The 68,014-nt window shown below is 43.7% G+C and overlaps 1 protein-coding gene across 4 annotated transcripts; it reads left to right on the top strand.

Moving 5' to 3' along the window:
* Positions 1-25,815: 25,815 nt before the first annotated feature.
* LOC115529041 (interferon-induced very large GTPase 1) lies at positions 25,816-63,719 on the top strand. 4 transcript variants are annotated; one of them, XM_030337472.1, is made up of 9 exons: positions 25,820-26,311; positions 39,562-39,619; positions 40,897-41,157; positions 47,013-47,273; positions 50,211-50,471; positions 51,468-51,728; positions 54,186-54,446; positions 57,628-57,888; positions 58,245-63,719. In XM_030337472.1, the coding sequence occupies exons 1-9, from the start codon at positions 26,213-26,215 to the stop codon at positions 62,915-62,917; spliced, it is 6,396 nt and encodes a 2,131-aa protein (XP_030193332.1). In that variant the 5' UTR covers positions 25,820-26,212; the 3' UTR covers positions 62,918-63,719. The 4 variants fall into 4 exon arrangements, with proteins under 4 accessions (XP_030193335.1, XP_030193332.1, XP_030193333.1 ...); XM_030337475.1 differs by lacking the exons at positions 54,186-54,446; positions 57,628-57,888; positions 58,245-63,719 and having other exon boundaries at positions 25,816-26,311; positions 51,468-51,810; XM_030337473.1 differs by lacking the exons at positions 51,468-51,728; positions 54,186-54,446; positions 57,628-57,888 and having other exon boundaries at positions 25,821-26,311.
* Positions 63,720-68,014: the final 4,295 nt, after the last annotated feature.

Genomic DNA, 68,014 nt, shown 5'->3' with positions numbered 1-68,014 from the left:
TGTTGTTACTGTACTGTAAACTTGCCTCGTACGGGACCGCAACCACCCCAACCCGTGCCGAAAATGTCTTCCCGGCCGTGCCTCTGCCAAATTCAGGTGTTTTGATCAAGGTTTTTTTTTTTGACCAGCAACCTCTTGAATTTATACAGCAACTGTTAAGCAACTGCAACAAATTATTTCTGGCGCCGCCACTGGTCGATACGATCTGTAAGCGCAGGACCCCGAGCCGATCTGGCAGCCGAACACATCTGGTACTCACACCGGAGCATGAAGTCAAGCCATTTCTTCAAAAGGGGGCCGTGAACCTTTTGCCACATTAAGTCATTGTGCTGTGCTGTATTGACGTTTGAGAATGTGCTGCCGGATCTCCGCCACCAGATGGCGCCCGCGGGGCTGTGAAACCATGGGTTAAACGTTTACAACAGCCCACATTTAGGGAAAGTTTAAGCTCCTCCTCGATCTGCGAAATGCAGCAGAACATGTACATATTATAAATTAGACAACGGATTAAAAAATGGCGCCTGTTCATTCCTATGTAAACTGCTGAATGGCGCAGGGCAACATCAAGGAGAGATATGCTTCCGCATCATGGGTCTATGGCTACGCCCTACTTCATGACGTACCGGATGCAGAAATATTCTTGTTTTCTAGCATTGTTAGCATTGTAGCATCATAAGCGAGAGGCCTGAGGGGTGTTCCACGAACGGAGGTTTAACAAACACTGAGTTAACGCTGAACTCTAGGTTGGTTGACCCTGTGCCGACCAACCCAGAGTTTTCGGTTCCACAGCAGCGGTTATGCATTAGTTCAATCAACCCGGGGTTGGTTAACACAGGGTTGTGCACGTCCACGCCAAACTTAAAAAGACGTGATGTATGGATCATGGAAACCCTGATCGATATGGCGAAACGGGCCGCTTATTTCAATTAAATGGAACTCCAGGTTCTCCTTGAGAGCTATGACGAGGAGAAGGACATTATCACAAGAAAAGGGAACGCTAAAACCTCTGGAACCCGGAGAACCAAAGCCTGGCAGCGGATCGCTGACCGCGTAAATGCGTTAGTTACACGTCAAAAGCATGATCCTTAATATTTGAGCCATGAATATATAAATATCCCAGTTAAGCATTCTTAAAGATCCTACCACATAACCCCTTTCTTCTAAAACAATATGTAGGCCTACTCCGATTGCTTCCAAGCGGTCAGAGGATCAAGTATAAAAATGAAGCATAAAAAACATACAAACTGGTAAGCTTTTCCCACCATCGTATTGGTATAAATTTAAATAAGCCATTTTTTTAAGCCAATCGTGAAAAGGCCGACGGTCGGCAGACTGGATCTGGCCCTCAAATTGTCTTGACCCCGGTGGAGGAGCTGTTAATAAACATAAATTCAGGGCGCCCTGGCATGGAGGGGGTAGGCCTACCTGGAGGTACCTACCACCTCAGAGAGTCATGGGCCATACCCCACACTGGTTGAATGTAGGTTTTTGTGTTTTCTTATATTTTAGATTTTTTTTGCCTTCGAAGTAACACATGCAAACCGTGTGCTTGCCACAGCGCATACTATTCCAAATGTTTCTTTTTTTGGTAACTGGGTAGAAAACCTAAAAGTGACAATTCATCAACTTCACAGATCAAGATGGATCAGTGCTTGTAATGAAGCCGCCGGCTACGATCGAACATTCTCCAGTGGATGCAAGTCCGTTAGGACTATTTTATACTTTATGTTGTAAATGCCTCTCGGCATAGTACTCAGACAATATTGCTCTTTGTATGATAGGAGGCCGATACAAATCTTGGATGGGTCATCTGAAACGACTGTGATGTGCTCAGCATCTCCAGCATTATAGCCTAGATAAAACTACCATTTGAAAAAAAACGGAGGGCTACGCAAATAGTCTGGAGTGAACTGAGGCCAGGTCCTCGATTGGTAGTGTTGGCTATGTAAGGCTATTTAAATATATTAAAGTTTTGCGCGAGAATCTATCTCTCCACTCCAGCAAAAAGTCATCCAATATGCCAAGATGTCGAGCCGTGGTCTTATCAATCGCTCCCGGTGGATTGCACGTATAATTTGCGCTCTGATATCAGCAGTTCTCTCATCAAAAGGGCATGCCATTGTGAACACATGCAATCTGCGGTGAACGCCGGTTGAAATACCCAAAACCGGGTTATGTTTCAAACTTAACCTGCGCAAAACCTGGTCCGACCAGGTTTGATTCAGAGCATATGTTGCTATAGCAACTAACATACCGTGATCCTTTTGGAACGGAAAACGATAGTTATGTTATTATAACTCTAGTTCTATGATTGTAGGCGTAGCCGTCTAGGCTTCGCCTTATGGGCTTGTCCCGTGCGCGCGCCCGCGCGCGCTGAAAATTCAAACTATGCACCTATCAGCGTGGGCACCGCCCACATTTCCCACGGTATCGTGTCTATATAACGCGGTGTATACCGTCGCTCATCCTCCACGCTTTTCTTTCAGCATTTGGAGGGTACAGCAGGTGGGAAACTAGACGGCTACGCCTACAATCATAGAACTAGAGTTATAATAACATAACTATCGTTCTATTTCATGTAGGCTACGCCGTCTAGGCTTCGCCTTATGGGCTAAGGTGAAGCTGCGAGCGGAGCCCGATCAATGTACTCCTGCTGGACCCCAGTCAAAACGACCTAAGTCGCCAGAGCACATTAAGACTCAAAAAGCCAAGGAAGTGTAAAACACAACAGCTTTATAAAAACTAATTCCTCCTAGATCAAGCAAGGCAATGATCAAGGGAGAAAAAAGTGAGTCTGTAAAGACTCCGGCTCTGTTCCGTGCTTCATGGAACCCATGAAAAGGAAAAGAAAACCAGAGCAACACGGTTTCCATTAGGTCCGCTACCACCGGGGGCGGAGCTACGGAATTCGGCTCTTCAATAATGGGACTCTCTCGGCCGTTTCTTATTTGAAGAAAACGGCGGGAGTGCCTCACTGGTAAACAAAACCACCAGACAATTGGCGAGCCAATAGAAAACCCCCTAGCCTTGTTTTTCATTTGAAAAAAGGTGGGAGAGTAAGAGACTGGTAATCAAGACCAACTCGCCAGCCGGCGAGAGGAAATCCAACCACGCCGCTTTAAAGAACATGTCTATATTCTTAAGCCGTAAAAGGGGTCCCGGACTCTAGCACAGAGTTGCCGAGTGAGCCCCTGGACATGTCTAACATGTAAAAACGGACAAAGGGGCCGGGGGAAGACCAAGACGCAGCCGCGCAGATGTCTTCCACCGAAACGCCCTTGAGTAGAGCCGTTGAAGCGGCCACGCTCCGTGTGGAGTGAGCTTTAACGCCCAACGGTGGCGCCAAGCCCTGCCGAGAGTAGGCTAGGCAAACACCCTCACATACCCAGCGAGAAAACCGCTGCTTAGAGAGAGCGCGGCCCCTGCTAGCGTCGCTATAACACACAAACAACTGTTGTGTGGAGCGGAACGCTGCCGAGCGATTCACGTACATAGCCAACGCCCGAACCGGGCACAGGAGATGCAACTCCGCCTCCGCCTCACTAGAATGAGGCGGGGGGTGAAAAGCCTTAAGCACAATATCCCTCGACCGAAAAGAACTATTAATGTTCTTCGGGAGGAACGCAGGATTAGGTCTGAGCAACGCGAAGGAGCTGTCCTCGTTTAGCAACAAGCAACTCGGGCTGACAGACAGAGCGGTTAGCTCACCGGCCCGCTTGGCAGAACCAAGGCCAACAAGAGCGCCGTCTTGAATGACAGGGCATCCAAAGGGGCCTGGGAGAGAGGCTCGAAAGGATCCCTGGACAATCCGCGCAACACGGTGGGGAGATCCCAGCGTGGTGTAAGCACGCGTGAAACAGGCCTAACCCGTCTAGCCCCACGCAAGAATCTCTTGACCAGTGGATGGCTGAAGATCGGTCCACCATCACAGCCTGCATGGCCAGCCGAAACGGCTGCCGCATAGACCTTGATAGTGGAGAAGGCCAAACCTTTTTCCAATAAGTTTTGCAGAAACGAAAGCACGCTTCCCACCTCGCATTGAGATGGGACAGCGTGGTTCGTCTCACACCAATTAGAGAAGGCGCACCACTTCGCCGCATAGAGGGAAGAAGTAGAAGGCGCACGAGCACTCTGAATAGTGTTGATAACCGTCTCAGGCAAACCTTTGCCCTGCAGGATCAACCTCTCAGGAGCCAAACCAACAGCCGTCCCGAGACATCGGGCGGGTGGTGCACCGTCCCGTGGGCCTGTGAAAGCGCATCCGGCCTGAATGGTACTGGCCAAGGCGCCGACCGCGAGAGCGCGGCAAGCTCTGGAAACCACAGAGCTGCACGGTTCTCCGGGGCCACTAATATCAGGGACAGTCTCTCCTGTCTGACCCGTTCCAGAAGAGGAAGGATCAGCTGGAGCGGGGGAAACGCATACAAGAGAGTCCGCGGCCAAGGTGTGTGTGCCAACGCATCTACCCCCAACGGGGGAAGATCCCGAGGGCTGAGGGAGAACCACCACCTGCAGTGCGTGTTCTCCCGGGACGCGAAGAGGTCCACCTGCGCTGTCCCGAACCTCTGCCAGATCAGTCTGACAATGTCGGGATGTAACCGCCACTCGTCTCGGCGGGGACCGCCTCGAGACATGAGGTCCGCCCCAAAGTTCTGGGCGCCCGCGATATGCAGGGCTCTCAGACTGCGGAGATACTGATGAGCCCAAAGCCAGAGCTCGACCGCCTTTCGGTGGAGAGCAGGGGAGCGGACTCCCCCCTGTCTGTTGATGTACGCCGCCGCCGACACGCTGTCTGTCCTGATCAGAACGTGGCGGCCGCGCACCAGGTGAAAGAAATGCAACAGCACTTTCCTCACAGCGTCGAGCTCCAACACATTTATGTGTGCTGTAGGGGGCGTGCGCCACTCGTCTCCGACCGAGTGAGAGAGGCACGTTCCTCCCCAACCCGTCAACGAGGCGTCCGTGAAGACCACTACGTAGGACGCCACCCTGCCCAGTGGAACACCCTTGAGAAGGGCGGAGGGTCCTTTCCAATATTCCAGGTCTGGCGACACCGAACGGGGGACGAGGAGCACCCTGAGCTTGTGTCGCCTGGGGTCCAACCGTTGGCGAGCAAACCACCGCTGGAGTCTGCGCATAAAAAGCAGACCCAGGGGGACCACGGGGTGGGCAGCTGCCATCAGCCCCAACAGGCGCATGGTGGACAGTGCGGTCACGTTTCTGCGAACGTGAAAACGGGAGAGCGCCGACAGGATGGCGTCTCGCCGAGGAGGCGAAAGCATCGCAGTCATGGTGGCTGAGTCTAGGCAAAGCCCCAAGTAGACTGTCTGCCGGCTAGTTCTCAATTTCTCGCTGATGAGCACAAGTGCTGAAAGAAAAGGGAGGATGAGCGACGGTATACACCGCGTTATATAGACACGATACCGTGGGAAATGTGGGCGGTGCCCACGCTGATAGGTGCATAGTTTGAATTTTCAGCGCGCGCGGGCGCGCGCACGGGACAAGCCCATAAGGCGAAGCCTAGACGGCGTAGCCTACATGAAATAGAACCTAGGGTTACCGAAAACCCTGGGTTAACTTACCCGGTTATGTGATAAAACCGGCTTTGTGGAACACCCCACTGAGCGATAGCAGTCGCTTTGTTTCCCGACCATGGAAGTAATCCCCCGCCCCGCCCAATTATTATTTTAGATTAGTTTGCCTCTTTTTGACTTTATAAGAAAAGCACCTTGTATATAGTCCTACCTTTTTGAATGTTAAAACATAAATAATTACCAATCGTTTTTTTTATATTTCGGTTTTCTGAAACGAGAATCAAATGCCCAATATATATACAGACCCATCAGCTGGTGTACCCAGGGAACTCAGAAGGTGTTAGGAAGCAAAGGAGTCTGAAATTACCCCGCATGGTATCATGGAGCTATTATGTGTGGGTGCAATAAATAAGAAAGATATGATGGTGGCGGTGCCAGCCCCACGTCAGGTTTCCAAAACAAGTAATACTGAAACTGAATCTCAAAACTTGATCCTGAAATGTATTTAACATGAAATATTGTAGAGGGAGAGGGCTGTGGCCGCAATCGATGGAGGAGGCAGTGAGGTGTGCAGGAAGACAACAGGAGTATGATGGACAGGGAATTTTTTTATTCATATTTATTTACATTATTCACATTCAGAGGAAATCGGCCTACTTTAGGCCGATGTAAATAAGATTAAAGATGTCTAGGATAGTATAAATCATAACTGTAAATGGCAGGTGTACTTTGCTTTTGATGGAGCCATAATGTTATATTAATAAGCATTTTATTAATAGTTTATTAATCGTTATTAATCGTGATCGTGTTAATAGGTGGGGGCAAGATGGCGCCAGTGTGTTTGTCGGCCTGCCGTCAGCTCCTACCTGTCCGGTCGGTGTCCTATCTGTGTTATCTGTTTGTGTTCTCTCTACTGTTTCTTTGGCGTTACTCCGATGCAGCATTATGGACTTATGATCGCCAAACATTGATGCGCATCAAAAGCGCTCCGGAGTCTCAAACTCTTGAGTGTCCTCCTGCTCCACACAACAGACGTCATCCCAGATTCATCCACCCTTCATCCACCCTTCCACCCTTCAACAGACGTCATCCCAGATTCATCCACCCTTCTGCGGATTGTATCCACCAGCTTCCCTGTTGCGCTGGCTACCGTAAGAAACGGCGTAGGAACAGGGGAAATCGCGGCGGCATCCGGGTGAGAATCAGGAGAGAAATTAGTTTCTCCCCCGCGCAGCCACGGACTCGCCAGCTCTCCACTGTCTATGCAGGACACAGTGACCTCTACCTGGCCCGGCGTTCGTGGGATCCCAGGTACTCCTGCCATCTGTCCGTCGCTCCATACCGGACGCAGATCCCCGCCAGTCCGGCCCGACCAAGACTGCGCGTCCGAAGCGGCGGAGTGAACTTCCAAAACATCCGACCTCTGGAACTCACTCGCTGTCAACAGGTTTCTGTGTTTTCTGCGAAAGCGGCCCTGATTAACTGCAGGTCTGTGTCAAATAAGACGTTCATCCTCAACGACTTTTTCACGGGTCATGATCTGGATTTACTGTTTTTGACTGAGACTTGGATTGCCTCTGGACCCGGTGAGTTATCTGCTTTTGGTGAACTCTGTCCAGCAAACTGTTCCGTCATTAGCACCCCGAGATGTGTTGGAAGAGGTGGCGGAGTAGCTTTGGTATTTAAAAATCGTTTAAAGATTCGGACACTGTCTACTTGGAATTACTCTAGCTTTGAGCTACAGTGCGTAAAAATAGAATCCACTACAACTCCGTTGGTCTGCGCATTGGTTTACAGGCCTCCCAAGCCAGATAAAGACATTATTAGCGATTTTTCTGACTTTCTGTCGCAATTTGTACCATTACATGACCGTCTGCTGATATTGGGTGATTTCAATATCCATGTCTGTTGTCCAGGCAGACCCATGGTCAGCGAATTCTGCCACGTCCTGGATTCCTTCAGTCTTCTCCAGCACATAGACAAGGCTACTCATGTACTCGGACATACTCTTGATCTTATTCTCTCCTATGGGATTTTTATTGACAAATTAAACATCGAGGACGCATCGTTCTCTGATCACATGCCTATTGTGTTTGATATCACACTATCTAACCCCATGTGTACAGTTAAAACCCCAGGCCGTTTTTCCCGTTATATTAACTCCCACACTCAGAGCCGGATTAAATAAATGGACTACACTAGGCAGACTGTATTTTTTGGGCCCCCCTCCATCGATAACCTAACCTAACCCTAACACTTACCAAAGTTACTAATAAAAGTTAATTCACATTTTACATAGCATAGTCTTTGGTTACAAGTTGGTTATTTGTACGCCAAAATAAGTCATGTGTTATGTATATTAAACAGTCTATCACACTATTTTTTGATTTTTATTATTTATACGTTATTACACAGCTCTATTAAATGCCAGAAAATGCAGAAAATCTTAATTAAATGTGTTGATTAAATTGAATAGTCGAATAAGTAGTCAAATATACAAAAACGAATAAAATATGCAGTCAGAGAAAGTGTGCTGTAATGGTAAAGATGTTAATCTTCAGGGGGATAATTTTCAGCCTTCCAGCACCACAGGCCTCCATTGCAGTAGAAACACACACAGCATCATCACGATCTTGTGGAGAAATAATAAAATGTATATATAAGCTGAAAGACAGCTGTTTGAGATTTGAATATACCGGTACTTGGTTTGTTCCTCATATTTCATTTCATTATAGTAGAAAGTATAGCCCTATATTATACATTTAATTTATGTCTTCACTTTACTTATTAAGATTTAGATTTTTAAATGGAAAACTTACATTTACAGATGCTTTCTCCTGAGTTTTGATGAGGCAAAGTCCTCTATGATGTCGTCAAAATCCAGGGAGGTTGTAAATGTATTCTCAATTGCCATCAGGGCAAAGGCATTCAGTTTTTTTTCTGTAACTGTTGCTCTCCGGTATGTTTTCACCCGTTTCAACGCAGAAAATGATCTTTCTCCTGAACAGTTTGCAATCGGTAATGTCAGATACATGCGAAGGCAAATGTCCACATTAGGGAAAGCATCCCTCAAGCCTAGCTCTAGGAGCTTCTTGTACATGGCCATGACTGATTCTTCATCTTTCACCATTGAGATGAACTGGCAAAACTCTGCTGTAAAGTCCTCCTCAAGATCCTGAGGGTATATTTTCTTTAGTTTTTCTGTGGCTGCACGGATTTGTTCAATGTCCATTGATTTTGTTTTAGTGAGGAAACCAAATTTCTCCTCCACATTTTTGTATGCGTCTTTGCGTCGTTTCAATTCTTGTGACAAGCAGTCACAGATGACATAATGTGTGTCAATCAGGAATGCTTCACGGCCTGAGCGCTGCACCTCTGGACCTGCAGACTCACCGAACATAATTTTCTTCAATCGTCTTCTTTGGCTATCTGCTTTGTATCCCTCTGTTGCTGTGAGAGTTTTGGCCTCTGCTTCATAGACATTGAAATCATTTCTGGCCTGTCCTACGAACTCTATGAGTGAACTGTACAGAATAGGAACTGTACATACATCAATTTGTACCTGCTGCAATGCTTTGCTGGTGAAATTGATTCTTCTCAGCAGGGCATCCCACAGTACCGTCATAACTGCAGTTTCAAGGGTGTCCATCACTGTTCTTAATTGACTCGCCTCATATTGAGCAGCTCTGGGGGTTCCATGGTTAACTTTGATTTCATTCAAAGCATCCTGAATAGCTTTGTAGCCAAATCTCAGAGCTTTTGTTGCATCAGCTCTCGCAGACCACCTTGTGCCGGAAAGGCTCTTCAGTGTCAGACCTCGTCCACATTTTGTGAGGTGGGCTGTTAAAATCTCCCACCGCGAAGTTGAAGCTGAGAAAAAATTGTAAAGATTTTGAATGAAGCCAAAAAATGAAACTGCTTCTAGGCAACATTCTGCTGCACATGCACCGACTAAATTAAGAGAATGTGCAGAACATGGTACGAAGTCAGCATTAGGATTTATATTTTTTATTCTAGCCTGCAGTCCAGAATATTTCCCTGCCATATTACTTGCATTGTCGTAGCTCTGCCCACGACAGTCCATCAAATTAATGTCCAGTTCTTTTAACTCAGATTTGAGTGTTTCCTCCATGTGCTCTGCAGTATGACCATGTAGTGGTATGAACTCCAAAAATCTCTCGACAGGCTCCCCACTTTTCTTCAGGACATAGCGAATTATCAAAGCGAGCTGATCAACATGTGTGACATCAGGTGTTGAGTCCACAATGATGGAGAAATACTTGCCATCTTTAACTTCCTTTACAATGGCACGCAGAACCTTCTCAGCCATCAGCTGAATAAACTCATCACAAACTGTAGAGGACAGGTAACTGGTATTTCCCCTGCCCTTGTTTCCGTATCTGGCTAGATGTTCTGACAGTAGTGGATCAAAGCGACTAACTAACTCCAAGCATCCCAAAAAGTTCCCATTGTGGGGTGATCCTACTAACTCATCGTCCCCACGGAAGGGCAGTCCTCGCGAAGAAAGAAACTGAATAGTGGCCACTATACGTTTCAAAATGTTGAGCCAGTATGCCCTCTCAGACTCCTGTTGCTGTACTATGTTTGAATCTATGCGTGCATTTTTATTTCCAAGTGATGATAGACTTAGCACAGCAGTGCGATGATCCATACAATTCTCATGTTCATGCAAGCGATTAGCACAGTTTTTCCAGTCATTAAATCCAGTGACAAATTGATTGTCTTTTATACTGAACAACTTGCAGCAGTAACAGAATACACTACCAGTAGACGGTGAGTACACTAACCATTTTCTTGACAGGGTTTCTCCATTTAGCTTTTTTCTAAAGAAATGTTCCTTAGTTAAGCTTCGGTTAATGTCTCCATATTTCCTCTTTGATGCAGAGAAATCTCCAATATTTTGACTGGGATGGTTTCGTGCAAAGTACTCACGCATCCTGTCGTCAATTTGGTCCCACTTTGCAGGATCAGATGGATAGCTGGTCAATACCCTTACCGGGTCTAAAGGCTCCGTCAAAATGATATTGGGCTCACTTTTTCTGGCCGGCTGCTGTTCTTCCATCATTTTGTCATTCTGTGACGGCGCTGATGTTGACGGCGCCACAGCGTCTTCCGCCGCGTCTTCGGGCCGCGTCTCCGGGCCTGGCTCCGGGCCTGGCTCCGGGCCTGGCTGCGGGCCTGGCTCGGCCTCTGGCTCGGCCTCTGGCTCTGCTGACACGAGCAGGTTCACAGCTGTCGGACGGCTGCCCGACAGAAACTTCTGTAAAGCCCCCCGCTGTTTCTTGTTTTGTTCCTCTTCATTTTTTTTCTTTTTACGTTTTGCCGCACCCGAAAGCATCTTGAATGTTAGCTTACTCAAGAAACGTCTAGCTTTATTGTTCCGCTTAGTCTTGACCCGCTGACCTCCCCTCGGACTTAACTGATTGGCGTTAATGTGACGTAACGTTAAGATAAACAACGTCACTTTTTTTAGTTAATTAATATATATTGATATATTATAACTGAAATAAATAGTAGGTAGGACATTTGTATTGGCTATTTAATTTTTTTTTTTTTTTTTTTTTTGTACTTCTGTCTGGGCCCCCCCCCGCCCATCAGGCCCTAGGCACGTGCCTAGTTTGCCTTTGGGTTAATCCGGACACTGCAATCCAGTTCTCTGAAATGTTCAAAAAAACTGCATTCTCAACTGCTGATCGGCTTCCCTCCAACCCAGATGAATTGATTTCCCTCTTTCATTCCTCTTGCTCAGACATCTTAAACTCTGTAGCCCCCCTTAAATACAGGCGGCCCAAATTGACATCCCAACAGTGGTTGGATGAACCCACCCGCTCTTTTAGACAGGCCTGTCGGAAAGCTGAACGAAGATGGAAGAAAGACCATCTTACTGTTTCTTTTGAAATTTTTAAAAATGCACTGGTGACTTATCAGGCAGCAGCCAAAAAAGCCAGAACCAAACATTTCTCTGATATTATAAATAAAAATTCCCATAGACCCCAAATTCTGTTTGGTACCATAAACTCCATTATCAACCCCCATGTATCCCCAGATGCTGACGCATCCACTGACATCTGTGAAAAATTCTTAAATTTTTTCACTGAGAAAATTGAAAACATCAGATCCCAGTTGAACCCCTCCCCATCTGACATTACGCCTGGCTGTTCAGGTGCAACAGTCATTTTTAACACATTCAAACAAGTTTCTTTAGAGGAGCTTAGGGAGATAGTCTCACATATGAAACCCACATCTTCCCCTCATGATGTTGTCCCATCCCATATCATTAAGGACACTTTTGATACAGTTGGCCCAAGTATTCAAAACATCATTAACTCCTGCCTAGCTTCTGGCACAGTTCCTTCATGTTTTAAGCATGCTGTTGTCCAGCCTCTGCTTAAAAAACACAACCTGGATGCTAAGTCTCTAAAAAATTATCGCCCAATTTCTAAGCTTCCTTTTATTTCTAAAGTGATGGAAAAAGTTGTCCTGTCACAACTGCAACCTTTTTTAGATTTAAATGAAATATCAGAACCTCTTCAGTCAGGCTTTAAAACTCTCCATAGCACTGAAACGGCTTTGTTAAAGGTGACAAATGATCTGTTACTCACATTAGATTCTGGTGAAAATGCTATCCTGGTTTTATTAGACCTTAGCGCTGCCTTTGATACTGTGGATCATAACACTCTTCTGACCCGCCTTGAACAGTGGGTTGGTATTAAAGGCACAGCCCTCGATTGGTTCAGCTCCTATCTGAAACATAGGACTTTCTCAGTATCCATCAGTCAGTTCTTTTCATCCACTGCTCCTGTCTCCTATGGGGTCCCACAAGGGTCCATCCTTGGACCAGTCCTTTTCGGCCTGTACATGCTCCCGCTAGGGAACATTATCAGGAACCATAACATCTCATTCCACCTCTACGCAGACGACTCTCAGCTGTATCTTCCACTGAAGTCTAAGGACTCTTTACAACCTCTCCTGGACTGTCTGGATGATATTAAAGGCTGGATGGCAGCTAACTTCCTTCAGTTAAACAGCAATAAGACAGAAGTCATGATCTTTGGCCCTCCCAAATCAAAACACACTCTTGTCAGCAACCTAGATAACCTTGAACCTTTTGTAAAGTCCCATGCTAGAAACCTTGGTGTCATCTTTGATTCAGAGCTTTGTCTTGACGAGCAAATTTGTGCTGCTGTCAAAAACTGTTTTTACCAGTTACGCGTAATTGCCAAAATCAAACCTTTCCTGTCTCCTAAAGACCTTGAAAAAATCATCCATGCCTTCATTACATCACGGCTGGACTATTGTAATTCCTTATACATAGGCCTACCCCAGTCCCTACTAAACCGCCTTCAGATGGCCCAAAATGCAGCTGCAAGACTGCTGACGGGCACTAAAAAACATGACCACATCACACCAGTTCTTGCCTCCTTGCATTGGCTTCCTGTTAATTTTAGAATTCAGTTCAAGGTTTTACTGATTGTTTTTAAAGCTCTTAATGGACAGGCCCCTAGTTACATTTCTGACCTTATCCATCCACACCAAGCCCCCAGGTCCCTCAGATCATCTGGCAATGCTCTCCTCCATGTGCCTCGGTCAAGGCTCAAGCGAAAAGGTGACAGAGCCTTTGCAGTTGCAGCGCCACGGCTGTGGAACCAATTGCCCCTGGACATTAAAAAAGCTCCGTCCATCTTTGTTTTTAAGTCTAGGCTCAAAACTCACCTTTTCACTCTATCCTTCCCAGCTTCCTAACCCTCCGGCTGTTGCTCCATCTGTAACTCTGTATATGTCTCTTGTTGTCATTGCCGTCTCTGTTCCTGTTGTCATTGTTTCTGTTGATCTGTCTGCCTACTGTTGCTCGTCTCATATTGTAATTATTTGTTTTACTTATTAGGGGTCCAAGCCAACAGGTTGGATCCCTATTGTTTTTGTAATGATTAGGGGTCCAAGCCAACAGGTTGGATCCCTATTGTTTTTGTAAGGATTTTTATTATTAGGGGTCCAAGCCAACAGGTTGGATCCCTATTGTTTTTGTAAGGATTTTTCTTCCTATTATTATTATTCCCAGCTAGAAGTGGTACCACAGCCCAAACCGTAAATGGTGCCGACACGCCAATTGCATGACTAGATCCAGGTCGGTGAGGTGACGGCAGACGACAAAATCCAGACATGCCGGCCACTAGGTGGCGCTATACCAAGAAATACGCGTTTGGGGCTATAACTCCCACACCGAACCTTCCACAGTCAAAAACTTGTACCCACATATTCACTGGAGTCTGCTGCATCTTTTGACATAGGCCACGCCCATTTGCGTCTATAATTTTTTTTCGCAAAATCGCGAAAACCGCAAAAATGTTTTTTCCCTACTCCTCCCACATTTCTCGACCAATCAACACCAAACTTTGCACACGACATCGTCAGACGCAAACGAAAAGAAAAACTCAAACACTTTTTGATCCGACCTTCGATTACGAAACGGTAGCATTTTGAATATTTGTTTATTAGCTACGTTTTACGTCGAAACGCAAAAATTCAAAAAATACCAAAATTAGACATCGGATCAAGTCCAAATTTTAGACACATGTCGGTGCTACCCTTAATGCCGTTCAATAAAGATTTCGGAATATTTCGCCATTAGGGGGCGCAATAAACGAGGAAATTGTATATCTTCTAATTGGCTAAAGGAATGTTCTTCAAACTCAAGGGAAACCATCAAGGGGCAAACCCGATTCTATATAGAAAATATGGCCAAGAATTATTAATGTGGGCGGGAGTTTTTGGCAAAGGAAAATTGTCTTGGGAAAATTTCGCCAACAGGGCGGCGCCAAAAAACGACGACATTGTCTATCTCCTATTTGGCCAATGGAATGTTCTGAAAACGCGTTTTAGGCTATAACTCCCACACCGAAGCTCCCACAGTCAAAACCTTTATATCCACATGTTTTTCACGGTAACGTTTTGAATACTTGCTTCGCGTTGTGCCGGCGAAATGCACATTTCTTGTCGCGTTGTGCCGGCGAAATGCACACTTCTTGGACCCCTGCATAATTATACTTACCCCCCTGAAACTATGCCCACACCCCAAACCGTAAATGGTGCCGACACGCGAATTGCATGACTAGATCCAGATCTCTTCGGACTACGCAGACGACAAAATCCAGACACGCCGAACACTAGGTGGCGCTATACCAAGGGAAAACGCGTTTGGGGCTATAACTCCCACACCGAACCTCCCACAATCAAAAACTTGTACCCACATATTCACTGGAGTCTGCTGAATCTTTTGGCATAGGCCACGCCCATTTGCGTCTAGAATTTTTTTTCGCAAAATCGCGAAAACCGCAAAACTGTTTTTTCCCTACTCCTCCCACATTTCCTGACCAATCGACACCAAACTTTGCACACGACATCTTCAGACGCACACGCAAAGGAATCGTGAGACAGTTTTATGATCCGACCTTCGACGACGAAACGGTTGCGTTTTGAATATTGGTTTATTAGCTAAATTAGACGTGAAAAATCAAAAATCAAAAAAAATCAAAAATTAGGCATCGGCTCGAGTCCAAATTTCACACACATGTTGGGGCTAACCATAATGACGTTAGATAAAAATTTTGGAAAATGTCGCCATTAGGGGGCGCAATAAACGAGGAAATTGTATATCTTCTAATTGGCCAAAGGAATGTTCTTCAAACTATGAGGGAACCATCAAGGGGCAAACCCGAGTCTATATAAAAATTATGGTCAAGAATTATTAATGTGGGCGGGAGTTATTTGGAAAAGGAAAATTGTCTTTGGAAAATTTCGCCACAAGAGGGCGCAAAAAAACGACGAAATAATACATCTCCTAATTGGCCAATGGAATGTTCTGAAAACGCGTTTTGGGCTATAACTCCCACACCGAACCTCCCACAGTCAAAACCTTTATATCCACAGATTCACTGGAGTCAGCTGCATCTTTTGGCATACACCGTTTCTCAATTTCGAACACATGCTTCGCGTTGTGCCGGCGAAATGCACACTTCTTGGACCCCTGCATAACTGCTTGCAGTTCTAGTTTTTATTTTACTTTATTTTATTTTATTTATATCACTATTATGTACAGCACTTTGGTCAGTGAAAGCTGTGTGAAATGTGCTTTATAAATAAATTTTACTTACTTACTTACTTACTTTATTGATGGGCACCTTTCAGGCCATTTAAGCACACCTTACATGCATAATTAATAAAATATTAAAAACACTTGGGTGAGGCGTGTTTGTCACTTATGGGAAAGAGCTGGAAAGAGCTGGAGTAACGGAATAAGATGCAGCTGGGCAGGGCGCTGAGAAAGTGATGCACGAGGCATGATGGTGGCACGGCAGACAAGTAGGGGAGCATGATGGACAGGGATCTGATGAGGAAACAAAGATTTTCTAACTTAAGATAAAATATACTCTGAAGTTTCCAGTTTCTGCAAACAGAAGAGAAGGGGTTTAGTTAGGGCCTTGTATCATTAATAAGATAGACTGTGACAATCAATAACAAACAAAAAAATAAAACTAAGTCTTAGTTTAAAGCCCACTCACCACGTCAAGGTGCATGCCAAGAGTGGGAACATAGAAAAAAGACTCACATCACAAACTCAGTCACAACATGTAGAAAACATATAAATACATGAAACATTTACATAAATACGAGACCATAAGATAAGTTTGGGTTTCTCTTGTTTTATCTTAAAAACGAAATACACATAACATTAAGAAAAGGGAAGAAAATAAAAGTAATAATAGATAAAGCTAATCTCAGTTAGTGATGGGCATACATTTAAATGTACAAAAATTACAGAGGTCATTGATCGGATGTGCTGTTCAAAAAAAATGCACTATTCAACTATGCCTTATGCTCCGTTATGCAAGCTCCAAGTCTACAATTGAACAATGTATTTTTTGCAGTTTTGAGTGCCAACTTGTGCTCAGTCATGCAAGCTCCAAGTGTCACACTGCTTAAGAAAGATTCCTTCCAATTAACTATTTACGAAAAATGCAATCAATAACTGATGTACAAATAAATGGTTACATTTCAACCAGCAACGAAGTTGGAGTGGCCTACACACATAAATAATTGTAATACACCAACATTGTTAACTGTCATACATAGGTAGGGGAGACCAGGGACAGTTGTAACACTTTTTGCATTTTTTAGCAATAAATCAAAAACCATTTAAACTGGAATAACCAATTTGTTATATTATAAACTTCAATCTGTCATCTACTGAAACATGGTATTTAAGTTAAGTTAAGTAAGGCTGCAAGAATGGGGAAATTGACTGTCAATGCTGTGGAGAAGAGACCTGTGAGAGGGAGGAGTCAAACGGTAAGACCCAGAGTCTCCACAACTCTAAATCAATCACCACGTAATGAGCACGGAATGAAATGCTTCCGGTGTGGACGTGACGGTCATTTAAGTCGTGAGCAATATCCAGGAGCCCTGGAAGTTTAAGGTTTTCTCCCTCAATAGCCGTCGGCGCAGCGTGTTTGAAATGCACTTGTCAATCACTTGGTCACGGATAAAATCATCCTTGTTATCCCCAAACTCACACGTTGCTGCCATCTTCATTAATCGGCTCACAAAACTGTCCATAGACTCCTCTTGTGCAATGTTCTACTTGTCTAAACATATGTCTCTCATAGGGAATGTTCTTCTGAGGCGTAAAGTATGTATTTAATTCGTTTACCGCTCTGTCGTAGTGACTAAAAACAAAAAGTGCAATAACTGTGACAAAGAAGGACATTTTGCTGTAATGTGTAGAACGAAGAAAACACATAAAATAAACAGAGTAACGACCACAGATACACACAGACAATCCAGTGACAGTGAAGATGACTATGTATTCACAGTGAATGATAGTGTTGAGGATGGAACACTAACAGTGCTGGAGAATGAGCAGCCAGTGGAAATGTTGGTAGAATCAGGGGCTACATGTAATATCGTGACTGAGACAAAGTTTGCACAACTAAAGTCCAAAAGTGACATCATACTACAGTGCCCAGAGAAGCAAGTCTATCCATTCGCTTCAACAACACCACTACATGTGAAAGGGATTTTCGTGGCTGATTTTAAAGCAAATGGAAAATCTGAAACTGTCAATGCAAAAATCCAAGTAATTAAAGAAGCACGGATTTGTGTGCTGGGGAGAAAGACTGCTGTACAGTTGGGATTGCTTCGTATCGGTCCTGTTGAACAAGTGAATACTGTTCAACCAAAAGACACAGCAGCTTTCACGGCTGATTTGGAGGAGACATACAAAGACTGTTTTCATGGCCTAGGAAAACTGAAAGATTTTCAGCTGGGGCTGCATGTGGACAGCAGTGTGAAGCCGGTAGCCCAGCCTGTTCGCCGAATACCATTCAGTGTGAGGAAACAAGTGGATGACAAACTCAAACAACTTGAGGAGATGGATGTCATCGAGAAAGTGAGCGGACCAACACCATGGGTTTCGCCGCTCGTTGTTGTACATGGAAAAAAAGAGCCAAGACTGTGTGTGGACATGCGCAGAGCAAATGAAGCCATAGTGCGTGAACGACACCCTATCCCCATCATAGATGAAATAATGGAGGACATGACGGGAGCCACAGTGTTTTCAAAGTTAGATTTGAAGTGGGGATATCATCAGATAGAACTGAAACCTGAATCCAGGTCACTCACCACGTTCGTCTCACACACAGGGTTGTGGCGTTACAAGAGGCTGATGTTTGGAATATCATCCGCACCTGAGATATATCAACGCATCATCAGTCGAGTCCTACAAGGCATCCCTGGAGTGCACAACATATCAGATGACATCATCGTTTCAGGTGAGAACATTCAACTGCATGATGAAAGACTGCACCAAGTCCTGCAACGACTGCAAGAGAGACAGCTGACAGTCAACAGCAAAAAGTGCCTGTTCCGGATGTCACAGCTGGAATTTATGGGTCATGTACTGTCCAAAAATGCCATAGGAGCAGCTCAGTCAAAGATTGAGGCAGTGGAGAACACACGTCGGCGAACAAATGCGGCTGAGGTGAGGAGTGTTCTAGGGCTCGTTAACTACTGTGGGAGGTTCATTCCTAATCTGGCCACGACATCAGAACCACTGAGGAGACTCACCAGGCAATCCTGCAAATGGACATGGGGGTCAGAGCAGGAAATGGCATTTGTAGAACTAAAGAAACAGCTGGCCAGTTCACATGTAATGGCATATTTCAGCCAGGATGCAGAGACACATGTGATTGTGGATGCCAGTCCAGTGGGATTAGGTGCAATATTGAGCCAGAAGCAAAGTGATGGGACACACAAGCCTGTCTATTACGCGAGCCGAGCTTTATCTGACGTAGAGCGCCGCTACTCTCAGACTGAAAGAGAAGCCCTTGCCATTGTGTGGGGATGTGAGAAATTTCATGTGTTCCTCTACGGGAAAGAGTTTGTGATGGTGACGGATCACAAGCCACTCGAAACCATCTACACGCCAAAGTCCAAACCGCCAGCGAGAATTGAAAGGTGGGCTCTGCGGCTGCAACCCTATCGTTTCAAAGTGGTGTATAAACCAGGCCCACAGAATGCAGCTGACTCGCTGTCACGCCTCACAGTCAACCCGCCCGTACAGATTGGCACCATGGAGGAGCATGTCTACTACGTGGCTCAACATGCAGTGCTCCATGTTTTCACACCAAGACAAATGGAGAACTTGTTGGCAAAGGACCACAGCTACTGTACGGAGCAGTATCGAGACATGTGACTGGAGTAAATCCGAGGCGGCTTACAAAACCGTCAAGACTGAGCTCTCCACTGTTGGGAAAATAGTGCCTGGAGAGGTACCCGGATTGTCGTTCCTCAGGCAGCACGACAACAGACGCTGATGTTAGCGCATGAAGGACATCAAGGAATAGTCTAAACAAAACAAAGACTGAGAACAAAAATGTGGTGGCCCGGAATTGATCGTGAATCAGAGGAGTTAGTGAGGTCATGTCACGCTTGTCAATTCAATAGCTTCACTTCACAGGATGTTCCTACCACAAGGTCCGAGCTCCCTGCTAAACCATGGCAGACGCTTGCAATGGACATGTGTGGACCATTCCCATCAAGAGACCATCTACTGGTGGTGACTGATTACTACTCTAGATGGTTGAATGTCGATATCCTCAGAAGTCCCACATCAGTTAACATAATGAAATGTCTGAAACACCTATTTGCGACTCATGGAATCCCAGAGTCTGTAGTGACTGACAACGGCACGCAGTTCGTGTCAAAATAATTCAAAACATATCTGCAGGAGAGTGGAATTGAACATCGCCGTGTCGCGCCATATTGGCCTCAGGCGAACGGGGAAGTTCAGAACAGGACACTATGTAAAGCCATACGTGCAGCTCACGCTGAAGGCAAGAACTGGCGCAGTGAGCTTGATGTTTTTCAACCGCCAGATCAGAACCAAGCTTCCGGAACTGTCGGCGAACAACCAGTTGCAACCAACAGGCCAGGATGCTGCTGTTCGCAGGACTGATGCTGTGAGGAAGGAGAAGGGACGTGTGGATGCAGACAGAATCAGAAGAGCGAAGGACAGCACTGTGAAGCAGGGTGACAAAGTCCTGCTCCGTCAGCAGAAACAAAACAAACTGTCTACACCGTTCGAACAAGACCCCTACACTGTGGTGGACCAAAAAGGATGTTCAGTCATTCTTGAAAAGGACGGCAAGCAGATAATGCGTCATGTGTCATTTGTGAAGCGGTGGGTTCAGCCTGAACCAGACACGGTTGTGCCAATCGGTGTGGCTGGAGAGAGGTTGGTCTCTCACAGCACAGCACCAGTTGAAACCCATGAACAGGACACTAGACCTCAGAGAACCAGGAGAATGCCAACTCACTTTGTTGACTATCGTTTAGACACTGCCATAAAGGGGCAGAATAATCCCCAGCATTTGTCTTAATGGCAGGGTAGTCCACCCCTCGCCATTCAGGTCATGTTTTGTTACATAAAATGTTAAGGTTTTCTCTGAATTTAAGATTTAAGATATATATATATATATTTCTGTGACGATCTAAATGTTTGATTACATTTCTAGCTGTGCCTGAATGTCTGTTAACTATAGAGTGATGTTGAATATGATTATTCCCAAGGGATGGTGAATAAGTAGTTGGAAACGTTATTACAGTATTAATGTTGAAGGTGTTTGTTAAATTAATTTTGCTAAGAGTAATACATGTGTGTCTAAGTTACTTGATATGCTACTTGATAGTGATATGTTATTATCAACAGGAATAGTTAACTGAGTTTCTGCATAAACAGTTTGTATTATTACAATTCATATTGATGTAAGTTATCATCTAAGAAGGGGAGGGATGTAGTGTATGGCATCCCACGTTAGATGCGTGTTGACGTTCAGTCATGCGCAGTTGTAGGTTACCGGAAGTGGAGTAATAAAGCGAGCACGTGGAACGGTCCCGGTGTTAATGTCGTTGATATTAATACGGTTTAAAACACTACAGTACTGTATTTATATTTTCCTGCAGGCCCTTTTATTTTTTTTATAGTTATGTATGGTGAAAGTACATGGGCATAAATGGAATTTCTTCCATTTCTTGTGTTCAATGTGTTATATACATGGTAGGTACGGTATGACCACCTTAAATAATACAGTCAATGTCCCGCTCAATATAATTTCATCTGTCATTGTCTATTTTTCGAAAATAAAGATAGTTTAAAAAAGAAATGCCTCGTACATGTGCAATGATAAACTGCTCTAACAGTGGAAATGGATTGTCCGTCTTTTCGTTTCCCAAGGACAGAAAAGGTAACCTTCTTGCTTGCTCCTGTATGAACGGCCCTAGGCTACCTGAGGCTGCACCTGGTAGGTAGCCCGGGTAAAATCGCACATGGCTTATTCAAGTTGCGCGCTAGAAATTCGCGCTAGAAGTGTCGATGCTCAAGCACTTATGCAGGGAAAAGGTACAGAGGAAGAAGACTTGTCCGTTGTCACAACATCAAGGTCTAACTGAAGAGATCAAGAAAGGAAGAGGCATGAGGAGGAGTACAACAGAACACTGCTCTCTAGGTATTTGTTTACTGATGTAAACTAAGTTGAAGCAGTCTTAAAATATGATTCTAATCCAGGTTTCTATTTCAGGAGAAAGAAATGGCTCATAATCGTTACTAAAAAAAAAGCTTTATCATCGGCACTAATGAGGATTAAAAAAAACACTCTGTAATTTACATACATGTGTAAAACATTCGCGCACTTCTTTTTTTTTTACATTAGCTCACTAAAACTCTGTAACTAGTGTATTAAGCAAGAAAAAGCCTTACCTCCAACAGCTGGTGTTATCGTTGCGGGAAAAGGGAATACCGAAGTGCTTTAGAAACTGCCGTAAAGCAGTACCTCTGACAGTATGACAATGTGTGACGTCATTGCATTTTTTAACGCCTTTTTAGAACAGATACGTGACCTTAAAAAATGCAATATTCAGCTGAGTTTATTATCTTGGACTCGGATGGCGATGACGCCGTTGCACACCTCCCACCAGGGGGCAGCAGATCATTGAACAATAGTGGAACAAACAGACAGACAGCCAAAGAAAATAAACAAACAATGGAGTAATGTCTTCCGAATCAGTGTGGACGTGGCTTACGACACTTTACAACAAAATACAACGATGATTCCTACAAATTTGGCCCTAATTAAATATCCGTTTGAAGAAAAAGAGTTGGTCAATATTTCACATCATAAACCCCCCCCGCCGAAACTAAAATATAAACGAGAAGGGGGTGTAGGACTCAAATATTCTTCCCAAACCAGATCTTCCTAAACATTTAATTAAACACTTGCAAAACGATATAGCATCGTTAGTTGCAGAAACCAGATGGGGGCTTATTGGATAAACTGCGTGCTATCTTCAGCCAGCATCTCAGTAGCACTTTATAAGAGTAACTTGATCAGGCTTTAATTGCTCACTGTTCATCGAGTCAGGCTTTTGCCATTAGTGTCCGAGCGTAGGACGTGCAAAGTTTGGTGTGTGTGTGTGTGTGTGTGTGTGTGTGTGTGTGTGTGTGTGTGTGTGTGTGTGTGTGTGTGTGTGTGTGTGTGTGTGTGTGTGTGTGTGTGTGTGTCAGCACGCGTTAGTTGGGGTGTGTGTCTGTGTGTGTGAGTGCCCGAGAGAGCCAGATAATATGCCAGTGTGTCCTCACACAATGTGTCTTTGTGAGTGTAGGGCCTGAAGCCTGAAGAAAGGTCTCCTATACTTCTGAGGAGGGGAGGAGAGAATGCTGAGAGAGAGAGAGAGAGAGAGAGAGAGAGAGAGAGAGAGAGAGAGAGAGAGAGAGAGAGAGAGAGAGAGAGAGAGAGAGAGAGAGAGAGAGAGAGAGAGAGAGAGAGAGAGAGAGAGAGAATGTTATGTGAGTATGTGTGTGTATATTTTTGTGAATTGCTTGGTATTTGGGTCTGTGCATGTGTTTATATATTGGTGTGTGTGTGTGTGTGTGTGTGTGTGTGTGTGTGTGTGTGTGTGTGTGTGTGTGTGTGTGTGTGTGTGTGTGTGAGATGGTGATTCTCCCCTTGTTGACCACTCCCCCCTCATATTCTTCCCTGTTCCCTATTTTAAACCTCTCATCCCCCTCTTCTCTCTTCACCTATCCATCCATCGCTCTCATCCACACAATCTGTGAGATTCTGTGAGATAGATTTGGTGTTAGCCAGCTAGCTAAGACTGTCACCTGTGTTGCCCCTTCGGACCGAAAACAGAATCTGTTTGTGTTGATGCAGACGACTATGAAGAGAGGTGTGTTTGTGTGTGTGTGTGTGTGTGTGTGTGTGTGTGTGTGTGTGTGTGTGTGTGTGTGTGTGTGTGTGTGTGTGTGTGTGTGTGTGTGTGTGTGTGTGTGTGGTGTCTTCTATTCTTATGAATTCCATTTACGTCTTAATTTTTAACACTTGTTCCTTTTGCAAGCATATGTTCATGTTGTTTTGACACATGACACTGCCTTGTCAGAACCAGTGCGTGAGAAAAACAGAAACAAACCCGTCATTTGATTCCTCCAGTGATCCTGCACTTGTACTTGGTTGAATTGAGTAACCTTATCCTGCAGCAGCCAACTATGGTTATTCTTAGGAGAGAGAGAAGGAGGAAGAGAGAGACATAAGAATACATAGAAAGAGAGACGAAGAGAGAGGGACACACACCCACACATAGAGAGAGGGAGCGAGAGACATAAAGGGTAAACAAGTGAAAGATTGAGAAAGAGAGAGAGACTTAGGGAGGATAAAAGAGAGAGAGAGAAAGGGAGAGAGACAGACACATGGAGGATAAAAGAGAGAGAGAGACATAGGGAGCAGGAAAGAGAGAGAGCGATAGAGAGAGAGAGACATGGGAGGAGAAAAGAGAGAGCGAGAGAGAGAGAGAGAGACATAGACAGTGTATAGTGGATGGGTGGTTGGGGGTAATATTGACATCACAGGACCCCATCGTACAGGTTAATGAGTGTGTGTGTGTGTGTGTGTGTGTCTACACTTTCAATATTTAATATTCAGCAGGGAAACACCACCACTCTGCTCAGCAAAGCGCTGAAGGAATGGATATGCATGGATTTGCGCTTCTTCTATATTATCATTAGAAAAGGTTGTGTGCGTTTGTGTGCGTGTGTGTGTGTGTGTGTGTGTATGTGTATTTGAGTGGTAGGGGTTGGACAGTGAATACAGAGAGAGACAGAGATTCAAATGGAAGAAAGACAATGGTTTAATCATAGTTGTGTGTGTGTTTCTGTCTGTATGAGTGAGTGCGTGCGAGCATGCGTGTGTGTCCGTGCGTGTGGTTTTTCGCTTCTTAATCAACAGGTCTGGCCAGCTTCAATTACGTGCCTTGTTTCTGTGTTACACACACACACACACACACACACACACACACACACACACACACACACACACACACACACACACACACACACACACACACACACGCTTGAATGTCACGTAAAAGCACCAACAGCAACCATCACAGGTTGTTCACGTAGCTCTATAGGTTCTTAAAAGGGCCCGTTTTGCATGACTCGATTCAGAATGCCTAAAAAAGTATACCCACACACACACACACACACACACATACACATGGACCACACACACATGAATGCACACACACAAACTCACTTCAGCAGCAGTGACCACATGCATAGCAGACATTCCTGTTGCGTGTACTTGCATTGCTTGGGAGGGCATGTCGTTCTGTTTTGTCTCCTTTCTTTTCCCTCCTTTTAGATAATTCGGATTTTGAGCGTAATTGTATTATCTTTGACTTATTTGACTTGATGACTTCAGAAGACTATTACAAAAACTAACTTTTGCATGTTTCCTCTTTTTCTTAATCTTTTGATGTCTCAAATTACAACCCAGATGTATTTTTATTTCATCATACTTTCGTATTCGTCAATCAATTGCAATTTCCTCCTCCTCGTGTTGAAGCGTCCCCAGCTTCCATCGATTGGGGATTCTCTGTTGATTCCGAGTCAATTAAAATCCCTTGTTTGTGAACTTGGTTTGATAAAGCGATCCTCAGCTGAAGTGTAGTCATTGTGAACGTGTCCTTAAAGCCCGGCGGAGGGGTTATCCCCTCAGCTGTCTGTACAGGACACACCCCAACAGGTGGCTACACCTTCAACTTGACCTTATTGATGATGACCCCATGCTACTGTGATGGGGGGGGGGGGGGGGGGGGGGGGGGGGGGGGGGGAGACATAAGATGTGAAGGTTGTGTTTGACAGATTCTAGGCCTACTTAGCATAGCAGGACAATAGTATTCAATATAATCAATAGACATGTGTTTTATGGAATACAGGCCAAAAGTGTATTTAACTAACTTTGTTAAACCTATTTATAAACACTTCATTTACAGCCAAGAAAATCAAAAGTCAATGTTTACGTTAAAGATTAAGACAGAAGATACTATTTGCTTTTTATCGTTTCCACCCAAGGGATTTCACTGTAATGTTGACAAATCACTTTTGTGCCTTAGGCATATAAGAACCTGGAGCCGTATACATAATAGGCTATTATGGATTATTAGAGAGAGAGAGAGAGAGAGAGAGAGAGAGAGAGAGAGAGAGAGAGAGAGAGAGAGAGAGAGAGAAGGGGGACGAACCGTTTAGAACAGATGGGAGAGGAGGAAGGAAGGAAAAGATCACTCTCTCCCCGGTTGCTCGTTCGTGTGCGATCGCAGGAAATATAAATAAACAACTCTCGGGAAAAAAATTTTTTTCGAATAAACCGCGGACTGGACTGCCTGCAGGCGCAAGAAGCGCGCGCACGGGGACAAGACAGGACAGTGGCGGTGACGCGCCCAGCGGAGTCTCGTCCCTCGCGTGCTTTCACACTCCGAGTCCTCCCGGAGCTCTTTGGACTCTCCGTCAAGTGGCCGTTCGATAACGCGGGTTTTAGGGTGCTAGCTGTGAACTCTTTCGTGTTCAACGTGTGCGGGGGAGGGAGACGGAGAGAAACAAGCTCCGCCTAAAGTATCTAGGCTAATTAACTTTCTCCCCGGAAGAAGGATTCCGGAGTCGAAACGAGGAGGAGGAGGACGACGGGGCGACTTGCATTTTCGACCCGAGGATTCGCTGCTGGCTGTGGCCGAGGTTTAGGCGTTGGCACCCGGGAAGACCGTCCCCAGCCATGGCCGGGGCGAAGCCCGGGGTGCACGCTCTGCAGCTCAAACCGGTGTCCGTCCACGAGCTGCTGAAGACTGGGAGCAAGTTTATCAAATGGGACGAGGTGAGAGCGGAGCACATACACAGACACACACACGGGCGCCGCGAACTCACACACACGCATGCACGCACGCACGCGTGATGTTTTCACAGCGTAGGGCTACCACTCTGGGCTACAGTAGACAAAACTATTTCCGAAAAATCGGTCCGAATGACACTTGTACCGATGTTTTGAGGAAAACTATAATGTGATTCGCCTTGTTGGTCGGGGGCCAGATGCACGGAAGAGCTTCTTTGCACTTTGGTTGTGCGTGTGGTTGTACCATGGCACGAGGACACACACACACACACACACACACACACACACACACACACACACACACACACACACGAACACACGAACACACACACACACCGACCCGCGGTGTTTAGATTGAAGTGCCATTTTGACCCTCATTCCATCCTTCCTCTCTCCCCCATTACTCATTCCTTCTTAATGCATCTCTTCTATTATATTCCGTCTTTATTTCTGCCTTTCGGGTTTCACTCCTTCATGGTGTTCATTCACTTGCCCCTCCCCACTAGGGATGGTCATCTTTAAGATGTAAACGAGGCCACCGCTCTTATTGGTACTGCCTGTCTACCCGCTCATTTAACGGTACTCTTATCAACTCCTGTTGAAGGAAAACAAAATGAAGAACATCAACACCTTGCTTTATTCTTCTCACAATATGTCAACAACATTCTTCTGCAGCACTAGCTCACAATGTTAAGAATAATTGAACGGACTATAATGTTGTGAAAATGTAGATGTTTTGGTATTTTTTTTCTTGCTGAAAACGTCATCCTTGACCGCCCATCCTATCGAACAAGGAGCGTGTCCTCCAACCTGATCTCGTGTTGTCTTTCTATCACGCGGCGCAGTGCTCCGCGGCTGCTCTGGGGAGCGAGCCGCTCTACATCGAAGCTCTGCCGTAGTCCCACTCGGACCAAGGGTGGGTCCGAAAGCCGCGGACTTCCGCCGCACCTTGTCGTGATATTGATGTTTAGCCTATTTGAAGCGTCATTCAAATAACGTGTTCAACCAATTTAACCATTTCAGAAATCGAATGGGGGGAAAAAACTGTGTGTGTGTGTGTGTGTGTGTGTGTGTGTGTGTGTGTGTGTGTGTGTGTGTGTGTGTGTGTGTGTGTGTGTGTGTGTGTGTGTGTGTGTGTGTGTGTGTGTGTGTGTGTTGACAAAAAAACAAGGTAAAACTTGATAACAGCTGACCTTCGGACCCCGGGGCGTGAGAGCAAGAGGTGGTGAAGGAGGCCAGACACATTAAACGGGCCGCGGTTGGAAATTGAACCCAGAACCTTTTGGCCTGATTTGAACATCCATGAGCGAACCATAGTTTCAGGACTGATTGTTGCGTCACTGGTGAAGAATGATCCTGCGTTTGGTTTTTATCCGCGGCCCGTTCAATGCGTCTGGCCTCCGTCACCACCTCTTGCTCTCGCGCCCTGGGGTCCGAAGGTCAGCTGTTATCAAGTTTTACCTTGTTGCCAAAGCAACACACACACACACACACACACACACACACACACACACACACACACACACACACACACACACTACAGTTTGTGCATACACTTTTCCACCGTGGTTTACGACTGTGTACTTTAAAACACACAGACTAGTTAAAGACACAGTCATCGTTCTAGCTTATGCTTGCATAAACAAGCGGCATTATTTCATGAATTTTCTCTCAAAGCCGATTTACCTCCGCAATAAAACTATATGGTCAACATTTGTAAAATGTGGTAAAAAATAATCAATGTCCGCATGCGGACATTGATTATTTTTTTTACAGTGCACGCATGCCGCATCACAGACTATTTCGGAGGCTTAACCTGTAGACATCCTACAGAAAGTTGACCCCTGATCCCTAACTGATACTTAAAAAAATGGTAAACAGGTAAAAAATTATTAATTCGATAATTGGAATTCTTGCAGGCTACTTTCGGCGCAACTTCATGGCATGGAAGTGCTCCGCTGCTCGCGAAAAGGTGAAGTCCTTCAACCCCGGCCCAAGGCTCGATATGCGCATCAGCCTCGTCTTTTCCTCAGCTAGACGGTTTCTGATAGATGTTTTAATCCGGTTTTGGAGAGAAAAGCCTCGTTCCGCAGGAATACTGGACATGGGGATTGTACTGGCGATTTTGGCCAGCTTTGCCCAGTCGGGAAAGATTTGTGCGTTCACATCAAACGCGACGGGGCGACAAGATCCAATACAAAGTGAACGTAGAGAAATTTTTCGTGAGAGAAAACCTGAGACAAGTTTTGATTTGTCGCGCCACACTTTCGCCGTGCACAGGCGAGCGCATTCACAAGGATTTGTGCTGCGACAAATTCGCTCGAGTTGAAAGATTTCAACTTTGAAGCGAATTTTGCGTGATGACAGCCAATCAGCGTTCAATAGCGTGGCCACTGAGTGACATGTGTATGCATGTGCGGGTGCACAGCGCGCGTTCATGAATGCACGTTCGTGTTTGCCTCCCTGGTGAGCTCGGCCAGGAACCCCTACTGGTTTTCATATGCTACGGATTAATTCATACATAAATGCGAATTTCTTTCTTTTTTTTCTCAGACATGTGGGCCGTTTACATTTTTTTACGTGCCGTTTACGTGCGTGCAATTGGCCAATGTCCGGCTATAGCCGGCTAACGTGAACACTGCATTGGTGAATTATTTAAAAAATGGCAATTGTCAGAACTCAAATATTTATTGAACTAAACTATTTCGGCAACAAAAAAAGCAACAGACTTTCAGAAGCTTTTTCAAAATAGGGATAATTGTGTTGTGTTTAACGTTTAGCCGACTGCGGGTAGAACGTAGGTTGCGTTCTAACGTGACGCCCATTTAGGCCCCGTCCACACGAAGCCGATTTCATGGCGAAACCGCAAAGGTCTTGTACGGTTCGGTCTTCCGTCCACACGAAGCCGGCGAATCCGCTGACCGAAACCGCAAACTTCTGAAACCACCCTCGGAGGTGGTTTCAAATCTATCCGGTTTCGTTTTGGTTTCGTGTGGACGCCTGAAACCGACTGAAACCGCAAACCATGACGTCATCGCCCCACCCCTCGACCTCCTAGCCAATGGCTCTTAAGCCCGCGGAGTCTCAGAAATCACAACAAAAAAGATGATGGCGGACTACAAGCTTGTAATCGTTCTGCAGCATATCATGTCCCTTGTTGGGTTGCTAAGCCATTATTTATTGAGAATCTAGTTCGCCATCGTAGAAGAGCTGTTTGTTTGTGTTGTTAGTGGTTCGGGGGGCAGCCTTTATGCGCATGCTCGCCTCTTCTTCTTCTGGATTTGTGTACCAGAAGCAGCGCCCCTTATGGGCCTGGAATGTTTACTACAGCGTTTCTACAGATCTATCCGGTTTCGCTTGGCTTCGTCTTTACGGAGATACTTCGAAACCGGATAGATCGAAACCGTAACGGTTTCGCCCGTTTCGGCTTCGTGTGGACGGGGCCTAAGGGTCTGTTTCTTGACCTGACTGAAATGTTTGGTGTATTTATTTTACTTTTCAACTGAAATACATACATGTTGTCCACATAACCAAGTTATACTTGTTAACACTTCCAAACTGGAATCGTGTATTGAAATGTCTCGTATGGCAAGCCATTGGGGACAAAAGCGTCTGGGAAAATACACCTCAACAAGGCATAATGGTATGGAAGACCATTAGCGGAAATAACGTCTTAGAAAAGTTAATGACCAAATTTTGCGTGGTAATATTTGGAAAATGTGCATGTTTAACGTGCGTTTTCTGGATGGTGCCATTTATAATTCTTACATAATCGTGATGAGTTTCTGTCAATGATGTAAAACAACAATGAAAGGGAGCACGTTGTGTAGGGCTGGGCAGTATATCGATATTTGAAAAATATCGATGTATAGTTTATTACATAGTTAATTAGCGTTGAAATTACAGCGCATTTGCTCCATAAAAAGCCGTTCCAAGTCGCGCCTGCCGCCTGCTATTTCCTCACTATGCTTCAGAGTAGTGATGGGAATTTCGACTCTATTCAGGGAGCCGGATCATTTGGATCAGCTCAACAACAAGATCGGGCTCTTTCGGCTTCCAAACGGCTCTTCATAATACCACTCATACCTTTTATAATTCAGCCAAATGTAGCCCGTTCTGACTTATGATTCGTATATTTGTAGGCCTACACATCTCTTAAATTATTTATTACATCCTATAAGAATTCAAAAGTAAAAATTACATTTACAACGCACATTCCCGCCCCCCTAGTGTCTATCCACTAGGGGTGGGAAAAATAATCGATTCTTCGATGCATCGCGATTCTCGCTAGAACGATTCTGTCTGGATGCAGATAAATTAATAATAATAATAATCGGAATAAAAAATAAAAATAAAATTGAAAAAAATGTTTGTTTTTTATTTTATTTTTTTTGCCTGCTGCAACATTCTGTCCGCCAGAGAGGGATAATTTTTGTCATTTTAAAATCATTGAATTTATCTTCAGTGTGTATTGGCCAATCTGATTTGTCTTGACACGATTGCGATTCAGCCTACGCATAGCATGCGTGCAAACTCACAGCCAGACACAAGACACACACTCCTTCTAATTCAAGAGCAGCTTTTCCTTTAATGACATAGAAAAGAATGATTAGAAAGAAAATAAAACTGAAACCTATTTTTTGCATGCTTCCATATTGTGTTATAATGCAAGCTGCATTGATTATTGCATTGTTCATTGAAAGTCATATTTGTGACAAAGCTTTCTCTCTTATGGACTATTTGTTAAGTTAATTCATCTGTTGATGTCTTTAAAGATCATCACAAAAGTAGGAAGTGATTAGCAAACTCTGAGTAGCAAACCCAGATGTATAGATATTTTTTTGAAAATCACGCATGGAAATGTAGGCTACATAAAAAAAATGGTTGCATCGAGATGCATCGATAATCGCTTCAGAATCGAATCGTTGACCAGATAATCGGAATCGAATCGTGAGGTGCCAAGAGATTCCCACCCCTACTATCCACACTTTATTGGTTGCATGCATACACGTGACAGTCAGTCACTGCATACACACATAGTGTTTCCCATACATAGACCATTGTGTGGAGCAGCGCCACAGAATCAACATCGAGCGCCACAAATTGATTCTGTCTTTTTTATTTTTTTTTAATAACGCGATTTGGAAATCTAAAAATCGTTTCGTCCATTCATCTCCGCATAGCACTCGTTCTCCCTGTCATTCTCGTACACACACACACACACACACACACACACACACACACACACACACACACACACACACACACACACACACACACACACACACACACACACACACACACACACACACACACACACACACACACGGAGCGAGAGCGACGATGCTAACACATGAACCCACCGATGTCACCCGTCGCTTAGCAACCGGACACGCTGGGGTTGATAAGTTACCGGACTACTGTAACTACTACGGAGTGATAATAACAAAGACGTGAATCAGGCAATAAATCCAATTTCCTTGACAGCGGTAAAGTTCGGTGTGCATTAAAGTACAGACGGAGTGGACCAATTGCGAACTACTGCAGCTGCTCCAAGTTAAACCCCAAACTAATCGGAATAAGTATTTATAGCGGACTACACCACCTATTCTATTCCTCATATAATTCTATTCCGAACCGATTGAGGCGTATATATATGATACTTTTCTATTCCGATTGAGCTGTTCTTCCACATCTATGCGAATCAGATGTGTCCGCATGTAAACGCGGAGTTACATGCACACTCACTGACGGCTGATTCGCCCGCTCCTCCTGTCCACGCGCAATGCTTGAGGTCAATGGAAAAATATATTTGGCACAGAGAAGACGGTCTACGACATTTGCAGTTTACCAAAGGTTAGTATGACATACTGTGGTCTAACACATCTGCCCAATTTTTTTGTTAACTCAGAAAAGGCATTAGCTTTATGAACTCAACGTTATTGATATTGAACATCCTCCACCCGTCATCATAGACAACGTCGTTGGTAACGCAACGAACACTGCGATTAAGATGAAATGCGGTTATAGTTTAGATAGGCCTATACGGGGCCCATATCAAAAAGAATAGATAACATTTATTACATTCTATTCTTAATATTATTTTATTGTGACTCTGAATGTTTGTTGCTTTAATCCAGATGAGTATTGAAAAGTTTTTTCTGCACCAAAAAAGGCCTCGTCCAGACGAGATGGAGCAGCTTGAGGAGGTAGTTAGCTTAGTCTGAAATGAAGTTGAACAGTCAAATGGCTGTGGCTGGTAAATGTTTATTAAATATATAATATATTTATTTCGAATGTTCCTAGGCATCAAACAGTGCTGAACAACCCAGTGCTTCTCAGGGGCCGGGCTGTTCAGGAGAGATACTGATTAATATAGGCCAGGAGGACAGCAGACAAAATGTTGCTGAAACAACAGGTGAGGTGGAAACAGATTAGTGTAGATTTTAACTTTAAAAAAATAAGAGTAGGGAAAGTAATTTCGATCCTTCTGTTCCTGGTAGAGAAAATGTGCTGATCTGTTCATTGTAGGTCATCCAACCCTACATTACTGGCCTGGAGACAGAACTGAAAAGGAGGTTCCAGGAGCTGGACATCCTAGGAGCCTTCCATGTCCTTAGACCTCAGTCGGCTGCCCTCCCTGACAATATGTGCATTGCATTCATTATTTTAGTTAGTTGCCTTGTTGTACCTAGTAGTATATTGTTACTATTTATTTTTCCTAAAGAAGTTAATTATTGGTTCAGGTAGGTCTTGAGTTTATTTGTACTTGAAATAAAAACCTCCAGCTTTAGTTGTCTGTTGCAATTCATTCCTTGAATGTCACAGAATCAAAAGTTCAGGTAAAAACTAAACTCGTGCGCTAACGCCGCGTCGCCGTGCTACGCCGCATCGCCGTGCTGCCGTGCTGCGCCGCCCCCCCCCCCCCCCCCCCCCCCGCGCACCACGCATTGGTCCTTGGTCTGTGGGAAACACTGACATAGCATGCACGGGGCCCCTTTAGCGCAGAGATCTTCATGTCATTCTGCCTAGGCAAACTTTATTTATAAATAACAAATATTAAAAGACCTTTCGCGTCGGAAACCGACTCCCCATCACTACCTCAGATTCCTGCACGGGTTTGTGTACCCGACGGGTGACCCGCACAATTTGGATGAAACAGGTGAAAAATAATGTACTGTATCGGTCGCGGGTTTTGCGATAGCAATTTTCAAGGCCTCGCGTGCAAATAAAATAAATCATTGACACATAAGTGACACATCTACAACATATGCCTGCATTTCAAAATGATGAGAGCAGTGCCTGAACAGTGCCCCCGGCCCCCCCCCCGAGAAGTGAGCTTGAGTGTCAGCGGAGTGTACTATTGGACGTAGAGGGTTCCAGTGATGAGGCTCCGCAGTATCGGGACGAAGTTGCTGCTTACATTGATCACAAAACGCCTAAAGATGACTCTTTTGGTGTTGTTATGGTGGGGAGAGCATGGCCGTTCATTTGCCCAATATTGCTCAGATTGCCAGATTTATCCACACCATCCCTGCTCAGTGCATCCAGCGCTGCAAGCGAGCGAGACTTCTCCAGTGCCAGATCTGATATTCAGGAGCGGAGGAGTTAACTATAACCATCCACAGTGGATGATTCTAAAGCACCTTAACACACAACATTTGGTCAGACACCAGATAGTGTAATTCCCCGGCGTTCCATCTAATGTGTCTAATTTTCCTCCGGGTGCGGGTACTTGCACTACTGTCGGAACACTGGTTGGATGTGGATTTAAGTATTGCGGGTACGGACGGTTGTGGGATTGCAATATAAGACCAGTGCAGGACTCTGCTCTGCTTATCTTTCTCTATCCCACTCTGCCTCTGGCTCACACACTCTGCCCCGGCCCCGCTCTTCCACTCACGTCACTTTTTTAAATCCCCTTCAGCCCGAAACATGGAATCTGTGGGAAACGCATTTCCCACATCTTGCTCTGACTGTTTTTGACCGACTCATTTTAAAATGTTTAGCTACCCTGGCCTGCTACAACCAAATTTAGGATTGAGTTTGCAATCAGCAAGGCAGGATAACGAGCACAGCGACGCAGGCAGGCGGGAAATGAAAGCAATGCAGCCCTCCGAAATAGATCGTAGAGTTGGAGTGCGGCAACTGCAACTATGTTTTTGCGTCAACAAATATCGATATATATTATATGCTACACGTGAACCTCCTAAGATGGCGCAATTTGATTGGTTCGCTATCTCAGGATATTGGGTAATATGATTGAGATCTTAAACTCGGGATATTGTTTTCATGAGCATGACGGTCGTCTAATAAAAACAAATAAACAGCTTAAAAAAAACAAATAAATCCCGTCAAAAGTGTTATCCTATTTATTTTTGAAGTGTTCACGTGTAGTATATACGAAAACAATTATTCACTTCAGTCTCCGTGAATAGTGGGGATTCGTGGGGAATAGCTTTTTTCCCACTATTCACGTCGCCTTCGGCGAATAATTGTTAAATATCTTATATCGACATTCTGCTTGAAAACATCGAGATTTGACTTTCGGTCCATATCGCCCAGCCCTAACGTTGTCCATCAATTACTGATGTGGGCTTTAGGGATGGGCATGATTAAACGACGATCGACTAATTGATCGTTAAGAATTTCGTTGATTACGTATTTTTTTCATCGATTAAACGAATGCAGTGCGCAATTAAACATTTGACCACACGGGGGCAATATTTAAATTTGCGGCTCCTCCCCCGCAATAAACATCCCGCTTTGAACAGTGAACTCTTTACGCCTAGCAGCCAGGGATTCAAATTAACGACGTCCCGTCGTCCCGGGGACGTAATTAATCGTCATCGGGAGGATTTTTATTCTCTCTCGGGTCGACTTCGGGACGAAGAGAATTTTGCGGGCACTGACTTCATTTTTCTGTTTGAGTTTTCAACTCTTTCTGTGATGTTCGCGATCGGTGGAAAAAAATTATTTAATGGAAAGGGCTTCGTTCAATTGGTTGGCGCGCTCGCGTTTGTGTTGTTCAGTGAAACAGCGGGTGTAAAATCCCCCGTTCGTCAGGCTTTCTTGGTTCACTGGAGAAGGCGGGGCTGCGCACGGAGTCAAAAAAAAAGGTGGGCCGGCCCACCGGGAGACTTCCCGATCTCCAGCCTATGCTGCAGAGCGAATTTAAATCGCCGGCAGAACGGCCTGGGGGTCTAACACCGTCATTTATCTAAATTTAATTTATCTAAATTTCATATATATTTCATATACATAGCAGCTGCATTTCACATTAATTGCAATTATTACATGGGTCTTCTCAATGCCATGGAACGCTCCGTTCGCTTGCAATGGGACCTTCACAACTTCCGGCGGTGAATTATATTTGATAAGTCACCGTTGCTAAGTATAATCATGAGTATGATTGACCGCTGTCAAGGAAAACAACCGATTTTTCGCCTCTAATGAAGTCTCACTCCGGAAGTACCGGTAACTTGTCATCCCAGCGACTTCGGTTGCTAAGCGACGTCAACGTCTTTGGCGGACTATTTCTCTGCTGATCAACACTAAGAATGCTGGTGGTATCAAATAAATTGTAAAAAGACACACCATGTGAAGTTATTGTTTCGTTTTGGCAAGTAGCCGTGTAATAAGCGGGATATGTAGAGAACATCGCCGGTCATGATTGAAAATAAGCCCCTTCAGGGCGAAGCAAGTTCGCCCTGTCGGGGCTTTTTTTCCCCGATAATTACCGGCGTTCTATACACTATCCCTTTTTACATTCCTGCTGCTTCGGGTTTGCCTTTGTAGGTGCATTGAGAGGATGAGCGGGCGAATCCGCTGTCAGTGCGTGTGCATGATACGCAGGTTTATCCAATAAGTGGTAGTGTACCCGCGCACCATTGGCACGTAGGCCTATGCGCGCTTGTCTCTCTGTGCGACTGTGAATGAGAATGACGGGGAGAAATATTGCTACGCGGGGTGTACGAACGGAACGATATTTATATTTCAAAATCGCTAAAACGTAAAAAAAAAAAGAAGCAGAATCAATTTGTGGCGCTCGGTGTTGATTCTGTGGCGCTGCGTCACACATTGTTCTATGTGCACGCACACACACACACTGTGGTCACGTAGATAGACCACAGTTCTGCGAGGGTGTTGCTTGTCATCTGGAAATAAATATATTATTTCATCAACATAATGTATTGTGTTTTTATATATTATCAGTAGGCCTAAGTAACGACTCAAAATGTAAAAAATATTTATGGGAAAAGTTCGGGACGATTCGGGACGGTTCAAAATGTTTTTCGGGACGTTTCCGGGACGGTGGTGAAAAAAAGTTAATTTTAACCCCTGCTAGCAGCTATAAAAAGCTATAAAAACTACAAAATGACTGCAGGCTATGTGGAAAATGCGCCGACTTTGGCTCAGCCTGGCTCCGCCCTCTTCCGCAACGTAGCTAAGATGGCTGCCGTTGAGTACGAAAAGTGTACATCGCCACACACTTCGCGATTTGACCGTTTTCAGTAGACTTATTTTCGATCTGAATCGGAACGCCCTACGTACTCAAACTTAGGCTAGTAAGTACGGATAGTATGGATATTGTAACACGGCGATGTAATCATGAAGCGGACGAGGCCGCGGCGAAGTCTGGTGTGGGACCATTATTATTTAAAAAATGACTTATTGGGGAGCACTATAGGCCTACCACTCAAGGCGAGGTTAGCATCGAAGCAGAAATAAAGAACTTTCTGAGCCCCTGGATTGTGGAAAGTTGTTCCCCCGCCTTGCCAAGTTAGCACGGAGGTATTTGTGCATCACGGCAACGTCGGCCCCCTCAGAGCGGGTGTTTTCGGCGGCTGGACTGACGGTCACCAGAGGCTGCGGTCGCGTCTGTCCCCAGAGCATGTCAACATGCTCATCTTTCTGAACAAAAATCCGTAGACTGGTTGGTTAAGTTGTAACATGATTGTTTTTTTTATATGATTATGTTGTTTATGAGCATCGGCTTCGAGCTGCATGCTCCGTTGCTTAGAGCAGACAGAGTAGCGCATAACTATTGAACGGATCTGGTTTAACTGAGTTGTCTAATAATAAAGATCCCAATTAAGAAAACACACTGCTTATGTATTTTCATTTCATTTTGAATATAGCATATAAATACTTAAGTAATATCACACGGGAGTGCGTTGTATCAGCACGGCTGTGATTGTGCCGAAGATAATGACAGCTGTGCTGATATTCACTACAACAGCACGACCTCGAGTGTGATATTGCTTTTATACAACAGTTCTACAAGCACCATTAATTGGTTAACATTTGTTGGTTTATTTAATTATTTATTTGGCACCACAAACATAAATGGATCCGCGACTGGGACTAGCTAGCAGAACGTAAACAGCGGAGTGATACATGTATAGTTAAAAGTCCCGGTGCTGTTATACTTGGTCGGAACAAAATTTTAAGGTAAAATATTAACGATTAATCGACTAATTTATCGTTAATTCTCCCGACGATCGACTAAGACAACTTAATCGAATGCCCATCCCTAGTGGGCATCTACACACATACTACGCAAACGGAAAGATGCATCACTAGCTTGGAGCTGTAATGTTTCTAACACCCCTGTAAGATAGAACTGGAACAACCCGTTGGCTGTGGCAGACCAGTTGGGTGTTAACGTACCAAAATGAGACTCACATGAGACTCAAAATTCGGTCATGTCAATCCGACATTGGTAAGACTTTATTTACACTAATGCCCTTCAATACAAACACTACGTCTTAACACAAAAAATTTGGTCTTGTTAAGCTTGAGCTTAACCAACAATTTTACTCAGAGCTGTTTTCATCAATTTGTATATAACTGATATATTCTTTATTGTTCATTTTATACAAACACTCATACAACCGGACATTGAAGGGGACACATTATAAAAACAGCACTTTTCCTGGGATTTGGGGTGTTGTTATGGGTTGATGGTGCTCCCACACGCATACAAACTTTGAAATGAGTCCGTACATGATTTTTTGAGTGAGATACGCATTTCTGGAAGCAGCCCGCCTCCAGCTACCAAACGAGCGAGTCAGTTTTGGCGCCCCCTCCTACGTAGGAAGGGTGCACATTTGAATATTACCTCCCACTTCCCCACTCCCCTCCAATCAGAGCATAGCTAAGATTGTGAGAACCAGCAGAAGAGCAGCTCCGGCGGGGGGAACTCTGCGCTAGCCCTGCAGCTAAGCTCCGGGAGTGCAATCCCTTTCTCTGGCGCCGAGCTCACCCCGCCGGAGCTGCCGCCGAAGGGAAGTCAGGAGGAGGAGACATGGAGTAGAAAGGGATTGTACTCCCGGAGCTGAGCTGCCGGACTGCCGCCGAGCTACCCCAGCCGGAGCTGCTCGTCCGCCGGAGCTGCTAGTCCGCTAGAGCTGCCACCTAGCTTTGGCGCCAGTTCAGCTCCCGTAGTACACCGCCCAAGCTGCCGGACTGCAGCCGGACGGCTTCGACTGCGGCCGGCAGCTCCGGCGCGGGGAGCTCGGAGGCAGTCCCACAGTTCAGCTCCCGGAGTAAAATTATTTTCTTCTCCATGTCGCGGTTCATGGACTTCAGAGAGTCAATGCCAAAGTTCCTTCCCACCAATTCTTCTCAACCATGGCCGAGATATCCCCCACGAGTCTTTACTTGTGGAAGTACCAGAGACGTCAGACAGTCTTTATTATTCATAATATCATCCGAGGCGCACATAGCTTTTGACCATGATATTAGATAGATTATATAAATACCCGTATATAATATTATTATTATGTTATATTATATAATATAGATATAGAGCTCCAGGAGTCAGCAAACGGCCACAACCCCTTCTCCATGCTGTGGTTCAGTCTGACAGCTCATTGGTCAATGGGCAGCAGCTCATTTGCATCAACGCTACAGACACCAGAAACGGCGCATTCTGAAGGGACTGAAACAAAGGGGAATAGCGGTAGACAATATTTATTTTCCTAAAAGCTATTTCCAGCAAACAGCCTCAAAAACATGTTTTCTGGAACTCAAATACTATGTTTACTTGTTGGGAAAACACCATATTATGTCTCCTTTAAAAAAAAGTAAAACGAATATACAAATTTAAGATACATGTATGTTCCTGGCCCTAAAAGATAGTCAGAGTCAGTTAATTTTTAATGTTCATACGCCACACAAAGTAATTGAACTGAATGGATTGTTTTTGTTCACTCTCGTTTAAATTGAAGGACATCCCTGATGATTCTGATTCTGTTTCCAGTATGGATCAACCCGAAAATCTCAACGGTAAGGTTAGAAGCACATAATATGCTATGATTCTCTCAAGTATATAGATACAAGCTTACCTTTACGTTTTGTTTTACTGATAACAGGGGTTCCTTTCATCGAATCTCCCCTCTACTTTAAGCTACTGTTACATTCTTAGTTACTGACAATATAAGATAGCTACACACTAGTACTATTACCAGGGTCCTTAACCACTTTCGTCAAATCCCGCCGGCGGGCTGGTTTTCGTTACAACTCAATATGCTGGGTCAATTTTTGGCATCATAAGGTTGAGTGATATAGTCATGTCATACCCCGTTTAAAAAAGCATAGAATCTCAGGAATGCTATCTTAAAGGCAATTTAAGATAGCTACACACGCTCGTACAATTACTAGGTGCCTTAATAAACAACATTCATATTGTACATAAACAGAAATAATCCATATAAAATTACTTTTGCCTCAATAGTGGTTAATCATGCTGGCACTAACGCCAACATCGTTACTATTGGGTGGGCCCCAACCGAACAGCAAGTGGAATCTCATTATCATCTTGTCTCCTCTTGCAAAATCAAGTCACAGAATATCCAGATCACAGATCCCTGCAAAATAGACATCTGGGACCGTTGGCCTGGGACGCAATACACTTTTAGCGTCATTAGGATTACTGACTGAAAACATACAAATCAGGTTCTATATCAGTCTGCAATGGTAAACGTGCCTCATAGCATGAGATCAATCCCCCTCTTAAAGGTTGGGTATGGGATTTGCGAAACGCCAGCTGATTTAGAAAATACACAATTCAAATGGGGCTACCCCCTCTCCTTCAACGCTGACTCTGACTCCACCCATTCCAAGTACATGGACGTGCAATCATGCGCGAGAGCGAGCCATTAGCTAGTTAGCTAGCTTCAGTAGCTACCGCACGATAACAACAAACAGAATCTTGCTCTGGTTCACGAGCTTTGAGTACGTGCACGAAGGGGTCGCGCGGGGAGCGGGAGAGCAGTACGACCGTTTGATTGACGTACTTACTGTCCAATGCCACTCGGTGGGTCTGGAAATCATTGGCTGGAGTTTTTCGAGCCCTGCCCGTTCCACAGATGATTGACTTGTTTAATTTTCATGTCAGTACTTCTAACTCAGTGGCTGTAATTGGGTTATGATAAGGATTTCAAGTAATTTTGCAGAAATGGCCAAAAAAGAGAATTCCATACCCAACCTTTAAGGTAAACACTGAATCAACCAGTAGGTAGCATGCTACATGAATATGCTTGTCTGTTTTTCATCTTTTACAGAGGCCATTCCTCCAGGAAATGTCAAGGTTTCCAATGTCAGCAGTAGTACGGTGTCTCTTACATGGGAAACAGCTGCTGGTGAGGTGGGGGGCTATGTTGTGACCTGTTTCTGTGATTCAGAGACACAGCAAGAGACGACAACTAAATTAGACAGGGTGACATTCTCCGATCTGAAGCCAGGGCTCAAGTATGACTTCCAAATTAAAACCAAGCTGAAAAGCGGAAGACTCAGCCAGCCTGCCTTGACATCTGCCCACACAGGTAAGCTATTTTTTTAAGCTACTAACCCTAACCTTTTTATACAAGGTTCGTACTGATTATTTTGCTTATTGTTATCAGACTCTCCCCTCTCCTAAAAACTCCTATTCTATATAGAGTTGTTCCGATACTGTCAAATTATCTTCTTTTTTTTTTTGTGCTTGCCCAATTTGAAATGGCATGGATTAGACAGAGGACGCAGGACAGCTCAAATCCTTTTCCTTGTTTTGATTGAACATGCATTGTGCAACAAGCATTTCGAATTAGGATTGGGTTGAAAACCTATTGATACAAAACAAAAAAAATGTGTAATCAAACATTTAAATCAAATCCAAATAAATCAGTTAGATATTATCATAAACTTTATATAATTTTAACATAAAATTATATAATTACAATTTCTCTATATAGGTTCTCCCAATATATAATATATAATATTATAAAATATACACCATGAAAGACAATATCACCATCAATCACCAATTACATCTGTATTAATTAAACTATTTAATTAGTGGGTATATATCCACCACAAAGTGCGTTATCTAATAATTAATGTTCTTCCATACACCAAACATTTCAACCACGCACGCCTCCACCACACGTGCAAGACGTCACTAAGGACCTCTGCGCCGTCCAATACGCTGTCGCATGGAAAACATTACAAACGGGAAAAAGTGCCAGAAACCCGCGCACTGTGCAAACTACACCTTGGTGCAAAAAATAAATGACCTACCAATGCGTGATCTCGCGTTCTCCCGTGCACAAACCCTTCATGGCCCGACCGTAAACCGCAGACCTTTATCACGTCAACCGTGCTCACTCACCTCACGTGCCGCAATCAGGCAAGAGCCGCCCGGCCTGATCACAAATGAAACTGGCCTCATACATAGTGAAACCCATCCGCTGTCCGCTGATATGTGTTCTAAAGCAGCGGTCCCCAACCTTTTTTGCGCCACGGACCGGTTTAATGTTAGACAACATTTTCACGGACCGGCGGATAAATAAACAAAATAAAATAAAAACTGGTATTTTCTAAATATAATAATAAACGTGAATCAACTGTGTACTCTTATGCAACTTTATTAGCAGCGCCCTCGTAACATCGTGCAAACAACATAACATGAGTAAATAACTGCGGCTCTGCCCCCAACAGTCTCTGGTCGCTATGGTAACGGTTAAACATGCCTTCAAAATACGACACAACACAAAAACAAATATAAAGTGCATGAAAAATACAACTCACTATAGGCCTATTGCTAAATCGTTGGGAGCCCTGAGCTTGTTTCCCTGCAACGAGACGGTCCCATCTAGGAATAATGGGAGACAATGACACCCGAAGTGTGTTGCTTATGTCCAGCCTACTCCGATATTTTGTTGTGGTTGCCGTCACTGCAGAAAATCCTGCTTCACACAAATAGGATGTCGGAAATGGCAACAGGGTTTTCAGTGCTGTTGTGGCGATCTCAGGGTATTCTGCTGTGACTTTAATCCAGAACACAGGCAGAGTGGTTGTTTCGAACATACTTTTAAGGCCGCCGTCATTTGCGATCTCCAGCAGCTGATCTTCTTGCATCGACATGCTGGATTCCCCTAGTTTATTGACAAATGGGTTGCGGATCCATTCCTTGGCAGTTCGTGGGTCTTTTTTGGTTGGGAAGTAGCGCTCAAACTCATTTAAAAGCATAGACAGGTGATCGTGCACCAGCTGGGTGAATGAAGGCTCGGGCTCAGTCTCTTCCAAAATCCCCGCGAATGTTTGAAACATGTCAAATATGCCTCTGTTCACGCGCCGTCCCCACAAATCCAGTTTGGCTTTTAATGCAGCTACTTTATCTGCCAACTGGAAGACAGTTGTCATTTTCCCCTGAAGTGACCGATTTAGTTCATTGAGCAGGTTGAATATGTCGCACAAGTAAGCAAGTTTTGCGACCCATTCCTCGTCACTGAAATGTGCTGCCAGCGGTGACATTTTTTCTGAGAGAAATCTCTGCAGCGGCTCTCGTAATTCAAACACTCTGGCCAGCGATCTCCCTCGGGATAACCATCTTATTTCTGTGTGTAAGAGAAGGTGTCTGTGCTCCGCGTCTATCTCCTCACAAAGCTGCTCGAATAGGCGCGAGTTAAGGGCGTGTGCTTTGATGTGGTTAATAACTTTAACAACATCATTCAATACGCTGTTAAGTTCTGCAGGTATTTTTCGGCTAGCCAGCATTTCCCTGTGAATGACACAATGCGTAGACTCACATTCAGGTGCAACCTCCTTAATCCGAGTAGTTAAACCAGACAGCTGTCCGGTCATGGCAGCAGCTCCGTCTGTGCATATGCCGACACAAAAGGACCATTTCAGTTTTCCTGATATATAATCATCCAGCGACTTGAATAGTTCTGCGGCTGTGGTTTTGGTTGGCAGCGATAGTGAACATAACATATCCTCATGCACATCCTCCTGATAAAGATATCGCACATAAACAAGTAGTATTGCCTTGCTGTCAACATCTGTAGACTCGTCAGCCTGGAGTGCGTACCACGGTGATTTATTGATCCTCTCCAACAATTGTGTCTCAATGTCCTCTGCTATTTCCTGAATGCGCCGAGTGACAGTGCTAGCCGAAAGAGGCACCTGTGCTATCTTTTTAACCGCATCCTCTCCTAGAATTTCACGGCAAATGTCTTTAGTGGCGGGCAGGATCAATTCTTCACCAATGGTGAATGGCTTCTTAGCCTTAGCGATACGATTAGCCACCAAGTATGATGCTCTCGGTGACCTCGCATTTGTTGATGTGGTGGCCCTCAGTAATTGCTTCTGTCCTTCTTGTTCACGCTTTTTTCTTTCAAAATACTCTGAAGGCTTGTCTTTTAATGCAGGGTGCTTGGTCTCTAAGTGGCGACGCAGTTTTGAAGGCTTCATTGCTTCATTAGAGAGCCGCTCGCTGCATATTATGCAGAGCGGGCTTGGTGCACGGGAATCACCTGTCGGAATAAATCCATATTTTAAGTAGGACTCCTGGTATTGTCTGTTAAATGCAGCTTTCTTTTTCTTGGAAGTCGTAGGCTCTTATCCCGTCTCCTCACTGGGCCTTTTCCCCTTCCCAAAGAAATTTTCCAACGACGTTTGTTTTTTTACTCATTTTGCTAGCTGGGTTGAATTTGAGTGGCAACGGATCGCACGCACCGACACCATGACCGAGACAAGTGACAAGAGTGCTTCATACATGGATGTAACAAAGGGAATCCGGTCATTTTTCTAAATAAAACATTGTTCACTGTTTAGTGGTGGGTAGTAACGAGTGAGTAAACAAACGAGTAAAAAAGTACTTTTCGGGTAACGAGTACTTTTCACGTTTTTTTTTCACTTTTGTCATATGCACAACAGAGCTGAAATTAATTTACGTTTTTAGTGTAAATTTGTTTGAAATTAAATACAATTTTTTGTTGTATGTATTGTTCTATGTATGTTTAGTGAACAATACACAAAATGAAGCAAGAGTTTTAAGTGCATCTCTTTCTCTCACTCACTCACTATAACACATGATGTCTTTTTCACTGATGGAAGTAATTGTAGTTTTACTTGAGTATAGATTTTCAGTACTCTACCCACCACTGCAAAAACAGAACGGAAATAATGTTGTTTTCTTTGTTTTTATTAAAATAAATAAATAATCTTTCTCTGCGGACCGGTACCAAATGACCCACGGACCGGTACCTGTCCGCGGCCCGGGGGTTAGGGACCGCTGTTCTAAAGCACCAAATAAAATTTAAATGTGTCTTCACAACCATTAATTGATCTTTCATTTACAAACGATGCCTTCTGCAAGTGGAGGTGGTTATTACTTCAAGTTACCTTCATGTTAATTTCGAAAAGACCTTACAGCATAAATCGTATGTGATTTATGCTTTTCACCTCCATGGCCACTAGAGGTTGTCATCCATGATGCGATACATATTAAAATGTAAATGTTACCTCAGTCTTCAAAGATACCGATATCAGTATCGGAAATTCCTCAGATACTGCCTAAAATCCAGTATCGGGTATCGGGGAGTAAGCAAGTTTATGCACCGATCAAATGCATAACATGCCTAGCTCATTTATTACACAGGCAAAGAACATCACAAACACATGTGGTGTGATGCGTTCGAAAATGGCTGGAGTTAGAAAGTTGGAATGGGAAATCTCCTACCTAGGTGCGTTCGTCCTTCCAAGCCACAGACTATCCACATCTCACAGTACGTTTACATGCACAGCTTAATCCGATTAAAGCCATAGTTTGATTGCTCCTCAATCCGACAACTGCAATTGTCCGAGTATACACGGCGCTGAGAAAGTCGTTTCATTGGCCGAAGCATTTCATGACCAGGTACGATAGGTGGTGCTGTACCCATTTCAACTAGTGGTATTAGAGCCAGCTGCGCAAGTCATGCCCCGGTACGATAGGTGGCGCTGTACCCATTTCAACTAATAGAGCCACCGGCTGACCTCTTTACGTAACTAGCAACAACAAACCCAGGCGGCATTCGAGAAAGATGTTTCCAGTAGACAGCTGTCAGTTCACTTTGGTTCCATGTCATTTCTCAGACGCTCCATTGTTCCGACCTCTAGGTTGTATGCGGACTCCTCCGGTGGTGGCGGAGCAGCTTCTCCGGGAGTCCACATACTGCAGCAACCCCTTTCTCCTCCATGTAGTGTTTCAATCTGGACTTCAGAGAGTCAAAGTTCCTTTTCGCTAATTCCTTCTACACCATAGCCGAGATGACCCCTACTACGAGTCTTTACTTGTTGCTGAGTCGGAGAACCCGACGCAGTCTCTAAGATTTATAATATCAGAGAATATCCCTGTCAGTTCGGCCGCGGCGCAATGAATGAAGATAGTAAACACGTCAGAAGAAAAAACTTTTTGACTTAAATTTTACTACCTTACAAGTTACTACTTTACAACCTTGATGATTACCAACATTTAGAAAAACATGTACTTTTAATTCAGCCTTGGGTGAAATCGAAGTGTAACACCTTTCCAGCTGTCGGCTCCCAGATCGTAGTCGAGGAGCACAGGAGAGACGTTCCCTCCAGGGGAACGTCCCTCCAGGGGGTAAGACCCTTCACTTTGACCGCCACAGGGTCTGCTTATTGGTCGGAATGAGGCGGCCACTGATTCTTGACAGGCAGGGTCCTTAATTCGTAGTTCCACTAACTTTACAGTACACGTTTGCACAGACACAACCGGACTCGTTCATTCACTAAACTGACACACGCTACCGCTCGCTCTTCCTGCTCGTCCACTCACTTGCTGTGGTTACTCACACACATACAAGCACACACTCCTACGCTAGTCTAGTAACAGAGGCGTAGTGTGTACTGAATGCATGTTGATTATGATACACTGCTTATAGGGGGTAACTACATTGGCACGACACCGGCTTCCTCCATCTTCTTTTCAACCTTTTTAAATAAATCGCTGCTTCTCTGCCCCAGGCAAAGATCTCGAGCATGCGCAGGGCGCAAAATCAAATCGAATTGAACGTAGACATGCACGCTTAATGCAACTATCAATCGAATAATCTAGGGGTCTTAATCCGACTAGGAGTAACCTTATTCGATTCGATTTTAGTCTGACTAAGGTGAATACATGTATTTTAGTAATCCAATCATAATTGGACTTGGCCAATCCTTTGATTTTCTTGAGTGTCATGTAAACGCACTGACAGATTCCTTCAAAGTAGACTCGGGGACCTTTGGCCTGGGACGCAATACACTTTTAGTATCATTAGGATTGCTGACGAAAACATACAAATCAGCTTCTGTTTCGTCGTCATTGATACATGCTACATGAATATGCTTGTCTGTTTTTCATCTTTTACAGAGGCCATTCCTCCAGAAAATGTCCAAGTTTCCCATGTCAGCAGTAGTACAGTGTCTCTTATATGGGACACAGCTGCTGGTGAGGTGGGGGGCTATGTTGTGACCTGTTTCTGTTATTCAGAGACGCACCAAGAGAAGACAACAGATTCAGACAGTGTGACATTCTCCGATCTGAAGCCAGGGCTCAAGTATGACTTCCAAATTAAAACCCAGCTGAAAAGCGGAGGAGTCAGCCAGCCTGCCTTGATATCTGCCCACACAGGTGAGTTATTCATATAAGCTACTAAAACCTTTTCATACAAGTTACCTACTTCTCTTTTTGCTTTTTGTTATCGGACTCGCCCCTCTACTTTAAGCTACAATTAAATTCCTATTTACTGGCAATGTAAGATAGCTACACCCACTAGTACTATTACCGGGGGCCTTAATAAACAACATTCATAATAGTACGTAAGTTGGAGGTGGAAAGTCAGAAGGGGAAACGTGTCATCTCCGACCTACGTGGGTTCGAGCTGCCGAGTCGGAAAAAGGATGGACGCTTAACTACAAGATTATAAATTAATTATTACAATTATGCATATAAAGAATGTAGTTCTGAAAGTAAATTTTGTCGACAGGAGGTGAACCGACTATACAGTGCTGTCAGCGAAAAAGTACCCTTCAATAAGAACAAGTGCTAATAGTTATTAAAATGCTAGATGCTTTATCGGTATATTCTCGGTATCGGCCCATAGTCAAGTTCAGGAATATTACTACTATTACTAGGGGCCTTAATAAACAAAATTCATGGTACATAAAACGAGGTAAACGACATAAAATTACTTTTGGATCAATAGATGTTCATCATGCTGGCACTAAGATCATTACTCTTGGCTGGGCTTGAACCGAACAGCAAGTGGAATCTCATTATCATCTTGACTACTCTTGCAAAATCAATTCACAGACTATCCAAATCATAGATTTCTGCATAGTAGACATAAGGCACCTTGTGCCTGGGATGCAATACACTTTTAGTATCATTAGGATTACTGACGGTAAAAATACAAATCAGGAACTGTATCGGTCTCCAATGGTAAACATGCTTCATAGCATGAGATCAATCCCCATCCTAAAGCTAAAGGTCCCATGACATGCTATTTTATGTATTCTTTAATATAGGTATTAGTGGGCAACTAACACAGTATTCAAAGACGTTCCCGAAATTCAGCCGTGCTGCAGAGTTACAGCCACTCCGAGCCAGTCGCACATTGAGCTTCCCCCAAATGCGCTGTTTTGGTGTCTGTAGCTATAATGCAAATGAGGAGGAGCGATGCGGGTCAAGGAGGAGGGTGGGGGTGTGGCCCTGAGCAGCTTTCGGTACCATGCGCTCTGTTTACAGTGGATGTATCGCAATGGCGAGGCGCACACAGCCTTTAGCCGTGTTCTGTAAATATTCTAGAATACACGGGAGTCCTGGAGCTCTATATCTAAATATTATCATATAGCCTACATAGATATCTACAGTATATCATATAATATATATTATCACGGCCAAAAGCTGTGTGAGCCGATATTATGAATCTCAAACGACCGTGTTGGGTTCTCCAACGTTCCTGGTTCTTCCACGTCCACATCAATGTGAAGTAGACTGAACCGCGACAATGAGGAGAAAGGGATTGTTGCCGGGCAGCGCTTAGGCACCTCCACCACCGGCGGTGGTCCCTCAGCGGGGCTCAAGCGGGAGACATTCACCGCCAACAATTCCTTTCTCCTCCGTGTCGTGGGTTCAAGTTCTTGAGGGAGTCAAAGCCAAAGTTCCTTCCCCCCAATTCATTCTCAACCTTGGCTGAGATAACCCCCACTACGAGTCTCGTTGTAGAAATACCAGAGACGAGGGTCCGACGTGTTATGCACCATAACACCAAAAGCAGAACAGTTATCCAATCTGTGACCGGGAAGGTTTCATTTTACCGGTCAAATTGAAAAAAAAATCTGTCGGATATTGTCCGTGTTTATTGCACTTAAAAAAAATTATAGGCAGGCTATATAAAGAAGAAGAAGTGTGTGATCATATTTTGATTCGCCATGGTTGTTAAATACCGGTACTCCGCAAAGCTTGCCGCCGGCTTTCGCTAGCTTGCCGCCGTTTAGTTCATAAACCTACGGTAGTCTATAGTGATCAATTTGAGCGAGTGCACGAAATGTAACAACTTATTTATTTTATCACACAGGCTACGCTACAATCAAAACCCTCATTGTTTTACATGAATTGGCTAAACCAATGACTACTGTAGCATATTTAAACACAATTCAAATGAACACATTCAAAAGTATTCCTGCTCAATTTAAAAGGTTGAATCTCCTCGTGACTGAATGTTTGTATACAGCGCGCATGCTGTATGCGCGCAGCGGCGCAGGGTTGGTGCGCTCCACTTTTCCTGTGGAGAACCAGCGCCTTCAATATTCCGCATAAAACGAAACCGGATCGTTTTTGCCCGTTTCGGCTCTGTGTGGACGGGGCCTTATTTCCAATCGGTCATTCTGACCGGAGACATTTAGAATTTTCGGTCCCCCTCATTTTTTTCCGGTCAAAGACCGGTAATTACCGGACAACGGGAACTCTGCCAGAAGGTGTGGTAGAAAATAACCGAGTTCTATCACTTCAACTAACTGAGAGAGCAAGAGGAATCGGGGAGTCCGGATCAAGTATTGACAGAGACTTATTTGTTACCCGCAAACAAGCAACAACAAAGCCGAGTGAGGTTTGCAAAGACACTAACGATCATAAGATCTCAGGCTTTTTATCCTCACAAACAGAGCTGTTTTTGGTATGCCTGCCCATAGCCGGTCAGTCATACATTACTCTAGCTATGTGGTCAACATCCTCAGACAATCTAATCTAAACATTAGGTTGACGCTAATCTGAACATTAGGTTGATTAATCTAAACATTAGGTTGAGCTAATCTAAACATCTGGTGGACGCCAATCTAATCTAAACATTAGGTTGACGTCAGTACACCTTGACCCCAGACTCTCTGGCACCGTGCCGAGTCCCATACTATGCCTATGAATTCGGAGATGATTTAGCTGCTTTCCACTATTAATGTATGATATATAGGCCTGATAATAACTCATAGTTAATATAAAAGTAATGGTTAATTTCTCCCATAAAGGTAGCATGCTACATGAATATGCTTGTTTGTTTTTCATCTTTTATAGAGGCCATTCCTCCAGGAAATGTCAAAGTTTCCCATGTCAGCACTAGTACGGTGTCTCTTATATGGGACACAGCTGCTGGTGAGGTGGGGGGCTATGTTGTGACCTGTTTCTGTGATTCAAAGAAACACCGAGAGAAGACAACAGATTTAGACAGTGTGAGATTCTCCGATCTGAAGCCAGGGCTTAAGTATGACTTCCAAATTAAAACACAGCTGAAAAGCGGAGGACTCAGCCAGCCAGCCTTGATATCTGCCCACACAGGTGAGTTATTCATATAAGCTACTAAAACCTTTTCATACAAGTTACCTACTTCTCTTTTTGCTTATTGTTATCTGAAACGCCCCTCTACTTTAAGCAACTACTAAATTCCGATTTACTAGCAATGTAAGATAGCTACACACACTAGTACTATTACCGGGGGCCTTAATAAACAACATTCATAATAGTACGTAAGTTGGAGGTGGAAAGTCGGAAAGGGAAACGCATCATCTCCGACCTACGTGGGTTCGAGCTGCCGAGTCGGAAAAAGGATGGACGCTTAACTACAAGATTATAAATGAATTATTACAATTATGCATATAAAAAATGTAGTTCTGAAAGTAAATTTTGTCGACAGAAGGGGAACCGACTATACAGTGCTGTCAGCGAAAAAGAACCCTTCAATAAGAACAAGTGCTAATAGTAATTACAATGCTAGATGCAGTATCGGTATATACTCGGTATCGGCCGATACTCAAGTTCAGGAATCGGAATCGGAAAGAAAAAAGGGTATCAAACATCTCTGATTCTATTCCTATCTACTGGTAATTTAAGATAGCTACAAACACTACCACTATTACTAGGGGCCTTAATAAAAAACATTCATGGTACATAAACGGAGGTAAACCACATCAAATTACTTTTGGACCAATAGAGGTTCATCATGCTGCCACTAAGATCATTACTCTTGGCTGGGCTTGAACCGAACAGCAAGTGGAATCTCATTATCATCTTGACTACTCTTGCAAAATCATTTCAGACTATCCAAATCATAGATTCCTGCAAAGTAGACTTCAGGCACCTTTTGCCTGGGACGCAATAAACTTTTAGAAACATTAGGATTACTGACGGAAAAATTACAAATCAGGAACTGCATCAGTCTCCAATAGTGAACATGCTTCATGGCATGAGATCAATCCCCATCCTAAAGTTAAACACTGATTATAACCAGAAGGTAGCATGCTACATGAATATGTGTCTGTTTTTCATCTTTTACAGAGGCCATTCCTCCAGGAAATGTCCAAGTTTCCCATGTCAGCAGTAGTACGGTGTCTCTTACATGGGAACCACCTGCTGGAGAGGTGGGGGGCTATGTTGTGACCTGTTTCTTTGATTCAAAGACACACCAAAAGAAGATAACAGTTTTAGACAGTGTGAGATTCTCTGATCTGAAGCCAGGGCTCAAGTATGACTTCCAAATTAAAACCCAGCTGAAAAGCGGAGGACTCAGCCAGCCTGCCTTGACATCTGCGCACACAGGTGAGTTATTCTTATAAGCTACTAAAACCTTTTCATACAAGTTACCTACTTCTCTTTTTGCTTATTGTTATCGGACTCGCCCCTCTACTTTAAGCAACTATTAAATTCCAATTTATTGGCAATCTAAGATAGCTACACACACTGGCCCTCATTTATCAAACGAGCGTACGACAGAAAACGTGCGTAAAATGGACGTACTCTCATTTCAACGTTGAGCTTGGCATTTATCAATTTGAACGTGAGCGCAGGCTGCGATGAAATCTCACGTCAGGTCTGAGCTCGTGTACGCAAGTTTTTTTGGCGCAACATACGGGTATTTCACTGATGAATACTAAATAAATTGGAATTAGCCCAGCCGTTCAAACAATTACAATCAAGTCAGGCCTAATTAAAAACAGTATTGCTATGGAAATAATTTGAATGTGACAGGTGAAATGTTTATTAAGCTGTCTATATAAACAGGAGCTTTGACAAATAGGTGGTCGAGTCTCTGCGATGGCAGATCTGGCTCTGTTAGAGGACCTCAACGCACGTCTAAGACGAGAGAGAGTTTTTCGAGACCGCGCCGATTCTTTTATGGAGAGCGATGAATGGCTCTTGAGTCGTTTTCGTCTCCCAAGGCATCTCCTGATGGAGCTATGCAATGCTTTGGAGCCACAGTTAAGGCGAGAAACTAGGCGATCAAACGCAATACCTGTGCCAGTGCAGGTGTGCTCTACCTTGGGGTTTTTGGCCACCGGGACCTTTCAGCGGGAGATCGGGGACAGGTCTGGTATTTCCCAGCCAAGTATTAGCCGAACCATGCCAGCAGCTTTGACAGCTATAATCTCCCTCTCCGAACGTTATATTAAATTCCCATATAATAACGATCAGCAAACTGGAATCAAACGGGATTTTTATGCTATTGCTAGGTTTCCAAATGTGATTGGTGCGGTTGAGTGTACCCATGTGCGTATGAAGCCACCATCTATTAATGATTACGCGTACATCAACCGCAAAAGCTACCATTCAGTTAATGTTCAGATTATTTGCGATGCCAGAATGTCAATCCTTAACATGGTAGCCCGATGGCCTGGGGGCACGCACGATTATTTTATTTTCCAAAATAGCAACGTTGGGCATCGTCTACATCAGGGCGCACTACATGGTCACAATCATCTCGGTGAGTTACGCTGCAGTCGCACTGCACCGGCCTCCTCCCGTTTCTTGCTTGGCCCGCTTCACAGCCGCAACACGTTTTTTGGTGCTGAACTTCATGTCGGACCATTTTTTCTTCACCTTTTTCGGAATAAAATAACTTTAACACAATGCAAACAATAGCATATATGTGAAATGTTTTAAACTGGATAACAGAAATTTTACATTTAATTTATTATTTAATTAATTTAATTAACAAACCTCTTCCGTAGCCCGACGAACATTGGAAACACTATTCACTGCAACAGTTATTTCCTCCCATATAGCATTCTTTCCCTTGCCCTTAATGCCAGCTTTTAGGCTATCAAACAAAACCAGATGGTTCGCATCCACCAGTGACACGAGCGTCTCCATTTCGGTCTCGGAAAAATTCCTCTCTTTTTTTACCGTTGGACGTTTCTCCATGTCGTAAAAGTTAGGGGCGAGACTTCTGAAAACGTGCTTTTATATGGCCGTGTTACGTTAATTACGATCGATCTCAGACGCCGTATTTATCAACACCAAGATCCTTCGTACGCTGGGATTGGTGTGATAAGAAAGTTTCGGGAATCTCACGTGGGTCCTATCGTAAGATGAATCATGCGTTCAGATTTGCGCTAATTTCTACGTTCGTTTGATAAATGAGGGCCACTAGTACTATTACCGGGGGCCTTAATAAACAACATTCATAATAGTACGTAAATTGGAGGTGGAAAGTCGGAAGGGGAAACGCGTCATCTCCGACCTACGTGGGTTCGAGCTGCAAAGTCGGAAAAAGGATGGACGCTTAACCAAGATTCTAAATTAATTATTACAATTATGCATATAAAGAATGTAGTTCTGAACTTAAATTTTGTCGACAGAAGGGGAACCGACTATACAGTGCTGTCAGCGAAAAAGAACCCTTCAATAAGAACAATTGCTAATAGTAATTACAATGCTAGATGCTGTATCGGTATATACTCGGTATCGGCCGATACTAAAGTTCAGGAATCGGAATCGGAAAGAAAAAAGGGTATCAAATATCTCTAATTCTATTCCTATCTACTGGTAATTGAAGATAGCTACAAACACTACCACTATTACTAGGGGCCTTAATAAACAACATTCATGGTACATAAACAGAGGTAAACCACATAAAATTACTTTTGGACCATCAGTCTCCAATAGTGAACATGCTTCATAGCATGAGATCAATCCCCATCCTAAAGTTAAACACTGATTATAACCAGAAGGTAGCATGCTACTTGAATATGCTTGTCTGTTTTTCATCTTTTACAGAGGCCATTACTCCAGGAAATGTAAAAGTTTCCCATGTCAGCAGTAGTACGGTGTCTCTTACATGGGAACCACCTGCTGGAGAGGTGGGGGGCTATGTTGTGACCTGTTTCTGTGATTCAAAGACACACCAAAAGAAGATAACAGTTTCAGACAGTGTGAGATTCTCTGATCTGAAGCCAGGGCTCAAGTATGACTTCCAAATTAAAACCCAGCTGAAAAGCGGAGGACTCAGCCAGCATGCCTTGATATCTGCGCACACAGGTGAGTTATTCATATAAGCTACTAAAACCTTTTCATACAAGTTACCTACTTCTCTTTTTGCTTATTGTTATCTGAAACGCCCCTCTACTTTAAGCAACTACTAAATTCCGATTTACTAGCAATGTAAGATAGCTACACACACTAGTACTATTACCGGGGGCCTTAATAAACAACATTCATAATAGTACGTATGTTGGAGGTGGAAAGTCGGAAAGGGAAACGCATCATCTCCGACCTACGTGGGTTCGAGCTGCCGAGTCGGAAAAAGGATGGACGCTTAACTACAAGATTATAAATGAATTATTACAATTCTACATATAAAGAATGTAGTTCTGAAAGTAAATTTTGTCGACAGGAGGTGAACCGACTATACAGTGCTGTCAGCGAAAAAGAACCCTTCAATAAGAACAAGTGCTAATAGTAATTACAATGCTAGATGCTGTATTGGTTTAGACTCTGTATCGGCCGATACTCAAGTTCAGGAATCGGAAAGAAAAAAAGGGTATCAAACATCTCTAATTGTATACCTATCTACTGGTAATTTAAGATAGCTACACACACTACCACTATTACTAGGGGCCTAAATAAACAACATTAATGGTACATAAACAGAGGTAAACCACATAAAATTACTTTTGGATCAATAGAGGTTCATCATGCTGGCACTAAGATAATTACTCTTGGCTGGGCTCCAACTAGGGGTGCATCGGATCACAAAACTCACGGTTCGGATCGGGTCACGGTTTTTGAGTCACGGGAACTGAAGTGCCAGGCACAGCAAGGTAACACCAGCCATCATGGCAACATGGGGGTAATTGCCCTCGTTGGTCTTCCACCAATTCAGTGGATCACAATCAACCAGAATGCCACTTGCTGCTCGGTAGTATTCCACTTCCTCTTCAATGGCATCAAGAAACGGCTTCTTGCCTGTGTCCACCTTGCCTGCAAAGGTCTCCCCGAAAAGCGCCTCCATGGCTGACTTCTTTTGTGGAGGAGATGTCCCTGCGCCTCCTCCTGTCGGCTCTGTGGCTTGACCCTGGAAGAAACAATTATTTGATGTTAAATCTTTTTCTCAGGTTTCACAGAACTATTATTGCAGCAATAACATTTAATAAAATAAATTATTAATTTAAAATAAAGGACATACAATTCTTATAGCAAAATAAGTAAGACTGGACTGCAGTATATTTAAGTGGCCTAACTCACTGATAGTTTAAATTTTTTTTACCTCTTCATGTTCTTCAGTGCCCAACTTGCCCACAATCTCAGTGGTGAGATCGTTGTTTGTTCTCTGGCGCAGGGCAGGATCTAGGTGAGACAGGGACTTGAATCTTGGGTCCAGTGCAGTCGATCTATTTAGATAGTTCTGTACATCGGGGGGATCAGTGTATCTGCCGTTCAGGTCTGCTTTAATAGCAGCTTAGACATCTCGGCTGATGGTGCTGTTTCCCTCACTTGGGGCCATGGATTGTATAATCTTTGTTTTTAGGGGTAGGACCATGGATATAGATGGAGCAGATTCAGTGCTTAATAGGCTTGTAACCATTTTGAGTGGTTTGAGCACCTGGAGGACCTCCTCTGCCACTTTCACATCATCATCAGACAAGGTGACAATGTCTCTCATATTTTTTTTTTAGAGCCTTGTCAGACATTGCAGAGAATATAGCTGCCTGCTGCTCAAGATAGCGCTCCAACATGTCATACGTGGAGTTCCACCTTGTTGGGACATCCTGTATCAGCTTGTGAGTAGGCAGCTGTAGCATTTCCTGGTTTGTTTTAAGCACATGAGCTGCTGTTGTGCTGCGGTGGAAAAATGAAACCACCTTCCTGATCCTCCCAAGCAGTCTGTCCATCTTGTGTGATGTTATTCCCCTTTGGGATGCTGAATTTATCACGTGGGCAAAGCACCCTATCTGTTGCCCCAGTCCAGCTTCCTTCACTGCACTTACTTGGTTTTTGGCATTATCTGTGGTGACTGGGATGTTGTTTTTTGGCCTCTCTATCTTCCACTCTGCTACTGCTCCTGTCAGTACCTGCGCCAGATTTTTGCCGGTGTGGCTCTCGTAGAGTGGGCGTGTCTGCAGCACTGGGCTCTTTATCTCCCACTCCGCTGTTATGTAGTACGCAGTCACGGTCACGTAACTTTCAGTGGCTCTAGAGGTCCACCCGTCTGTAGTAAGGGCAACGGAGGATGCCTTGGATAATTCATCCACAATAATCTTTTTTTGTTCCTCATAAAGTTCGGGAACGATCTTGGTTGTAGAGTGGGTGCGCAAGGGTATTTCGTACCGTGGCTCAAGCACCTTAATCATGTTTTTAAAGACTTTATTCTCCACAATGGAGTATGGCCTCATGTCTGCTGCTATAAACACCCCAATCGATTTGGTGATGGATTTTGCCCGGTTGGAGCTTGCAGGAAAGCACTGCTTAAATGCATCAGGGAGCAGCATTTGCTGCACCTCTTTTTTTTTTTTTTTTTTTTTCTCCCATTACTCCCGACACACTGGGATGATGTCGCCTCACGTGGCTGGCCATGCTCAAGGTGTTGCTGTGGTCGTAGGGTATTCTGGTGCCACAGTGCCGACACACCGTGGCTGTTTTGTCCACCACCCTTATTCCGTTTTCATTATAGTGCACAGGGAAGCCAAAGTGCTCCCATACAGCTGACTTAAATGATGCAGCAGGCCTCTCCAACTCCTCCGCTCCGCCGCTCGCCATGCTGCCACGCTAGATGTTCAGTAGCCTAGGCTATTTAAGCATGCGCGGATCACGTGAACACGCAACTATTATTTGTCAGCTGACCCGTGGATCACGTGCGTCCCGCCCCGTGAGGGTTGATCCGTACGGATCACGGGAAATCCGTGGTCCGTTGCACCACTAGCTCCAACCGAACAGCAAGTGGAATCTCATTATCATCTTGTCAACTCTTGCAAAATCAATTCACAGACTATCCAAATCATAGATTCCTGCAAAGTAGGCATCAGGCACCTTGTGCCTGGGACGCAATACACTTTTAGAATCATTAGGATTACTGACGGAAAAAATACAAATCAGGAACTGTTTCCAATAGTAAACATGCTTCATAGCATGAGATCAATCCCCATCCTAAAGTTAAACACTGATTATAACCAGAAGGTAGCATGCTAAATGAATATGCTTGTCTGTTTTTCATCTTTTACAGAAGCCGTTCCTCAAGGAAATGTAAAAGTTTCCCATGTCAGCAGTAGTGCGGTGTCTCTTACATGGGAAAAAGCTGCTGGTGAGGTGGAGGGTTATGTTGTGACTTGTTTCTGTAATTCAAAGAAACACCAAGAGAAGACTACAGTTTCAGACAGTGTGACATTCTCCGATCTGAAGCCAGGGCTTAAGTATGACTTCCAAGTTAAAACCCAGCTGAAAAGCGGAGGACTCAGCCAGCCAGCCTTGACATCTGCCCACACAGGTGAGTTATTCCTATAAGCTACTAAAACCTTTTCATACAAGTTACCCACTTCTCTTTTTGCTTATTGTTATCAGACTCTACCCTCTACTTTAAGCTTCTATTATATTCCTATTTACTGGCAATATGAGATAGCTACACACGCTAGTACTATTACTGGGGGCCTTAATAAACAACATTCATAATAGTAAGTAATCACAAATAAACCACATAAAATTACCTGCAATGACGAAAAGGATATGGATGACATGAGGCCTTCACCAATTCCACCAAAAAAACATGTGCAAATGTTATTATTATTATTAGAATTATTATTAGAAATGAACTGACAATAATGGTTAGAACTATTATATCCACAGAAACTGAACTGGATGTTTTTCTAAAAAAGCTTGGCCTAAAAGAGAACTACAAGGAGAAGCTCTCACTAAGCAGTGTCCTACAGATTGACAAGAAGGCCGTCACAGAGGAAGCGGCTAAATGTCTTTCTGATCTCCCTTGGTGCTTTCTCAAGAAGCTAATGATGGTAAATTCAACTGCTAGAAATGTGAAATGTTCTGCGGGCAGTGAGTCAGAGCAGGATCTTGCTCGTGGCAATGTTGGTTTGGATTTTTACACCATGTTGGACCCTAAAAAGTCAGGTGAAGAACTGAACCCATTAGACATAATCACTGCTCTCTTTCTGTGCTCAAATGGCCTCCTTCAGCAGGAAATGGCAGTCAAAATGTCCATGTGTCAGTTTGGGTTGCCTCTACTGCTTCCTGATTGTGGCACACAGAAGCACACGCTCATGCTTTGGGCTTTGAGAGGCATTACTTACTTGTACTACGTTAAAAAGTACAGACCTCAGGCACTCTCAAACACCAAAAGCTTTATTGAAAAATCAATTGTTGCCACTGAACTTCCAATGGTGTCCTTTGTGAGACTGGGTGAATGTTCTTTATCAAAGTCGGAGATTCTGAATACACTATTGAGCAATCCCCAACAGTACCACAACACTTTTGTTCACCATAAAATGGAATGTGGGAATGTTCCAAGGGAAATCGCAGATGGACTGGTGGAAACTAGTTGGTATCTTCCCTGTGGTAACAAAAACATTGATATCTTCAATGAACCAGTAGCTGTAGCTAATCTCAGAGGAGACATTGCTCTCTGTGAATTGCAATTTTTGTTTTTATGCAAAACGTCTGCTGCAGTTTTTGTGTTTCTTGACAATTTTGACCACCAATATGAAATGCTCAAAAAAACAGACGAAACAGAGATTTTCTTGATAGTCAATGTGGATAGCAAGAATTTCAACTCCAAAAGGTGCATAAAGGTACTGGAAGAATTAAGTTTGCCACAGACCAACATCGTTTGTAAGAGGAAGGAAGTCAACAATGCCAACTTTGCAAAAACCCTACAAAATATTTTAAGAAATGTTATTAAAAACACAGATAAAAGAAAGAGCATAGAGCAAATGGCTGACGATGCTTTTAAGCTTGGAATAATGGTTGATGAGCACGCCTCAGACTGTCAGAACGCTGAGAAAAATGCAGAAGCTATCACCTCAAAAATAACAGACACTGCACAGTACAAAGAGAAAGAACTTCCTCGGCAGGGCTCAATATGGAAAGAATTGACCCAATTAGAGAAGGAGGAATGTCGGCTTCGAAAACCTGGGGATAAAGACATAGAAAAATACAAATGTGACCTACACCAAAAGAAAGCACAACTCCGGGAACAGCAGAGGGATTTGAACATTTCAAATGATGTGATCAGCTTCATGAAAGCAATCTCATGTCCAGCTGTTGAACAGGCTTATTTTTTAAAATGGATGCAAATTAAAATTGACAACTTGTCCCGGGAACATTTATCAAACCTCAAAGCAGAGTATAAACACAAAAGTAAGGATTCAAGCAAAGAAGAACTTAAAGTCATTGATCAACAACTTTCAAAAAGCTCTTTAGGTATTGAAAACTACTTTCGAGAAATCGGTCAAATATATGAATCTTCAGTCACCCTTCCTGAATCAGATTCATTTCGTAAACAATTCATGCATTTGCCCAAGTTGTGTGCCCAATTACTCATTGATGGATTTCCACTGGAGCTTGTGGATGGAGAAGCATCAGGCATTCCTTTGGCATGGGTGAAGGACGTCTTTTCTGAGCTGAGAAAAATGGTAGTTCCAGAGAGTAAGATAAGAGTTGTCACAGTTCTTGGGATTCAGAGCACAGGAAAGTCCACTCTTCTCAACACTATGTTTGGAGTGCAGTTTGCGGTCAGCAGTGGCCGATGCACTAGAGGGGCTTTCATGTTGCTCATCAGAGTGAACAAAGAGTACTCAAAAGAAATGAACTGTGATTTTTTGATTATCCTTGACACCGAAGGACTGAAACCGCTAGAGCTAGTACAATTAGAAGATAGCTATGAGCACGACAATGAGCTTGCAACTATTGTTGTGGGGTTAAGTGACATCACAATAATAAACACTGCAATGGAGAACATGACAGACATGAAAGACATCCTACAGATTGTAGTACATGCCTTTCTCAGGATGAAAGAAGTCGGCAAAAAACCAAAATGTCTGTTTGTTCATCAGAACGTATCGGATGTGTCAGCCCATGACAATAACTTAAGGGACAGAACCGTGCTGTTACCACAGTTGAACGAGATGACACAGGCAGCTGCCAAAGTTGAGAAAAAAGAGGAAATCATAAGCTTCAAGGAAGTAATAGAATATGATCCAGACACTGGCAACTGGTACATTCCTGGACTATGGCATGGAAACCCACCAATGGCACCAGTAAATTCAGGTTACAGTGAAGCAGTTTATGAACTGAAAAAAAACATTATCCAAATGTTGAAAGATGGCAAGTCATCTGCTTACAACATTGATCAATTTATGAATTGGACAGAAAGCCTATGGAATGCCATAAAACATGAACATTTCATATTCAGCTTTAGAAATAGCCTGGTGGCTGATGCTTACATGAAAATATGCACAGAATTCAACAAATGGGAATGGGAATTCAAAAGGCACATGTACTTATTGGAAACAAGTGCAAAAACACAGATTTCAAATTTTGGAACAGCTGCTTGCAATTCTGAGGCATCCAACATCGGAAAACTTGTCACGGAATTGAAAACTGAAGCCTGCTCAGAGCTAATAAAATGGGAAGAAAAACTTATTCAGAATCTAGAACTATATTTCAAAACAGAAGCTCATGGCCACCTAGTCGAGAGATACAGAGAAGACTTTATGCAAAGTGCAAAAATCCTAAGAAAAGAATCGGAAAGGTTGTTTGAATCTGAAGTAAATATAGCGGGTGAAAACAAAAAGGGAATGGTAAAAGTTGAGGAAGTCAAGAAAAACACCACAAAACATTTGGAGGGAGAAGTGCTTAGATTGCTAGAGGAAGGCCGTAAAAGTCATAGAAAGCAATCGGATGAAGAGCTGAGAATCGATTTTGACCAGATGTGGGAGAATGCTACAGAACATCTCCGTGACAAAGTATTGTACAAATCTGATGGTATCTATGGTAGGGTTCATTTGCAACTGAGAATTAATTTAGCCTCAATGGGTGGTCATGCCAATGAGATAATTGACGTACCACTTAAAGATCATGGAAAAGGGGATTTCATAGCGAAAGTTGACGATAAATATAAGATTTGGAAGTGGAAAAATAATGCAGCGTTACAAGCAAAGGCTGTCGAAATTATAGAAAGTTGCAAAAGACTTGTATCTGTTCGAATGCAGGCGAAAACAGATTACCATGACAACTTCATTCAGGAGATTTTGCAGCACATTGATGCGAAACTTAAAACAGACAAGGATCTGAGAACAGACACGCAATATGTAGTGAGTTTAAAATTACACATTTGTGGTTATGCAGCCAGAAACTTCAAAGAAATGCACCTGGCTTTCATAACAGCAAATGACCCCTTCAAGTGCGTCAATCTACACAAACTTCGTTTTTTTGATGATTTTAAAGACCTGTATCACAAAAGGGAGCAGGATCAAAAGAATGCTGAGGAATTTGCCAATCGTTGCCTCCAGCCTGCAGTGGAGTATTACATTAGAGTTTCCTCGGTTCATGATGTTGTTGATGAAATGGTGTCAGGCAATGATTCAGTGGATTTCAGCACGCGCATGTTTTTCCAATATACTATCTTAAAAGACTTGCTTTCAAAAGACAAGTTTTGCCACTACCAAGAGTACACCAGTTCATATGAGAAATTCATAAGGAAATGGATTCAGGAGCAAATTGAGAAACGCTTTTCAGATGGGACTAAACTTTTGGAGTTCGAGGATAAATATCTAAAACAATGTATCAGATGTATTGACAATGCTATTCACAAGGCCCAAGTGAACATACAAGCGACCCAAAAAGAGTTTGTTCAAAATATTTGCAAGGATCTTGGTGATATATTGGTAATTTCCCAGGATGCTCTCAGCGCTTGCATGGTGCTTTTGAAAGAAGCCCGAGCAGAAAAGTTTGCACACTTTCTTAAAGAATCAGTGATTGAAATGCAACATGCTCTGCAGAAAAAACAAAAAGAAACTAATTACAAAGCGAAACTAAAAGGACTCGGGTCAAAGCCACTAGACAAGCTTACAGAGAAGTTAGGTGGATGTTCTGAACATTGCCCATTCTGCAAGTCACCGTGTGAGGCAGGGGCAAAGTCTCACGAGGCTCATCATGTTGAAATGCATAAGCCACAGGGGCTTGGAGGATACAGAGATTTACACTCAAATAAACTTAGTACTCAAATTTGCACATCCGCTGTCTTTAGTTCCAAACTATTCCGGAATGGTGATACAAATGGGGAGTTTAAACCTTACAAGGAATACAAAACATTTTACAAGAATTGGAAAATTCCTGCAGATGACAGCTATACAGCATCTGATTACTGGAAATATGTGATGGTCAGGTTCAACAAGGACTTTGCTAAATTTCATGGGGCAGAGCCTGCAGATATTCCCAATGAATGGAGAAATATTAGCCAGACGCTTGCTGGAATAAGCCTTAAAAAGGCGTTCTGCATCCAATAGGATTTGTTGAGATGATGAGAGTGAGAGTTTCTTCTCTGACCATGATGAAGAGCAGCTTTTTTAAGAAAATTCGATATGTTATGGTGCACAACTTATCCTACTGCATATATGTGAGGCAAGAAAGGCTGAACTGACGAGATATAAGTAGTGATACAAGGATGTGTGTCTTTACTTGTAATTCAAACCACTTGATTACGAACTCAGCTCTGAAGTTAACCTGCCTCTTTAATTTTGCGGTTCGTTGTTGAAGTAATGTTCCATTGAAACTTTTAAAAGTTTGAGCCTGATACTTTAAATTTTTGTTTGATGATATTACATTTTACATTAACGTAATTAACTAAGCATAAAGGCTAACCCGCTAATGCGTTTTATTTGTTTAATTGTTTCAACATATTTTTGTCTGGAAAAGTCGGCATTGTACGATACTTAAAATATATTATGTGTCAATATTTTTACCTAGGTTTAAATGGTGTATTTGATTATTATTATCATTATTATTATATGATTATTATTGTTTCATTCCTCTTTCATTCAATATTCACTATTTTTTTGATTTCTTATTAAATTCGTTCAAGTGATTTTGTTTGATAATCTTTGAAGACATGTTAACAATTTAGAAATGAGGAGAAGATATATATTGCATTGTTTAATTTTTATATTGTTACTGAATCCAGAAATATTTTAAATGTAATTTTTGATTGTTCCTTTGATTGAGCCAGTTGAGAAATATCTGTCAAATTAATTAAGCTGGTGTGTGTGATTTATGGTATGTTTGACACAAAATAAAGCACAGAAAAGAGTCTGTTATGTTTTTATTGTATTTTCTGATCAGAATCAGAGCATACCATTTGCACTAACTTCTAAAGTTTACCGAAATATCAACATCATAGATTTACTTCTATAGCCTTTTTTCAAGTGGAACCGACTAAAATAATTTCCCTGGAGGGATTGACTTGTGGATGGCCGTGTATGAATCGTTAGTTACGTATTGTAACTCTAGATTCTATGAGTATAGGCGCAGCCTTTTAAGGATATCACTATTGGGTTTTCCCTAGGCGCGAGCAGTAGCACTGAACAATTTGTAATCCCCGCCCACCAACAGCGTGGGCCTCAATCACGCCGGCAGACGTTCTGCTCCCAATAAACAGCCTTTCTTCAGCTATTTAAAGGTCAATGAGCCCGAAAGTTAAAAGACTGCGCCTATACTCATTTAATCTAGAGTTACAATACGTGTCGTATAGGCTTCGCCTTTTAAGGCTATTGCTATTGGGTTAAAAGGGCGAAGCACGATATAGTCTATGCCTCATTGGTCCCGATCAGTACCAGAAACAGAGCTACATACGAGCTAGTATCATGCGTCAGACGTAGCATAACATACGTCATGCGTCTAACGGCACGTCATCAACGAGCAGCGCTGATGTGTCTGATAAATCACAAGAGCTCTCGGCATGAATATTTTACTCCACCTCACATTGTGTTAATATGCAAGGGGAATAGTCAAACAATCACATTCACTCTGACAAAGCACCTTGAACTAAGTGTGTCATCGAGATGCGCGACATGTCTCTTAGGTAAAACCTAATAAAAGAGCACGGGAAGCCCAGGAGGCTGCTGTGCAGATATCCTCCATAGGCATCCCTCTTTGCAGAGCGACAGAGGACGATATTCCTCTGGTCGAGTCTCAGGCGGCTCTACCCACACTGACCCATAAGCCTGCGTGATAGCCTCACACAGCCAATGTGACAACCATTGTTTCGTCAGGGGGAGGCCCTGGGAATGTTCTCTGTAATGCACAAATAACTGTTAAGATTTGCGCAGAGCCTCCGTGCGCTTCACAGAACAGGCAAGCGCGCGTACGGGGCACAAGAGATGGGCTGTTGCTTCCTCCTCAGATTGATGAGGAGGGAGAGAGAAACCATCGAGTGTTATTACTCTCGATCTGAACGAGCTAGTAATACTCTTAGGTGTAAAAGCCGGGTTTGGGCGTGATATGGCCGAACTGCCGTCTACTTGTATTCTAAGACAAGAAGGGGCTACAGAGGGTGCAGACGGGTCGCTCACTCTCTTAGCTGACGTCAGGGCCAGCAGCAAAGCTGTCTTGGCTGACACAAACTTGAGGGGCACCCGGTCAAGAGGCTCAAATGGGGCTTTAACCAGTGCGCGCAGCACCAGTGTTAAATCCCATTGTGGAGTGAGAGAGCGCGTCACGGGTCACTCTCTCCTCACACCTTTTAGGAAGCGCTTCATTAAAGGAGCATTTCACCGGTGGAGGCATGAATATGCATTGAAATTGGGTCCTATATGTAGTCGAATAATAAAATAAAATTCTAATTTGGTGCCGTCTTGACCGAGAAAAGGCAGAAAGTGACTTTTTGGCGCTTGTGGATTGAAGACAACAACTCCCACCATGCACCACGATGCACAGCTTCGCTGGCCACTCCCACTGATCATCTCCGCCTATCGGACACCTCCTTGTTCCATCTACTAGGCTGATACCGCAAGACTGCTTGAAAATCGAGCTGTAGAAACGCTGTAGTAAATATTCAAGGCGCTGGTTCTCCACAGAAAAAAGTGGAGTGCATCAAGCCTGCGCGCTGTATACAAACATTTAGTCACGCGGAGATTCAACCTTTTAAATTGAGCAGAAATACTTTTTAATGTACAGTTATCAATTACATTTATCAAGGGGCTTTATTTAAAGCTACAAAAAGAATACAAATAAAATAATAAAGAAAAGATTCAACGCAACTCTGACGTCCCCCAGTTGGTGGGGAGCCACTGCCATCAAGCGTCGTAGACGTCCACACGAATCCTAACACGAAACCGCATAGGTCCGGATAGATTTGAAACCACCTCCGAGGGTGAAGCACCTCCTCAAAAACTGAAAATAAATAAATAAATAAAAATATCTGTGCTCCAAAGAACGAAATGTGAACCAATGCATTCTGAATGGGAGTGTTTCTCCGATTTTTCCATGCTACACAGAACGAAATGTAAACCCATGCAAATAAAGACTTCATGTTCATAATAATTTAAATATCATTAATCTCCTGAGTGTGTAGAGTGGTATTCTATTTTTTTCAACGGGGCTGCATCCAGTCACTTGACCGTCATGGTTGCTATGGTGGTTGCTATCGACCGCCCCCTCTAATCCTTAAATGGTTCTAAAAACCACGCGGCAAAGGAGCTGCCGTCCATTGTGTTGTTTTTGTCTTAAACTAGGGTCCGATGGTTAAAAAATAGACAGATATTCCAAGGTATCCTTAAAAGGCAGCTTGGATGTTTTTATTTTGTGCAGTTTAGACTTCTTATATAACCTATTTTTGAAAGCAAAACACCAAGCTCATTGATTTAACGAGGCAGGGTTATTTGAAACAATTTATTAAATAAATATTTATGAGAGGTCATTCCTTCTCCTGAGTTTAATTCCTATTTATGTCTAGTGTACAACCCTACTGTCCACAAGCATCACCCCCCCCCCCCCCCCTCCCCATATGGATTTGGAGAATTGCTGCCACGTCCCAGTGGTGGAGGTATCTGAAATATATATGAAAGAGGGCATTCAATTATACTACAATGATCAATTAGGAGGACGAAGCCCTAAAGGAAGTGATGCAATAGGTGACTGAGTCGACAAAAATATAAGTAAGCCTTGGGGTCTCTTATATATCAAAGGGGGTCTCAAAGGACGCATATACGCTTCAACCTGTGGCTTACAGGAAATGACTGAGCAAGTGCTCCATCTCGTTGCACCTCACCCAGCGGCTCGCTTGCAAGATTTTGGCCTGAAGTTCTTCCCAGACCTACACAGCCATCCAACATGCATATCTGAGAATCAGGCCTCTCTTTAATAATGACAAAAAGTTATGAGAGAAATACACATGAACTTTTGTTATCTCATAAGCGGCGTGGTGCCAGCTCCTTTTGACCTTTTGACCCCAGACTTCTGGGGGAATAGCTGAATCAATTCATTAGTCAATCAGAAGTATGTAAATATCTTCCCGGTGGCGTAAGAGGGAGAACAAGGTGTCCTTCAACATCTACGCTTCCAGGCGATTGCAACGGTGCCACACATGAGCATATTTGAACATGTTTGATGGTAGTAATTAGCTGTCGAAATTGGAGGCCTTAATCAATAATGAGCAGCTATTGATTTGCTTCCCGATAGAAATTTGTGACAAATGACATGTTATTTAGCATCTACACGTTGAGCTGAGTCCAATGACACCAAGCATGCGGGTGGTAACATGTATTTTACATGGTACACCTAGGTCTAGGACATGATCTCGGTGTAGCAAGAGGGCGAGCTTGATCTCATTGGACTCGTGTAGATGCTAAATAACATGTAATTTGTCAGAAATCTCCATCGGGAAGCAAATCTATAGCTTGTCATTATTGATAAAGGCCTCCAAAATCGACAGCTAATTACTACCCCGAAACATATTCAAATATGATCATGTGTGGCACTGTTGCAATCGCCTCGAAGCGTAGATGTCAAAGCACACCTTGTTTGCTCCGTTACGCCACCGGGAAGATATTTTCATACTTCTGATGGATTGATTCATATTTTAAGGTTCTCGGAGTGAGACTTTAAGCGGCTGCAGCAGAAGTGTTGAGACGAAAGATGATATCAAGACATTTATAGAATATTCCCATTCACATTATGATTCTTCGTCATAACATCCGACCAAACATCCTTCACATTCACCAAGCGAAGATTATGAAAGTCCAGGCCCCAACTTCCTGCCCTCAGGCAGGAAGGGCCTCCCCTTCCTGCCCTCGGTGTCTGACCGGGCCAAGTTTCGGTGCGGGGGTCCCAGTTAGGCCCTAGAATAAGGTATTCAAATTTCAGGGCGGTAGGACCTTCCTATCTCAAAAACTGTTTTTCCACCACATTCTGAACCATTAGGTCTTGCAGGCAACACTTCTGAGGGGCTTTGTCCAAATGACAGTCCATTTGGGAAAACCTTTTTTCTCTAAGTAGGCCTACTTGAATTCACTGCGGGTCTCTCTTCTTATATCCATCTTACGAAATATATTGTATTACTGTCCTTCTCAACACTCTATGATCTTACTAAAAGGCTAGCAGCAAATCAA

This window comes from Gadus morhua, chromosome 17 (genome assembly GCF_902167405.1).
Source record: "Gadus morhua chromosome 17, gadMor3.0, whole genome shotgun sequence".
In the NCBI taxonomy this organism is placed as follows: Eukaryota; Metazoa; Chordata; class Actinopteri; order Gadiformes; family Gadidae; genus Gadus; species Gadus morhua.
Note: the sequence above shows the minus strand (reverse complement) of the source record. Positions and strands in the feature narration are given on the sequence as shown.

Coding starts and splice junctions, on each gene's coding strand:
- LOC115529041 (XM_030337472.1), top strand. CDS start 26,213: ATGGCCGGGGCGAAGCCCGGGGTGCACGCTCTGCAGCTCAAACCGGTG. Junction 41,158..47,012: donor CTTGACATCTGCCCACACAG/GTAAGCTATTTT, acceptor CATCTTTTACAG/AGGCCATTCCTCCAGAAAAT. Junction 50,472..51,467: donor CTTGATATCTGCCCACACAG/GTGAGTTATTCA, acceptor CATCTTTTACAG/AGGCCATTCCTCCAGGAAAT.